General features: G+C 27.8%; 4 protein-coding genes across 4 annotated transcripts in view; 1 reads left to right on the top strand and 3 right to left on the bottom strand.

The window, feature by feature from the left end:
* The window catches only part of LOC145833871 (zinc metalloproteinase nas-15-like), a 3,755-nt gene extending 1,390 nt beyond the window's left edge, over positions 1-2,365 (bottom strand). The window contains exons 1-7 of the mRNA XM_082941106.1: positions 2,282-2,365; positions 2,106-2,216; positions 1,674-1,853; positions 1,253-1,438; positions 776-942; positions 204-339; positions 1-36 (exon numbers count right to left, since the gene is read on the bottom strand). The exon at positions 1-36 is cut by the window's left edge and continues 122 nt beyond it. Of these exons, the coding sequence (XP_082797232.1) occupies positions 1-36; positions 204-339; positions 776-942; positions 1,253-1,438; positions 1,674-1,853; positions 2,106-2,216; positions 2,282-2,318 (853 nt within the window). The 5' untranslated portion in view covers positions 2,319-2,365. The remainder of the gene's footprint in view (positions 37-203; positions 340-775; positions 943-1,252; positions 1,439-1,673; positions 1,854-2,105; positions 2,217-2,281) is intronic.
* Positions 2,366-25,447: 23,082 nt separating this feature from the next.
* On the top strand, positions 25,448-30,079 carry LOC145833171 (IQ motif and ankyrin repeat domain-containing protein 1-like). The gene is made up of 5 exons (XM_082940369.1): positions 25,448-25,527; positions 26,540-26,666; positions 26,969-27,055; positions 28,750-28,878; positions 29,920-30,079. Exons 1-5 carry the CDS (start codon positions 25,521-25,523, stop codon positions 30,077-30,079), a joined length of 510 nt encoding a protein of 169 aa, XP_082796495.1. The 5' UTR covers positions 25,448-25,520.
* A 4,128-nt stretch (positions 30,080-34,207) lies between these two features.
* LOC145833170 (equilibrative nucleobase transporter 1-like) lies at positions 34,208-35,644 on the bottom strand. The gene has a single exon (XM_082940368.1). The coding sequence runs from the start codon at positions 35,642-35,644 to the stop codon at positions 34,208-34,210; it is 1,437 nt and encodes a 478-aa protein (XP_082796494.1).
* Positions 35,645-41,891: 6,247 nt separating this feature from the next.
* On the bottom strand, positions 41,892-64,796 carry LOC145833169 (uncharacterized). The gene is given in 11 exon segments (XM_082940367.1): positions 41,892-43,022; positions 43,070-44,059; positions 44,121-46,675; positions 46,678-49,819; positions 49,902-50,338; positions 52,056-52,223; positions 52,483-52,528; positions 57,519-57,750; positions 59,607-59,722; positions 60,863-61,021; positions 63,273-64,796. Coding segments are annotated over 11 exon segments (10,500 nt in total).
* Positions 64,797-72,089: the final 7,293 nt, after the last annotated feature.

Here is a 72,089-nt window from a genome sequence, read left to right as displayed (position 1 = left end):
GCGAGTAGCTGAACTTGTTGAAGTTGTACCGGACCCCTGCGAATTAAAACATACTGGTTTTTCAAAACGTTAATCATATACGCTTTCAAAAATTAGTTTGATTTCTACAGACGTCAAATCTCAAAGCTTTAACTTGCCATTAGTCCGGCTACATTAAAAAAAGATTAAAAGAAAAAAATCAGTGAGATATAAGTCAATCTAACCTGCAGGGATGTTCTGCAAGTTGATTCTGACGTGACTGTCCCTGTCCGGTCTGCTCTGTTCGTGCCAGAACCCAAGCGAGTGCAGGACTTCGTGGATGACAGTCCCCTTCTGCCAGCACCCTGCCGCCAGCGACACCTAAAGGTTGTATGTAATTGATATAAGGTTATTTTGTATGAGATAACTCATTTTTAAATTAAGCGATAAGTTGAAATAAAACCCCCTTTTTTATTTTTAGATTTTGTTTGAATCTTCTAGTTTTTAAATCAGATTTTTTTTCAAATATTAATTTTTCTTGTTAGATTAAACTATCAATCTTTAGCCACAATTGAAAAAAAAAGTTTAGTAACTTAATGCTTTTGTTAGTCATAAAAAAAGAATTTAACCTGGAATATTTTTATAGCAAAGAAGTCGTTAACTGACCAGCTCAGTTCTTTTAAAATACTTTACAAAGCGCTTGATTACAAGGACATGAAAAAGTGAAAAACGCAAAAACGTTGAAACCGTTAACAGAAAACAAAACAATAAATTCAATATAAAACAGATTTTGTAAAAACAGTTTAAATAAACTCACGTATTGTTTCGTTTGAACCCTGCCCACGGGGCTCGAGCAGCCCCCTCCCCTGTAAAAGTTGATGTAGTTGGCCCTGTGTCTCGACGCGTCCCTCGGCACCAACCGAATGCAGGTCATACTGGCAAAGTCGGCGGCCGCCGCTCTAATAGCCGCAACTCCCGCGGCACCTGTGTGACGTCATAAAATGAAGTATGTGACGTCACGATGTAAAATTTGTTTTTGCGCGTGAAGCAAATTTTCAATTTATCATTGTCTTTGTGTTTTTTATTTTAGCTTTATTATGTACGTTGAAATAACTCCTAAAATAAGTTTTAGAATTTCGCTTTGATTAACCTTTGTTTGTTTAAACTGAACTAATTTTTAGTTATTGTTTATGAAATTTTTGTAGTACATTTTAATTGTTCGTGTTTGAAACCATATTTTTTTAAAACAAATGTCGTAGCGTAACGAACAAAATTTTATGCGATTTCAACTGACCTATACCGCTTGATATGACGTACGGGACGTGGTAAGTCTTTCCCACTTTGACGTTGTTCCACAGCTGGATGTTCTTTGCAGCTCCCCTCATGACCTTGCTGTCTTCCACCCTCATCGGATCGTCGTAATTGTTCTTGATGAACTCGTCCAACCTGTTCACCACCACTATGTCTCCCTCGAACAGCGCTGAAGTAAAACATTTTACTTTAACTTCTTTATTTGTTTTGAACTTGTAAAGTTTGAAAAAAAATTAAGTTCTTTAACTTGAGATTTTCACTTTATAATAAGTATAAAAAACGTTGTTTAGAAAACCACCACTTTTTACTCTTTTTCAAGTTAAATTACAAGGCAGTTTTCTTGTATAAAGCTTACACGTGTTTTAAGAAAAAAACTTTTATTTCATTTTATTTGTCGAACCCACCACCGGAGCCGTTGACGTTGCACTGGCACAGTTCGCATCCGTCCGAGTCCTTCAAGTACCCGAGCAGGCAGTTGAGCGGGTGCGGACCGCACGTTTCCGGGTCGAAATCGGGACAACTTTTGCTTCTGGATGCGGATCGAGACCCTTCGCTGAGTTGTTGCCTGAACTCGTCTTCCACGTCTGGAGAAAAACAAAAGTTTATTTGTTTTGTTAGATAAAAACACTTCTTTTTTTTTGTTAAAACCAAGTTTTTTTTTCAAGTTTACACCACTGATTAGTGCACTTCATATGTATTGTACTTAATATCTACGCAGTGAACAAATTAATCAGTTTTCAATTCAAATGATATAAATGCTTAATTCTGTAGCACGTTTGTGCCTTATGTTGGTAAAACTATACATTTTTTTGCTTTTATAATTTATTAACACTTACCGTTTTTTGAACAATCGTTTATCCAAGCTAGTGGATAGTCCTCAGGTTTTGCTAGAACCTCATTGCAGTCTTTTGAAAGTTGTTGACTAAAAGCTCCAGTCGAAAGGGCAACTGCGATTAAAACGATAAATTTATAGAAACATATTTCAAATACAAATTAATAATAAAAAGCTTACCTAAAAGCACGCAGTATTTGATTGCTTGTATTTCCATTGCTATTTTGCTTAAATATTTATCTGTGATTTTTACTTTTCTAATCTGTTATTCAATGCTAAACTTTATATAATTTTAGTATTTAAAAAATTTTTTTTTTTTTTAGCTTTTGTTTATTTTTACATAACAAACAGTAGATTGCAAGATTTGAAAATCGTCACTTAAGTTGTTAAAAAATATTTAAGTGTTTAAGTTTAATTTAACTTTCAAAGAAAAAAGCAGTTTTTTTATTAAAACGCTACATACAGTTTTCATTTATTTTTCGAATGAAATGGTGTGTATATATAGTTTTTATATAAAAGTTAAAAAATGTTTCGGGTGCAAAAAGTTTGGAAGAAAATTGTCACCACACGTAAATAGACAGTTCGGATACGTCACTAACACGAATTCGCTTGCAGCTAAATTGCTACTTTTAAATTCCAAATTTTTCACTCTAAGCCAACCGCGAAGCGTTCACATTCATCTATTAAAGTATTTTTCACGTAATACAAAGCCGCTAAAGTTCAAAACAAGCCAAAGGCACGATTTGAGGTGAAGTTAATTTGTATTTCATGAAAGCAGCGGTTTAGATTTACATACGTGATATAATTAGACTGCGAATTGCGTGTGAATATTTTAAGTGAAGAGAAACTGAAACGGTCAGGTGTAAAGTGATTCATGACTTTTGCAGAACGCACTAAGTTTTTGTCATTTTTCTGCAATCGAACAAAAGTATGATTCATATTTTGCACTTTGCTTGTGTTATTAGAATTCCTAATTTGCGCTTGTAATGTTTCCACTCGTGTTTTAAAATTGGTTTTGTAATATTAGACGGCTTAAAAATCTAGTGAGATATAAAAGTTAAAATTTTTTGAACTAGTTAACAATAACGCACAAATAAAGTTACTCGCAAAGTTATACACTGAAAACATTCTTTTTTTTAACATTTACCAAACTTTTAAAACTAGAAATAAATTGATCGATTATTACCACATTGCTTGTACAGAAGTTAATAGCAATAATACAACCAAACTAGATTAACTTAGCTCTACATTTTATATATGCATACTGATTTTTTATTATTTAGTTCAGTTTTTCAGTAATTATTTCAAGTTATTTTTCAGTAATTTCAGTTATTCAGTAATTAGTGTAGAATAACAAGTTTAAAAATAAAAAAATCAATTAAATCTAGTTGTTGTGTATGACATTATATTAACAAAACATACTTTAGTACTTACACTATTTTTTTTTTTGAAAAAAACAAAAGCATGCTTAGTAACCTTTGATTAACTATGTTAAGTTGTAGGGTATTTTAAAAAATAACGGTTTAGTCACATTGCAATCTAAACTAGCAGGTCGCATTGTTTATTCCGAAACTAAATCAACGTAAACTTGTAGTTATATTAGTTATTTTTTTTTTTTTTTGTATCGGTGTATTTTTTACAACTTATTACTTTAACGACTTAATATTTTACAAATCATGGTTAGTTATAATAACACACTTTTTTTTCTTTTCAATTTTTTTACATATTATACCTATTGCTTTAAAACCCACTGGAAAAATAACCTGTTCAAACGAAGGTTTCGTAGTAAAACGTATTTAAACAATATATCAATTTTGTAAGTAATTAAGAATCTTGATTAACTCAGTACAACCATTATATAAAAATTAAGACATAATAAAAACTATTAAGCTCAGAAACAAGTTTGCACTTTTTTTTAATAACCAACATTTTATGTTTTTTAGGTGTAGGTGTATAAGAGCGTTTTAGTAGTAAAATTTTAAATAAATTTTATTTAAAAACAAAATTTAAATAATTACTTATTTAAAAGTTGTTAGTAAAAGTAATGTATTTATAACTTTCTTAGATTATGAAAAAAGGTTTTGTTTAGATGGAAATGATCAGACAGAAGTTAAATAAACACAAATAAGTTCATTAATTTCAGTTTAGTATGTTTTATTTGATTGTATGTAGTACCGCATTTCTATTTAATTTCTTTAGCGCCTTTGAAGAACAGTATCAGTTAAACTACTCTAAAATGGTTGAAAAAAGCTAAGCTGAATGCTTTTTGAAGCTGTTTTAAAAATTAAAGGATTTGTTTGAAAACGTTACTGTAATACATAACATAATTGCCTAAATATTATTGAATCTAATATGGACAGTAGCTTTACTTGCGCAAAGCTCTGTTAATATTTTCATACTAACTTTACTTTGTGTATTACGTGAAGTAAAATTAAAAAACAGCCCAAACAAAATGAATTCTACATGTGACTTGAAAAACTTCATGAAAACGGAAGTACGTAATTTGTACTTGAAAAAGGAAGCGAACTTTATAAGGCATTCAACAAGTGTCAATAGTTTTATACTTTATTTAAATCGTGCGAAAAGAAAAAATGTATAAATGGTTTACAAATTTTTTAATATGAAATAAAAAAACGTATAAAGAACTTTGTTGCATAATAAGCAACATTTTATGCTTAAAAATATTTAACAAGTTGTAAACCGTTAACAGATTTTAAAAGTTTATAATAATAAGAATTAAGTTAAAAACAAATAAACAGTATTTACAATGTGTAATATACATTTTTCGTTAACAATAAGCACTAGTTATAATATAAAAAATAGATAAGAAAGTTTTTTTTAAACGTTAAAACAAATTTATACGTAAGTTATTTTAACAAAAGGGTTGATCATGCCAATTCGATCATCAGACCACAAGTTTCGGTAGACTGAGACCGGTTTCGTCCTTATTAGGACTCATCAGTCAGTCACAACCGAAAAACTTGTAGTCGTTTTTCGGTTGTGACTGACTGATGAGTCCTAATAAGGACGAAACCGGTCTCAGTCTACCGAAACTTGTGGTCTGATGATCGAATTGGCATGATCAACCCTTTTGTTAAATTTGAGCTTGTCTCACGGCAAACGAAAGTCCGGACTTGTTCTGCAGACTTTCGCCGATTTTGTTGATTAAGTTATTTTAATAACAACCTTTCTTCCGTAAAAACTGAAAGTTTAATAATATTATACTTGTTATCTGTAAGATATGTTCAATGGTATGTTAAAACTACATACCAAAATTCTATAGATAAAGTTTAATTAATTTTCAACTATGCAACAAATTGTAAATTTTTATTATCTTTTTTATATACTTTTCGTAAAGTTGTTTATTAAGTATTATTTTTATAAACATATCGACATCTTTTTTTGTGGTTAATTAATTTTGCTTTGTTCAAAAATAAAACTATCTTTCTTGTTTTGTATTTAACTTGATTAAAAACAAGCTGAAAAATAAAACTAACTTTGTGAATACAAATAGCAGCTTTAAACTGGTTATTGTAAAATTAAAATTCTGATAATTAAAACCGCAGTAGTTCAAATTCTTATAATCTAAACTATGACAACTAAACTTTCGACTAGTTAAACTTATACATACAAAATTTAAAAAGTCAAACTAAATTACTTGAAAGTTTTGACTTACAAATTTCATTATCGACTATTAAACTTCCTTAATCCAAAGTTTGAAAACTCAATAAAGTTATTTCAATATCAAAAAGCTATGTCTCTTCAATTATTGAGGTTTTAAACTTTAAAATTTTAATTTTAATCTAAAGTATTTTTGACAGTTGCAATTATAATTTTCACAACGGTTATGAAATAATAAGTTGCGAGAAGCTAGGATAGTTTTCATTTTATAACAATTTTTATCGGAACTTAAACGTTTTTTAGTTGTAATGTTTACAAAATAATTGTAGTACTTAATTAATACTGCGATCAGTGAAACTTTTCTATTTTTTAATGACATTTCTTCTTTTTTGTTTAATGAGTCAAATATATTATTTAAAGTTTTTTTTTGAACTTAATTAAACTCAATTATTATATATTTTGGTTCTAAGAAAATAAATAAAGAGATCTCAACTACTAGTGGAGAAAACTCATTATGACATCTTAAGTAATTTTGTAGCTTTAATTTATTAAAATTTTAGTTTTATGTACAGTTCCATCGTTTAAAATTTAGATAACGAACAGTTTTCTACTTAGTTTAAAAAAACATTTGGTTAAAAATTCTACGTTCTCAGCTTAGAAGCATTTACACTCTATAAATATTTCAGACTTCACTGATTTAAATTCTGAAACTTCGATGATTTTATTTAGGTTCAAATTTATCATAACTATATTTACATTACGACCGGTTAGACAACTTTAAGATATTATTATTAATTTTTATTTTTATCGGTGTCATTTATTTAAGTAACATTATCAAATTTAACTTTGTGACAGTAAATATCTTATGATCAAACAAAACAAAAATTACATTTTAATGACTTTAGTTTAAGCAGTTTTAGTCAACAGAACTTTTACTAGTAAAATATAGTGCTATCTTGACTTTTCTATTTTCCAATTTAAATTAGTTTAAAGTTTATTTAACTAATAAAAAGTCAAATTATTACGTTTTATCAATAAGGTATAATGACATATAGTAACTTTATAAATATGCTGGTTACTTCTCATAGTAACATTTCAATGCTTATTCCCGAAGTTTGTCATGATGAAATTAATTTTTTTCTTATTTTTTAATGTTCAATAATTTTTTATGTAAACTTATACACAAGTAAAAAATATAAATTTATGACATAAAGATTTTAAGGTTTTTAATTATTTATTGTCAAGTATTTATAAAACAAACTTTAATAAATAATACACCAGTACAAAACACTAAGCTTAAAAGTTACGTTATAACTAAGAAAAATTAACAACTAACAAAAATCTGTTTTTAACAAGTATCATAAAATAAGACAAGTACAAACACAAGGTCAATTTTTTATACTAATGTACTATAAACTGTGTTTTCCAAAGTCTGTGAAAGTTTCTGATGAAAAGTCGATATACTTTTATTTAGTAAACTCATTTTTCTTGTGTTTGTGTATTTATTAGTACTAAGAATTAAAATATCTCCTCCACAGTTAAAAAATATATTTTATATTAATTGATGAACTAGAAAAAGTTAATTACTCACTGTGTAAATAAACTTTTTTTTAGTTTATAACTAAACTAACTAAGTCTAAACTTTTCTTAAAAAGTTACACTTTTTACAATTACACAATTATCTCAAAAGTTAGATTTTTTTTTAAATGCTATAAGAAAAAACGTCATTAAGCCATCTAGCCAACACAATATAAACTAACCTGTCCATAATATTTTAAAAGTAATCAACTTTTAAAGTTATCATAAACTACTGGAAGTAAATCAACTTTTCGTTTAAGTTTTATTTTTTTATTAATAGCTAAGCTACCAGTTACTTATTATCGTAACTTTAGAGATATATGTCATAAAAGTGTGTACGTTTTTTAAAGAAGGTGCAAACTTTAAAGACAAAAAAGACTGTTTCAATAAAAATATACATCAATTAAAATTATTTTGATCACTCTTTTTTAAACTTTCTTAATCTAATGTTCAAAAAGTTTAAAAAAATTGTTGAACTTATAAAGTTTTGATTAATTTTTTTTTATAAACAAAAATGCAGTGATTTTATAGATTTTTTTAAAAAACTGTAAAAATTTTTTTGCAAGAAAATCTTCCAATTAACTTAAATTCTTTAGCTGAAAAAAAAAAATATTTATTTTTAGTGTAACAATTTTAGTGGAAAGTTAAAATGGTTAAAAGTTTTAAAAGTATACAAGTTGTTTAAAGTCCTAAACAGGACAGTAAACTGTATCCGTGTTGTATAAATGGACAAACGAAAGACTTTTTCGTACACTATGTCCTTAAACCAAACTTTTTGAGCGTTTCTCTTTTTGTCATTCTATAAACATAGAATGATAATAATTTCTGGTTTTTAAAGTTCTTTCAATAACTACTGTAATCTTCAGTAAATTAAAATATTATTTCTCTAAAGATAAATGTAGTACTCGATGCATTTAAAAGTTTTAGTATGATTTAATAACTTGTAGATTTTAAGTCAATTTTTCATTTTACTTAAAAAAATCACATAGAATTCTGTTTAGATTCTTTGTCAGTTTTTATGGAGTGTCACCTGTGCAAAAATAATGCCATGAATTTTTGTTTTATTACTATTTTAATAACCAAAAGTTACCTTTTATAATTTTAAACAACGTTATTAAATACATAAGCCTCTAACATATTATAAGTAGTAAACATCTTTATAGATGTAAATAGTCTGTACTTATGTTTTCATTTGTGCTGAATACGGTTTATTAACCTAACAAACATGAAAAAGCAAAGAAGCAAGTTATAAATAATCATCGAAAACCCAGCGTTTCAAATAAACTTCCTGGACCTAAACTTAAATCTAAAAAAACACAGCTTCTTCCCATACAGAAAACCAAACAACAGAATCAATTATGTAAATGCAAATTCTAACCATCCACCAGCAATTATCAAACAAATCCCAAAGATGATAGAAAATAGATTAGCCAAAAATTCAAGCAGTAAAAAACTATTTGACAGTATAAAAAAAGAATATAATGAAGCGTTAAAACTAAATGGATACAGTCATGACATAAATTATACAAAAATAACCAATGAAACAACTGTGAAAAAGAGAAAAAGAAAAAGAAAATGTATATGGTTCAACCCACCGTTTTGCTGTTCAGTGAAAACAAATGTGGGAAACAAATTCTTAAAAATAATAAAGAAGCATTTTAGCAAAGAAAGCAAACTAAATAAGTATGTCAACAGCAACTGCATAAAGCTAAGTTACAGCTGTATGCCAAATATCGAAATGACAATCAAAAGCCACAACAAAAAACTGTTGAATAAAGAAAAAACCACAGATGAGACGTGCAATTGCAGGGACAAAAATAAATGCCCCCTGAAAGGTGGCAATTGTAGAACTGAAAACGTCATATATGAAGCTTCAGTAAGCGCAAAAAACGAAACCAAAACATATATTGGAATAACTGCAAACCAATTAAAGAAAAGAATTTCAACGCACAATACAACAATCAATTGCAAACCTGATAACAGAAACTACAATAAATACGTTAATTCAACAGAACTATCAAAATTAATTCACAAATTGAAAAACGAAGGAGAGGATTACAAATTGAATTGGAAGATCCTAGAAAAAGTAAACAAACACCAACCAGGAAAAACAACATGCAAGCTTTGCTTGAAAGAAGCCCTCAAGATATTACAAGCAAGTAACAACTGTATCAACAAAAAATCCGAACTCATGGGCAGTTGCAGACATAGGAACAAATTTCTGTTGATGAATTGGAAGCAAGCTATTAGCTAGCATAACAAATGTTCAAATTAGGGTTTTGAATTTTGAGTTTTATTTGTTTTTTATTATTTTGTTTTGTTAAATGTTAAATATTCCGTTTCAACTTAAATTAAATTAAATTCATGCATTGTGTTTAACCATTACTAGTTAATATGTTGCTTTTTAATGTTTTGTGTTATTTCGAAGTATATTAAGAATTAAAGCCAATCCTCTTGCCAAAACCTTTAACTATAATCAAACATTTTGATATTATTATTATAATTACAATACAATACATTTTTCTAATTGCTAACTTAATCTAATCAAAATAATTTACAAAAAGTATTTCTACTTTCTCTCTCTCTTTTTTCTCTCTCTTTTTACTGTCATTTACTTTCTTTTTACGCATGAATAGTTATTTTGTATTTATTATTAGTTGCCTAAAACGTGCTTATTCTTATTTTGTTGAAGCCTGAAGAGATTGACTATCTGTCTTTCGAAACAGCTGTTGTTAAACAAAATAAACTATAGCACTCTATTTGAAAGTACTTATAATTAATAAAAACTCAAAGCGGATTTAAAAAGGAAGAAAATTCCTATAGAAACTAAAAGGAACTTCATTCTTAAACCTGGAATAAAATATAACGTAATGTTTTTTAAAATAAATCAGTAATTTTCAGCTGTTTTGGCAAGCTCATCTGGTTTTTTGGTAGCTAAAGGTAGGTTTAATAAACATAAACAAAACAGTACTAAAACGGTATTACTTTAAATTAAAAAAATTAATCATGTCAAAAATGACATTTGTTAATTTCTTTTATAAAATTAGGCATTTTTTAAGTTATAAAAAAATTAAAGATTTTAACTAAATTTTATTAAAAAAGTTACTTGTTTAAAAACTTTAAAGACATTAAAAAAAAATTAGAGCTTAATTTAAAACAAACATTTTAGAAACTGTAGTTGTTTTACAGATATTGATGAGCGTATGAAAGTATTCAAAAACTACAAAAGTTTGTAAAGATGTAAAGTTGTTTTTGACAGTTGGTTTAAATACAGTTAACATTTTTTTTGCACTGTATCGCAGAATTTATATTTATCTTTAATCAAAACATTCGAAGTCTTATATTATTTAGAAAAAGTTGTTATTAAATAAGATTTAATTAAGATTTTACTACTTAAACTTTTTGTTTTAGCTCTAAACGTAACGTTTATAAAAGCTAAAAGCTTTACCTTAAAAAAAATAGTTTTTAAAGCTTTTAAAAAATACAACTGATTTTAAAAATTTAATTTTCTTGTGATGATGACTAGATTTAGTTTTGATGTATTGTTAACGTATATGAACTTTTGTTTTAGTTTAAACTTTTTAATTTATTTTAAAAATATTTTGTATAAGAAATTTAGTTTTGCGAAACAGGATTAGAATTAATTCTATTAAGTTGTACAAAAATAAATCGTAGTTATGATTTAAAATAACTTTTTCAACATTAATTTTTTACTGGTTATAAAGAGTTGAATTTATAAAATATACAACTTAAAAAAACTTTGTTATACAAAGGAATAGCTTCTTGCAAACCTTATTAGTATTTTACTACGCATTTTAATTTTTATAAGCATTTTTAACTATTTAAATATGATTCTTTAAAATTTCATCTGAATTGGATACTCTCTTCAAACAAAATATAGGTTTTCTTTATATAAAACAAAAATTTATAATTTTTATTTAAACTAAAACAATAAGTATTAGTTATACAAAGCTTCTTAAGCTCAATTTAATTAGTTATGCTTTTATTTTTGAGAAGAAAATGTAATTTTGTTTTGAGATTCCAAAGTCATGGCCATTTTAGCTTAACATCTTTTTAAAAGGTAAACCATTTATAGTTATTGGTTATCAAAGGTCTAGTCCTTAATTCTAACGTACGACTTATGCTTTAGATGCGCAGTCTAAAAATTAAAAAAAAATTAAAAAGTTTACTGTGCTCTAACAGTTAATGTACAGTTATAAGACAATTAACTAACTGTGCACATTGTGCATTAAAATTTTAATTATAAAAAAAACAGCACATTCGTCTATCAGTGTAATGTTTTGCGTACTACATGTAATTATTGTATTATCAAAATTTATTACATACATTTATTTATATTTTATTAAAAAACCGTTTATTCAAAAAATAATTTTTATAAATAGCTTTAAAAGTAATTAAAGATATTAACAAATTAAGAGATTCTAACTTATTTTATATTTTTCTAATAAACTGATTTAAAGAGGTATTATGTTTTATTAGCTTAACATATGTCTTAGACCAGGGGTCGGCAGGTCAAAAAGGAACATTTTTTTATCTGCTTAAAAAACATATTTAAAGACAATTTTTTTGAACAAATAAAATTTAGGCGATAAATTATCCTTTAAATAAAACATTAAATTTTTATAATAATGTTTTCGAGAGTATTAGTATATTAAACTAGTTGAATAAAAATTTTAATGTGACCCGCGGGCCGCAGTTTGCCGACCCCTGTCTTAGACCAAAAAAATATTTTTAAATTACGTGTACCTTAAAATTTTAAATAATTAAAACTACTAGTGGTTGTATATTATGACGAGATTAATTTATTAAACGTTTGAACTTGATTAATATAAACACAGCAGTTTTTTAATAAAACTTATTTACGCACGCACAGTTTTTGTAATAACTTAAGTTAAAATATTATCTTGACTTTTCTAACATAGGGTTTTACAAGAAAGCATTAAAGCATTTGTTTTTATGTATTAAAGAATATTTTGTGGCAACAACTTTATAAGCTTAAACTTACTAAGAACAGTAAGCAAAAAAAGAAACTTTTATACACAACAACAAATAAAAACATGTCGAGTTCATAAAAACGCTTTTGTTAAGATTTATAACTTAACATTTAGATTTAGATTAATTAATCTAAGTCAATTGACATAAAAAAAATATGTACAAAATAACTAGCATATTTCGTGAATATTTTTTTTATGTCAATTACAATTTAAGTTTTTTATTCAGTTTATTAATTATTTATTTTTTATAACTTTGTTAAAGATGTTATTTTGATAAAAAAACATAAAGTTCAAGTTTTTAAAACATTACAAACTTTATCTGCTAAAGATTAAAATAGTGAATATAAAATTATAAGAACAAATATAGTACAGTACTACTGTAACAGTAGTTGATTTTTAACCTTGCAACTTATCATATGTTGTTAATCTACTAGACTAGAGCTTAGAATAGTATGTAATTATATACTTGAATAATGTACTTATAACTAGTGGATAAGTTTTTAAACTATAGCAGCTTAACCTATATACCTCTTAGTAACTATTGCAAACAATACTGCTAACAAAATACAAATAAGGGTAAGTTAAGTGAAAAAACTACTTTTCCTTTAAACTAAAATAAATATTAAGATAACCTAAAAAACCTACATGAAATATCTGAAATCTGAGATGAAACCAACACATAATGAGTTTCGTGCACAACGACAGTAGTTAAAGTAAATATTTTTTTAAACAAAATACAATCTCACTGTGGCTGGTTTACCGGAAATCAAGTAGAATAAAAATGCTGAATGCTGAATAAACGTCTGATTGTTTTAATTTTAAGTGTCAAGCTCGAATAATATTTTGTGTCTTGCTGTTAGCCAATCTGACAACTAATTAAATGTAAAAGGCTTTTAAACGCATTAAAATTATTTTAGTAAAAGATAAGAGAAAGATTTTTATTTCTAAAAAGTTTTGTTCTTAGTTTATATATATATGTATTATCTTTAAACAACTACTGTTTAAGTTACATTATTCTTTTCAAACTAATATACAACTTTTATAATTTTTAGAATGACAAACAAATGACACTCAAAATGTTTTATCCTAGGACCTGGTGCACGAAAAAACTGTCAGTTATCGAGTCGCACACAAAGGATACCTTTTAAGGTCTTGTCCAGGACGAGATATATTAAATAAAAGTGTTGAAATTTAAATGTTGAAAAATCAATAATATATAGAAAAATTAATTCTATCATTGTTTTGATATTTAAATTTCTTGCGAAACAGTAACGTGAAAAGGTTTAATTACATTTAATCTATAAAACAAAAAATGTTTAAGGTTCAGTTAATAATTAAATGTTATTAAAACTATTATGTTTTACAAGTTAACACAACTTTTTACAAGCATATATTCTAATTCTGTTTGGTGATTTAGACTGATATCCTGTAAATAAAATACTTTTAGTAGTTATTCAAAGTTGTGTTTAGTGTTTCAAAATTTGGATATATATAACAACGAAAAAGGTTTTCTTTAACGTTGTTAAGATAAAAAGATTAAAACAAAATTTAGATGATAGTTGGAGTAAATAATAGTTTGTTATATTTATTTAATAGAAAAATTTTGTATTTTTTACGGAAAGTATACTTAAAGGTCAGTTTGGATTGCATATTTGCTGAACCAGTAAATTAAAAAAAAATTGATTTTTTTTTATTTACATCCTCAGTCAACTTTACCCAAAATATCAAAAATTAATTTAAAAACAAAGTTTCTACAATTGAAATTGTAAATAACATTAAAAAAATCTAGTTTTTTTGCTGATTCACCAAACATGCAAATCAGACTGACCTTTAAGTATGCTATCCATTTTTAACTTTATAGTGTGGTTTATTGCACAAAAACGAAAAATTGCTCAAAATTACCTAACTTAATCAAAATTATAATGAGCAACAAATGAAAAAATTAACTTTATAGTCAAAATTTAAATTCTAAAACAAAACACTCTATAAAAAATGAGACTATTAAACTTTACAACATTAAACATTTTTCTAAAAAAACAAATCAAAAAACAAATTATACACACATATATCTAACATTATATACACATAAAATATATATTAATCTCTACGTCAAAAAGTAACTTTAAAAATTACCAATAATTTTAGCAAATAATTTAACCTGTTACATGATTAGAAAAAAAATTGAAGTTTTTCTTTAAAAGTATGTTTAAGAAATTGTACTCTAATATCAACTTATTAAAAAATAAGCAAAAGTAAATTAAAGCTATAACATTGAAAATAAAAAATAAATATTTATAATAAAGCTGCAATATTCAAAAGAAATAGTAAATAAAGCTGTATCCATAAAAAAAAAATTTTTGCTTAAACTAGATAAAAAGTTTAAAATAAGTATACCCTTTTAATTAAAACTATCAGTTTTTACAATCTTGAATAAATGTCTAAATACAGAAGTTTAACTATACCAAAACTATAATGTAAACAACCACAAAAAAAAAGACTTAAAATAGTAAATATTTTTTTCTTTGAAATTTATAATAATAATAAAATAGATAAGAAAAAAAACACTAATAATCATAAAATAAGTCAACCTAACACTAGTTTTAAATTTTATCAGTGATTTCAGCTGATGATTTAAATATTTAACTTTCTTTGTTTCCTGGCAATAATATATTTAGAGACTAATAATTTTATTTATACACATAAAATGTAGACTATGAAATGTTTACTAATGCACTAACAAACTACAAACAGAAAAAAAAACATACATATATTACAACTTATAACTAAGCATTATTTATACTCAATGTAATGTTACAGTTTTAGCAAATTTATTTAAATTTAAATAATTAAACTATAAGAACTAACATTAGTACTTTTAATTGTTGCCAATTACTATTTTTGTATATTATTCTTTTGGTTACTTTATGATTACTTTGTTATTATAGAAATAAAAAAAAACTTATCTCATGTTAGATTTGTATTCTACTGATAAGAGTTGCTAAAGTATATCTAGTTTAATGAATTTGTGTCTTATTTCTTTTTACAATATATATACATACTTCTCTCTCTTAAAGAATGTTCTCTCAAAGTGTTAAGGAAAAATTATCTGAACTGATGAAGAAAGAGTCTAAGCTGACAAAGAAGCGAAAAAGAAGAAAAATATCAAATGATCTCGAAGAAGGGGAAAAAGCTGCCAAGCAGTATAAGAAGCATGACACAACCTCAAGCTTCTTGGAGGAGGAAGTCAACAATATGTTGCCGAAAAAAAGCTCTGGAAAGAAGAAGTCAGTAGCTGAAGACGAAAAAATTATTACAAAAACTATTATCGAAAGTACAAACTTACCTTGTCCGGAAATGGATAAGCTAAGCAGTACAAATCTAAACAAAAACTTCAATTCTTATGGTAGCGTTTATCAAAGTTATGTTTCACCTCTGAATGGTTACCGCAAGAAATCTTGTATAGGACAAAGCTCTTTTTCAGAATGTGTTTGCAAAGAGGGTACGCACAACTGCACAAGTTGTGTTCTGACAAGCGACGAAAAAGATAAACCAAACGAACCAACACATTTGGAGCATAAATATTACGCTGGTTTGGAATATTTAGACTACGATACTGATGCACTAGTCATTGACTTAAGTTGTGAAGAATAAAGAAGTAATAACGGACTAGAAAAAAATATTAATTTACATATTCTCGTGTTGCTTTTATTATTTTCAAGTTTATAAGCTTAAATACCGAAATTTAGTATTTAAGAGTAACTAAGCTTTGCAAATTTTAATTAACATTCTTAAAGTTTGTAATAATTAGTTTTAATTTTGCTGCCTTTTTTATATGAATAAACTCATTGAGCTGTTAAGTAGTTGTCTTTATTATTATAATTGTTTAAAGAAAAATTTTACGTTATCCGCACTAGTAATATATAGATTAAATTATTGTTTTTGTTTTCAGTCTTTTATTGAAAAGTTATATAAATTAAGTAAACTTTACTTAATAAAGGAAATCCACTATTGTAGCTTAAAAACACTCAGACTTAACTTGTTACTTTCTTATTTAGTTCTCCACTTTTAAAACTTTTTACTACTTATTTGTATTTTTTAAATTATAATGCTAAGTACACAATATTAATTAAAGTAAAATTAGTTTAAATAACGCATTAAAACTCGTTAGCGTTAATGTTCAATGTTAAAATATACTACTGTTTTTTTATTTAATATCACTTTACTCAATAATAATAGATTAAAGTAAAAACAACTTTACTTAGTTAAACTTTAATAACAAAATAACTAAAGTTGTTCTTAATGACAAGATAAATAATTTTAAGTTCAAACAATGACGTTTGTATGCGTAATATTGTTGTTTTTATTTTATAAAAAAAGCTAGTAGGATAATTTTAGTTTGTTTAGTTTATTAATGCAACACCGCTAACAGTTCAACGAATAAGTACAATAAAGCTAGTTTAACGGTTTAAAGGATATAACAAGCTCACAATCTATTAGCAATTATCAAAATACTAAAATATTTTTTTTACGAAACTAAATGTTCCAAAATTTAAGAATTTCACAAAACTTTGAAGTTAAATGTTTGTTTAGTAAATACTTCTTCAAGTTTGTAGAAGTTATAACATACATATAACGGTTAAAATTTAATGTTACCTTACTTTTAGTAATATGTAAGAAAATATGTTTTAATGCTAGTAACAACTACATAAAGTTTTGGCTTACTTAGACCATCAGACCGCAAGCTTTTTGTAGACGGAGACCCGGGTTTCGTTTTTATTGAAACTTGCAGTCAGCCGAAAAAACTTTTTTTAAACGTTTTGTGTTGTTTTACTATTGCTGGTATGTTAAATGTCGTCAATTCTTGTTTAATTTCCGTTAAGCGATTCATAAATTTTTCATTGGCACAGCTGGTACACTTTTGAATATGATCAACGGCAGTATCGGCGAAAGTCTATCAGAGCAAAAGGCCGGTCTTAAAAGCGCCGTGAGACAAGCTAAGGTTAGCAGAAAGTTTCATACTACCTCGATCTTCAGACCACAGTTTTGGCTCTTGTTCAATTACAACAGAACCTAGTTTCAAAACGTATAACAAAATAAAAGTATTTTGTTAATACTACTACATTTCATCCGTTGTAGCGAATGTTGGAGTGATAAAGTTTGTCGTGTCTTGGTTTGTTGAAGCGATCAGGCAATAAAATGGGTGCGGCAAGCTGCTTATGTCAGAAAAATAATTCGATTGACCTAAAAGATTTATTTTGCCGACGTAACGCATGTCTTCGTGGTTGAACACAACGGAGTAGTTTCTAAAGTACGTGTCGAACAGCACGTGATTTTCCCCGAGAAAAGACGGGTGCTTGGTCACGGTGGCAACCGCCAACTGGTCCCGAAACGTGAACTCCCGCAAGCTTTCGACGTCGGTGTTCGCTGCGGGCGCGACGTACTGCGAGACTTTGAAGCTATGTGAGCTCGTGACGAACAACTTGTTTCCGCTTGGGTTGTACTTGACCTTCACGATGAAAGACCTGTCGCCGCTCAGTGAGCTTGTGTCGATAGTTTTAAAAGGATGGTTTGCTCTAGAAAAACTCATCATTCTTCGATCGTAAAAATTTATCTTATTTCCGTCGTTGACGACGATTGTGACTTCGTCAACAGGATTGATGTCAAAACTTCCTGATTGAAATAAACTTGTGTTACTTTCAGTGTTTTTTAGTTGCAAGCATCTGTATGAAGGGGATCTTATGTCTGCTTCTGCTATTTGCTTCGTTCTATGATCAATATTGAACCAAACGCAGTTGGGGAGAGCTTTGGAAGTTGCAACTTGTTTGACGAAGCCTTTGAAATTGTGAGACCTTACAACACTTTTTGTCCGAACGTCCCATATTCTCACGTAGTTTCCTGATTCCAGTCCGTTTGGTTGGTTCCAAAAGAACGACCTGTTGCTTCTCGAGCAAACGGCAATGAGGTTGTCGTGTTGATGCAAAAACAACGCGTCAGTCAAGTAGTGCTCATCGGGGACCGGTACGGCGCTAGCTTCGGTGTTTAGGAACGGTTTGAATATCCGCACTCCTCCTTCGTACTTCCCGCAGGCAAACAAGAACCCGTTGCTGTTCCACGATGTGCACTGGACATGCTGGTCCCAAGGTTCCGACCCGTGCGAAACTTTGTGTTCGATTCGCATTCTTTTCATCATGGAGTCGTTGAAATAATTGACGTTGACAAAGTTCTCCGGGTTGAACTCGATATTCAGTTGTCTACCTTTTAAGCTTTTTGTTATGTTTTCAAGCATTTATTTTATCTCACTAGAGAGTCTAAAATACTAAATCAAGTCGCATTATCTTACACGAAATCTTCAAAATTTTTATCTTCGCAAAAAGTTTATTTTTTCAATTATTTTCAACTTATTGTTTTTATATATCTTGTTCTAATCTATACACTAGTTTTACATTTATACTGCAAAAGAACTAAAATTAATCATTTTTGTCCGAAAAATAAATTAATTTTGTTTTATTATAAGTAAAGCAGTATAAATTTATGTTAATAATGTCACAATTATTTATATTTTTTTGCATCAGTTGACTTATTTATATTTTGAGCTTAACATAAAAATGCACTACAGTACTAGTTTTAAAACTGCATAACTTACTAGTGATTATACTGTTACACATCTTTAAAATAAATAAAAGCTTTAAAATAAGCTTAAATGATAATTAACTGTATGTAAAACATACTTTTATTTCCAAGTTTTTTAGAACAGATACTTGATGAATTCAACAAAATTTATATTACAAAAACTTTGTAACTTTTTATAACGTTGTAAAGTTTCTAAGATTGTCCCTAGTTTTTTGAAGTTACAAAAACATGTAAGCTAAATTGAAATAGAAAAAGTAATATAATTGTAACAAGAAATGTTTTCAGTTAAACTTTGTTTAAGTCATCGAATAAGCTTTACTTAATGACAAATAAAATATTTAACTTTGAATAATGACGTTTTAATGAGTAATGTTTTTTTTGTTTAAACTAAAAATAATCGCAACAAATTAGCTTTTAGATTGTTTTTGTTTTAATTAAACAACTAGAATTTTTAAGCAAGCTTAAGTTTTCTTTTATTCTGAACTGTAATTTTAGAACTTAATCAAAACATTAAACCAAGGTTTCCCAAAGTGGGCAATATAACCCCTGGTGGCGTTTTTAGTAAGTTGGGGGCAATAAATAGTAAATGGGCGAAAGGAGGGGGGATTTTAAAATTTTGAAACCTAAACTAGACATTCTTGAGATGCAGATGAAGAACAAAAAGAAAAAAAGGTTTGAGGTGTTTTTATTTGGAATTTTGAAACTTACACTAGGTGTTCTGGAGTTGCAGATAAAGAGCAAAAAAGGTCTGATTGTTATAAAAGATAGCTTTTTGAGTAGTTTTGTTGGAGGAGGCAATAAGTTTTTTGGTTTCTTTAAAGGGGCAATTTGAAAATAAAGTTTGGGATTTGGAATTTTTTTATTACTGTTTGGAACATTATTAATTTAGAACATTTAGATTACGATCCTGATGTACTTGTTACTGACGTTGCGAAGAATAAACAAATAAAGGACGAGAAAAAAAATATATTTGTGTGCATATTGTGAAAGCGGCTTGTCTTACTTTTATTAGTTTCGAATTTGTAAGCTTGAATGCCGAAACTTAGTATTTTAAAGTAACTAAGCTTTTCAAAATTAAAAAAGATTTTTACAATTAATTATAAGCTAGTACTTTGTTCAAACTTATTTGTCTTATTTTTTCATTAAAATAATTCACCATACAGTTTTATTAGTTTTTTTTTGTTCTAACAACAAAATGAAATACATTTTTATGTATCACGCTGCTACCGGTAGTACTAGTAGTTTTTTACCCTTTGAATATTTACATATATATATACAATAATTATGCTCATAACAGTTGTACTTATTTCACAATTTTAACTTATGCAAATAAACCTGTGCAATGCTTTAACACAAAAACTAGCTACTAAAACAAATTTACATGTTTTTAATTGTTTTGTTTTTTATAAGTTTTTTGATAAAAAAATGTATACATTGTTTGACAGTAAACAACCTTTAAAGCATGTGTGATATTCGAGCTAGTTATTTTGTAAAGGCAGAAAAGCACTGGTTTCTGAAGGCAAGATTTAATTTCTATTTTACTTTTGTTATTAACATCGAAGGACTAATTTTAATTCAATTAAAAGGATTCTTTTCGGTGACAATGATTTAAAATTAGTACTTAAAGCTAAACAGCTATTTTATAACTCACCGTTTAGATTAGTTTAGGTGTTTTATCTTTACGACTTTGTTAGTGTTTAAAAAAGTAGCATTCTAAAGATTTCTAAAGTTTATAATTACTTTGTAAATAAGGTCACTTACCTAATTCGTTGTAGTGGTTATTTTTTCTTATTGGTTGTTTGATTTAATTTATACAAAACATGTTTTATGGTCTGATTTTGACAATTTTAGTTTTATTCCTACGTTTAGAAAATAACCTTTTTTTTTTAAAGAACAAATATATTCGCATTAACATCTTTGTTTTTTATTTCTTTAGTCATACTTTTTTTATTTTACCACCGAAAAACTATGTCTTGTTTAATCTACTAGTTTGCCTAATACAAACACTGTAGATTTCCTGATATGCTTATTACTGTTACAGCGGACTTAAATCGCACTGAACTAAACACTGTGTGTTAGTGAAGACTATACCAATTAATTCTTCAAAACACAATTTAAACATCTTTTATCACAAAAACTATAAGACTTAAGCTAGTAACTTCCTAAAATCTTATTGTTTATTATTTTTTCTATTTTTTGTTTGTTGAATAACGAAAAGGAGCCTTTCGAAACATACTCCACGGTACAGCTCCTTGTCCAGGACAAACTTATTTAATTCAATGTCTATCTGAAATACAGTTATTTTTAACTAAAGATAGATGAAAATTTAAATCATATTTTAACTAGTTTAAGGTTCAAACAGCTTGTAGATGTTTTGTAGATGCAAAGTATAAAGTCAACTAAGTTAAGAAAACAATATTAATAACGAGTGTATAGGGTGTTTTTGACATTTTATTTAAACATGATCTAACACAGGATTTTCACAAGTGGGCCATGTGGCCCTCTCGGGGGTCATTTCAGAAGTTTAGGGGGTCATAAGCTGCAAAGGAGCTAAAGGGAAGTTATGAGTAGTAAAGGGACTATGAGGCCATAATTTGAAAGTTATTTTAGATATTCTGGGATTGATGACAAAGAGCAAAAAAAAAGGTCTTAAGCGTAATTAGTTTATTGAAAAATCTCTTCGGAGCAGGCCATAGCTTTTTTTTTATTTCTGTTAGGGGGCTTTGTGAAAACGTTTAGGAAACCCTGCTCTATATTATAAGACCATGGAGTGTAATAAACCATAAACTTTTTATCAAGATTTCAAAAGTAAAATAATATTATTAAAAAACAGCTTAACGAGTGCAGTTTTATTATTTGCAAATATGGTTCAGATTTATGAACTTTTAGTTCTAAGGTGGAATAAAATTTAGAACAAACTGTAGTTTAAGCCATTTATGTATAATTATAAACTTAGTACTTTTGTACATGACAACTAAACATATCGTTTACAAGTTGTCCTAGTATGTTTTATTAATAAGTGATTTTTTAGGACTTTCTTGATCAATTATGATTACTAACTAGTTGAAAATGAATAAAAAGTTTAGTTTGTATAATGAAAAGCTTCTGAATTTCAAAACACAACCCTACGTTTTTCTTCAGTTTAACCATTCCACCATTGTTTGCTTTTCATACTAGCTTAAATGAAAAAAAAATCATTGTAAAATACATAATCAAATATAGTTATTAATATCCAACAAGTTTCTTTAACTAAAACATTAAAGTATAAAAAAAATATAAAATTATTAACAAATCGTTGTATTAATAAACCTTTGGACAAACAAAACTTACTTATTATCTTTTTAGTTAAGACAATAATCTCTAAAATGAACAAAAATTTTCCAAATGAAGCTAGCTAAGAACTGCTGGTGTTAAAATTAAAAACACCCGTTAAAAAATGTCAGTTACTCGAAACAAAAGTTCAAGTTACGAGTTTGCAAAGTTAAATATCGAAAAAGCATTAGGAACGTTGCGTTGGGAGGAATGCTTGAACTGAAGCTAAACTGTAAAACTATGCTAATTTACTTTTTTGATTTTAGAGTTTAAGCCTTGAAACACGCTGCTTTAAATGGGCCTATTCTTCAGCTGCAAAACTACGTCTAAGTAACTTTATTATAAAGCTGAGGAATTGAGCTTTAAAATGATATTAGATTTTTTATATTAGCTTAAAAAATAAGAAAGTTATGTTATCATGAAGTTGTACAAAAAGTACAGCCATATATGTACATGAACGTCGTTAATTTCCCTGCTAAATTACTTTTTTTTTTTTTTTTGTATTTGTTGTTCAAAATGTTAGTAAAATTGGAGCTGCAAGCTCAATCTCTGTGTCAGCTGCATCTTAAATGTTTACAAATTTTCAAATTTACAAAAAATGTTGAATAGCTAAACGTTAAAGCTGCATGAACTTTCAGCACCAAGTGAATTAAATCATGATCGTTGTAAAATTTACTACAACGCGAGAAAAAATAAGACAAGTTGAACTCGAGGAGGGAATACTCAAGCAGAGGCAACTCGAGCAGGAACAACTCGAGGAGGGGCAACTCGAGAAGGAACAAACTCGAGCAGGAGCAACTCGAGCAAGGAAAACTCGAGTAGGGGCAACCTCGTTTTTTTAAGTTATTTGCGTTTTTTTTTTACTAGTTAGACAAGTCGTAAAATTAAGTTAGTAAATTTATATTTGTGCACACACAAAAACTTACATGGACATAAATAAAAATTAAAGCAGATTTAGTTGTTAAGAATGGGTGATGATATACAAAGGTATGAGGTATACTTTTTTTATATTTAATTTTTATGTTTTATATATTATTTGATTAAAAAAAAGGTTCTACTTTTCTTTCTGAAAAATTTGCTATTTCCTCATATTACCTTGATGATTTTAAAGAATTTAAATCTAAATGTTTCAAGCTAGGGTATTTTTTTACTTGACAATGTCAATCTGCAGCACCCTCTAAAAGAAAAACCACGCGACGCCACTGAAAAGCATCAAATAAAACTGGCAGAAAAAAATTTGAATACTTTTAATGCTTACATTCAATAACTTTAGTACATTATCAACTAACGTTTCTAAACATACAAATTTTCTAACATACGATAGTTCTGAACCTAATCAATTTTTTACGCTTAAATTATTCATTGTGCTTTACTATTAGAGTTAGTTATTAAAAACAAAAACAAATATACTTACAAATAGTTTAATTTGTTTACAGAACTCAAGTTTTGATACAATTCATATTAAAATAAAGAAAATAGAGCAATAAGTTGGCCTCCTATAAAACTCTTTAAAGTATAAAATTTATATTCTATAAATGTTTAGAGTCTATAAAGTTCCCTATATAATTGAATGTAATTGAAGTTCTCAATTGATTGTAAAAATTTATAGATTTCTAAAAACCTTTACTCTATAAAATTTTATTTCGATGTGTATAGCGTATAACTCATGACTAAGTTTATTTATCCAATAAGTAATTTAAGTCAAATTCTTTAACTTTTTATCTATCCTCAATAATATAACAATTTGCTTACTTTGATAACCTAAGAAGTTTAAAATTCTTAAATTTTCTTTATGGCTGTAGATGTTGCAATTCTTTATACTATTAGATTATACTTTTAATAATGACTTATAAAAAAACGTGAAAAAAAAGTTTGCGTAATAAGTTTGCATTTTAGTTAGATAGATAGTTATATTATCAATAGATAAAAAATTAAACAACAAGATCATTAAGAAATGAAAAGCTACGTTTCTGTTTTGTGTTAGGTTTTTTATCTAAAACTTATGTTGTTAGTTTATTGAATGACAAAAAAGCGCTCAAAACATTTGGTCCTAGGACCTGGTGCACAAGAACCTTTCGGTTATCGAATCGTACACAACAGATACATTTTAACGTCTTGTCCAGGACATACTTTTTATAAACTATTCAAACTACAAAAAATTACTTTCCATTATTTTTTAAAACTCAAGTTAGCTGACATGAAAATATTTTTCTATTTCAGTTTAAAAAAACTGACAAAATAAACAATAAAACTTGAAAATATTTTGAATATTTTTAGCAAATGCTTGATAATAAAGACAAAAAATATCCTACGTAACATCATTGAAAGTTTTCATTTTTGAAGCATAAAAATAGTTTTTATTATATCAAAACCAAATTAAATTATGTTGATTAATTTAGTGTTTTATTATTGTTTTAATTTTGTTTTTAGTAATCTTGTTTCAGTCATAGGATTTTAACTTAAGATTCTTTTTATATTTAGAATTTACAGACTGTTACTCAATCTCACAACATCTTAAATAAAAGGAAACGGATTATTCTCATTAAATTTTTTGTTTTATATTTTTTGTTTTCTGTATAGTCTAAGTAATTGAAAAAAAAGATAAATAAGTCAAAGATGTTTCATTCGTTGATGTATTCAAAAAGTTTCAAATAATGTTGTTAATTGATAAATAAAGTTGTACAAATGTATTTCTTAACTTTAGCTTACCGAGAGGGTTTTTAAAGAAATAAAATAATATTTTTTGATAAAGCTATTATAAAAAACCGAGGGCTTGTGGTCTGATGATCAAATTAGTATGATCAACCATTTTGTTAAACTTGAGTTTTGTTTAACGGCATACGAAAGATACTTTTGTTGATTAAAACTATTAAAGAGTATTGTTTAAATTTTGTAAGTATACCCATTTAAGTTATTTGCAATTAAATACATCGTTTACTTTTCGATTTACACAAATGAAATAACAAATATAAAACTAAAAACTTACTTAGAGTTAGAATCCTTCCCACGAAAAGCTTATTAGCAATGTTCGTCATAATAGGCTGAGTAAATAGCAACCTTTACAGACAAATTTGAATGAATTTCAGCGTCCATTGTATTTGTTCAAGTTGGCGTTTATTTAAGTGTGTAAATAAAACTTGCTTTTCTTGAGCTTTAAACTTGTTTGCATAAGCTTGAGTGATAAGCAAATTTTTGCTTTACTTTTGTTTCAGTTTTGTTTTACTTTTATTTTTGGTATTACGAAGCTAGTAAAAACTTCAAATATGTCAGGTTAGTTTTTTATAACTTTGTATTTTATTTAGCTTTTTAATTTAATCTAAAATATTATAAAACGTAAATTTATTTCTTACCGTAATAATATTTGTTGATTCTTTGGTTTTAAAACCACCAGTACATAAAAAATACTTAGTATAAAAAATTCTTTATAAGTAAACTTGATAATTCTACTACATCTGAAAAAGGTTTAATTTGTTTTAAATGTTTAAAGAATTCGTTATAAGTTTAAAGCGAGCAAGTTAAAAAATTTACTTCATAACTTTTATATACTTTATACACTTTTTGCTTTTTACTCTTAAGTTAGTAATAAAAAAATTTAATTGAAAATAAGAAACAATTGCTTTGTTTGTAAATACTTTATTTGATAACGGCGTTTAGCTGTCTATAAAATATAAAGCTTTGACATCTTTATATATAAAAAGTTCAAATTATGAAAGTTTTTAAATTTAGAAGAGCTTATCATAGTTAAGTGCGTATGAAAACAGTCGCTTGATTTTTCTTTTAAAGATAACTAGTAGTTCTTTATAAACAAAATTGTTTTCTCATAGGTGCGATGCACCTTTGATAAACCCTGCTTTTAAATCGAAGTTAAGTATTTAAAATAATATGTTTTTAATAAAAGCAAAAAAAAACCTTCTTGGCACAGTTTTCTGAACTTAAATTAAAATACTTCGTTAAAAATAGGTAAGTTTAAGCTTTTGATCAAATTTATTTTTTGGATTTGATTTTTTGTTGACTTTCTAGATTGTTAAAGTGTAAAATCAAACTGTTTTTCAGAAGAGTTGAAAAAATTAATTTTATCCTAACACTAGTTAAAGTTGAGTATTTCAAACAGTTTTTGTTTCATAACAAACTATTGGTAAAAAAATAAGCTTCTTAAATTTATATTCTATTTTTAAGCAAAAAATTTTGTTAAGAAAAAGCTTAAATCCGACTTGTTTTGAAAATATCAAGAAGTTTATTTTTTTTAAATTGTCCCAGTTTCAAAACTCAAGTTGTTTTTCAGAAGAGCTGAAAGTCCCCTTCAAAGAAACAGCCGACGTTTTGTTGAACGACGAGGAGGGAAAAATAAAAAATTCAGGGAAATACCCTCTGCTGATAGACACCAGCGGAGCGGCTCTCACCTTTCTCAGGTTCTCTTGTTAGAATTAGGGCGGGAATAATTTTATTATGCATTTGTTGGTTTGTTTTATCAGGCGGTGTGGAAGATTTAAATGCGCTTAAACTTTTGTTTATGAGTATTGTTTTTATTTGAATGACAAAAACAATAATTTTACACCTAGTACAAAAGGTTGAATAAAACTTTAAACATAAATTTTTCGTGGTTGCTGTTTGCAATCTATTAACTTTCTACTCTCACAACACACCTATGAAATATACAAGTGAGTGGAAAAAATCACACCACTAATGAAACTTTCAATATTTGTTTTCACAGGTACAGGAACGTTAACTACCTGAACGCTCTCAACCAGAACGAAATGCAGCCAGAAAGAATCAGGCTGGCGCTCATCGGCGCCATCAGGTGGTTAAGTTTTTTTTTCTGATTTTGTTTTTAGTTGTGTTTTTTATTTTTTATTGAAGACAGTTACTTATAGTTATTAATTTTTTTTAGATAGTTTTTTAAGATTTATTTTTAATTTTGAAAAAAGTTACTGAGGTTTTCTGTCTGTGTTAAACTACTTACTCGTAGTTATGAAGTTTTACTAAGTCAAATATTTTTTAAAACACTTATAGAGTTTTTATTTACACCTCGAAAGGACTGATATGTGAACGTTTTATTTGTCTAATCTTTGCTGAATTTTATTTTAAATACATTAGTTTTAGTTTAACGTTTCAGAAAGTATGTTTTTGTTTTTAAAGAAATAAGACGGTTTTATGCAACAATAATACATTAAAGCAATCCTTATGTAACTACAAATCTAAGTTATTTGCTCTAAAAGATGGTTTATTGGCTACATTTTATGATTTTGTACCTTATTACTAGCTATTACCTGAATAAATGCTTTTAGTAATTTGGTGATGTTTTTTTTCTAATTTAAGTATGTGTGGTTTTTACATTGTCTTGTCACTTAATGATGACTAAAATTATTTTATTGTTATTTTTGTTTGTATACTACTATTTAATTTTTTTACTATAAACTGCAACAATACGTTTTTAAGACAAATCATAAAAACCATTTAAATCTCGAAAGTTCTAAATGTTGTACTAAACACGTAATATAACAGCTTTTCAGAGTGTTTACATGTGCACAGTTGTGTGCGTAAATGTTAACACAGTATAAAATGTGATTTAAAATAGCTGTATGTTTTATAGTTCATATTTTTGAACACTAATTGTTGTGCATTTTAATAACATAAGTCTTTTCTGTGCTAAAAATTATACCAAGAGTAGGTTTTGTTTTGTAGCATTGCAATAAATAAATTAAGATGTACAAAATGTATATGATCTGTTGGTATTATATTTTCTTAACAATGAAACCATTATTTCAAGAACTAATTAGTGATTTTAGTTGAAAGTTATACAACGAATTTTTTCGTGTATGTTTTGTATTGTTTTCACGATAGTAGGTGGCTATTTGATTAAAAAATAGTTTTTCTAAAAAAAGCTCAATTGTTTTTGGTTATAACTCTATCTTTTTTAACTTTGTTGAAAAAATTTAAGCTTAAAGTAATGTTCTAAAGCTGAATTCTAGCGTTAAAAACAAATGCTTTTTTACCTGTTACAACTATCTTTTGTTTTGTTAAGGTATGTTTTCGCTTTCCTGATGTAGTTTCAACGTTGATTGTTTTTTAAATAAAAAGTGCTTTTTTTGATAGCTCAATTGTATCAAAAAGTTTCAAAGCTAAGTGATTGACAAATATAAAATACAAAACATAAATCAGAAAATTCAATGTTAAGAAAAATGAATCGATAATCTGGGGATAGGAAATTTTAACGTAAATTTTATGTTTTTCTTTTTGTTAAGTTAAAGTTTTCTTAAACTTGTTACTCTAGTCGTTTCTAAACTGACTACGAAATTATTTTTACATTTTGACCAATTTACGATGTTTTTCAAAAAACACTAATCTGGTTCGACAAAAAAAAGCTACAATCTATAAACTCGTAAAAGTTTACTTGAACTAATCATAAATGCATGCATAAAAACCTACTGTACGAATTATGCTTGCTTTAAGAAATAAACTCAAGCAATTGCAAGTGTATATCATTTCAAGCAGACACGGCAAGCCGCTTGTGATTGACATGATGGATGCAGACTTGCTGAACGCAGTGACTGAAGCAGTCAACAAAATTCGACCGAACCTCATGCAAGACCTGCTGAGCAAGAAACTGCTCCTAGATGAAAAGTAAGTTGCTTTGTTCAAATTTGATATGGGGGATTTGCACAAACGTGCTTAGTATATTGTTCAAGTCTAAACAAGTTGTAACCAAAGTGTTATAGAGTTATTCTTATCAGAGCTATCAGAGCTATACGCAAAATGTTTAGTTTAAGCCCATTTCAAAAAATTTGTTTATTTTAATTAAAATGGGTTGGTTTTTTATATTTTTAAAAGTATAATACTTTTATTTACAAATAATACTTGGGCAACCAGAGCATTACTGTCGAAATAAAAAGATAACTATTTCTCATTATTAATGAAATCTAATCTCAAAACATAAAAGTGTTATAAAACTTTTTCTTTCTCTCATAAATGCAAATAACTTATAGACAGATTAAACAATTTGTTTGATAAAAAAAAAATTAAAACGAAAATAATAAAATGTGTCACTTTGAAAATATCATTTGAACATATGTTTTCAAACATGCTCTTAAACCCTCGTAGTTTTTTTTTAACTGTGCACAATAACTCATTAAAACTATTAATTTTTTAACAAAAAAACATTCCAGGAAAAATTTGTTTAAACTCTATTTTTATGCTAACTTTAATCACTTTTTTATAAAGGTTAGCTTACATGGATTAACAATTTTGTTTTTTAACAAATAAGTTAGCTGTAATTTAGAGTATACAGAGTTTTTAATCAACAGTCTACTCTTAAGGTTTTTTTCGTGTTCAAACTCTCGGTAAGAATATTAGTTTTAATCATTATTATGATTTTATATAAGTAAAAAGGTAAATAGACAATCGAAAATAAACTTAATAGGTCCGAAGTTTTTTTACTTAATAGCATATTTTCAAAATTCCAAACCATGATTTCAAATATTATGTTTATAACTATCACTATCAATAAATAAACGGACACGGGATCATATAATTTATCTTTTTAAATGTAGTTTTTTTTATATAAAAAGAATAGTAATCACTAAAACTTATAGCCTCACCGAAAGCATCCTACCCTTTTACTTTTAAACTCAAAAAATTCGCCACTTAGCGGACAATATGTTACAGCTACATGAGCTTGGTGAAGAGTAGCGATGAACAGATGTACCAGAGCAACAACTTCATGCACCAATTTGCAGCCAACTTCACCTTTATACTCGTCACCAAGATGGCCTCCCCCCCTCCACACGTCACTAAAGACATGCTTCCGGTTCGCGTCGTCATGTGAACAGTTGTCGTGGAAACCACGATGATGTTTTGTAGTTATAGTTTTTTTATCGAAGTTTTAATGAAATTCGTGTAAAATAAAGTGTTTAACGTGTTTTTGCTTGTTAATGGCGTATATACGAACTTGCTATTTAAAACTGCATACAATTGATAAGCTTTATGGGCAGTATGATAGTTTTGGTGTTACTTAAGTTTAAATTTTGACTGCGTTCATCTTGTTTAGAATATAAATAAATTAGTATCAAAAGCATTTGTTTTTACTGAAGCACAGTTTTATTTTTATTTTACTGTAGGGCTGTTTTAAATTTTACTACTGATTTTTTTAAAGAGCCTCACAACAAACAGTAAGGCTAAATAAGTAAGACTGTAAAACTCACATTATTTTCAAGGAAATTACGTTAGAATTGATAGTTCCTACATTAATAAATTGACAAAAGCATATTAAAATGTTTTTTTTTTTTTTTAAATGTTACTTATGTTTAGGAATTTACTTCTTTGGACTTTGAAAGAAAACTTAGTAAGTTTTTAAGTGAAGTCTAATCTTTTAGTAATTTAGTCCTAATGCCATATTATAAAAAAAAGCTGTTTTGTAAATAAAGCTGATGTAATCTTAAAACTTACAAATTCTTAGTTCAAGTAAGTTAATTACTTATTCAGAAAATCTTTTAAACTAATAGCTTTATATTGCATTAGTGTAGAAATATAGTACATAAAAGCTTTTGTACGTTTTATTAAAAAAAGTATATTTGAAAACTAAGCTTCGCTCAAAGAGCTTGTCAGTGCTTAAAATAAGCAAAAACATTTTAAATAGAAAAAATGTTTGTTTTTCTTTTTTTTTAAGTACCAGGGGCGTAGCGTGGGGAGGGACACTGGCGCATGCGTGCCACCCAAAAAAATAAAAATGTAGAAAAAAGAATGTAATATCTTTATCCTTTATAGTTTATTTTTTCTGCTTAATTTGCCTTTTTTCAACTATGTTTATCTAGTATTCAAAAAGTTAAACGAAATTTTGAATACCAATTAGTTTTAAGTTAGGAAAGTACATGTTATTACTCAATACACTGATTCAGTGCGTAATTGCAAATGCGGACCGATGTTGATGAAAAACTCCATAAGGAAAAACTTTATAAGTTCATTAACTTCATAAGAATTTTGACTCAAAAAGCACGCAATTAATATAGCGCACCGCTGTAGTATAACCTTATAGCAGATTATTTTTCTACAAAAAGTTTACAAAACACGTCACGCTTAAAGAAAAATTAAACAATTTTACAATTTTTTTTTTATGCTACATTGTTAAGATTACTGCTAGTTTTCTGAACTTTGTTTTTGTAAACATACAAGATAAGCGTGTCGGCCTATGAGAAATAAACTTTGTTTGTGATTTTTATTTAAAAAAAATACAATCAAATGAATTAAATTTAAAAAGTATACTTTTAACTATTTTACAAAGTTGTAATAAACTGTAATAACAGTTATAAAGTTGGTCTATTTTAACTTCTGTGTAACTTTATTAAAATCATGTGTAATGAGGTGTTGTTATCACTGTTGTATTGTATATTAAAGAGATTGATATTTATTTCTTAAATAAAACAGATACTTTCGTTTTATTAAATATATTAATTTTTAAAGATATAAAGTTTACTATGAGTAATAAAAACAATTTTTATTTAGTAAGTTTACATTTTTGCAAGTATAAGTAATTTTAATGAAATTTATACTTTTATTTAAATGTTTAATTTTGTAATATATAAATATTTTCTAAAACAGTTAACGATCTTATTTTAGTCAATAAATTTATTTTAGTTATATTACTTAAAAAAAGTTTCTTTATAGCTAACTACAAAAGTTTTAATTTAGAGGATTTTTTGAGAAAAAAATTTGCGCACCCCATGACCAAAATACCACGCTACGCCACTGGTATATACATATCTAAAGCATTTACAAAAACCAAACCTATTGTACATAAAAGCTTTTAACTTAATTATAGTTTTTTAAAGTGAACAAGCTTAAGGACGTTTTAGCTATGCATTAATGTTTGAAAGCAATTTTTGTTTTGTATATGTCTTATGTTTAGGTGTATTATAAACATAAAAGTAAGTTAAAATAAGTAACTTATAGGTTTCTAACAGGGTTTTTATAGGTGATAATTTCAAAAATGACAAAACAGTAAAAGAAATGTAATCATGTATGTTTTTTTAATTCAGTGACCAATCATAAGCAGACTATACTTTTTTCAAGAGCCCGCTATTTAACATTAGTTGGTTATCAAAGTTAGTTTTCTTTTTGTTACACCATGTGCCAAAATATCCTGGTTGTACAGAACTTTTTTTAAATAAATAATTATGACAATACAATTACAACTGTTAGTAGTAAGTACTAAAATGTAAAATAGTTTATGATTGCTTTAATATAAACAAAAGTTGGTAACAAAACACATATTGCACAAAAGCTACAAGCCTCATAAAATTTGTTTTATTTACTTTTTTACGCGTAAAATAAACACTTGTCAGAATAACAACAAATTGTCAACACTTAAAACTTAGTTTCCGCGACTTTTAAAAATAAAATAGTTAAGACTGGTATGAAACTTAGTTTTTTCTTATTATGTAATGAATTTTTTGTCTTAGAAAAAAATTTAAATAAAAGTTCAAAAAAACTTGTTGTTAGTCAAAATACTTACATTTCTTTGGTAAAAGTACTGAACGTTAAATCAGACTTTTTTTACAATATACAATATGATTTAAAAAGTATATATCGAACTATTTATAGTTTAGCTTTGAATAAGAACTTAATTATTAAAGATTTCTATAAGACTTTAGTAAAATTTTACGAGAATGTAAAACGGCTTTTCAGTATTTTTATATTTAATAACTTGAGTAAAATTTTACTTTAAAATATTAATTCTTTTCAACTTCAGTCATTTTTTTTTAGAAATATATAATATTTAATAATAATCAATAGAATTTTCTAGTTTATTAATTTCGTTTATCATTAGTTTAAAAATACTTTACTTTTTTTTTATAATTTATTTTGCAATAACATAACCTTTGATTTTTTTTTCCAAAAATGTTCACGTAAAATGTATACAAAATTTTTAATGTTGAGTATCTAAAACAATTTATCAATGTTAGCTTTGTTTTTACTGTAAAACAACTTTTGTTTAAATATAGAAGATATTAGTATGCCTCACAACTACTGAAGTTTTAGTTTTCAGTGTTATACTTATAACAAAGTTTGAGAAATACAGTTTAAATATTAGTTTGTATTTTTTAAAAGAAAGATGCTATTAGGTTTTTTATTTATAGATGGCTTGTTTACACTAAATTTAAAAAACGTACAACTTATTGTCAAAAAATCGTGCACAAAACCTTCATTATCCAACATTTTTCTTACTTTTATTTATTTTGGATACCTATTTAAGATTTAATTTATAACAAAAAAATCTACTGGGAAAAAGATTGTTTTTCAAACAAAATCTTGCACTTGATAGTAAGAAAAAACTATTGTATAATGAAAACACAACAAAAAATCTAAAATATGCAACATATTAAGTAATAAAAACAAAACTTAAATATACTTCTACACGTGTAAAATAACTATTGAAATAAACAGAACATAAAAAAGAATTCTTTTTAAAATTTAAAACTATAAAAATGTTTCTAAAACATTAGTGCACAATATATCTAGTACTTTATACGACATCAAAAATTACATTAAAACGTTTAAGTTTTAAAAATTGTATAAGAGTTTTATTAAAATTTTATTTTAAAGAGTATTTGACAAACCAATTTTAAATAATTGTTTTAAAGTCAATCAAAACAAATACTATTGTTTATAAAATAAATACTATTGTTTATCAAACAAAAAGTAGAAGCTTGTAACTATTCGAGCAATAATTGGAATTAATTTAAGCTTTTATACTATAAAGTTTGTATATAGTTTTTATACTATAAAAATTACACTTTTACCTTTTCTACAACACAGCAACATATCTCAAGCAAATTAATTTTTTATTAGCCTACAAAACATTGCATTGCACAAACTTAAAGTTTTAAAAATGATTATTTAAACTGGCAACAAAGTGTTTATTTAAAAGTTAAAAAGTTTAATTAAAATCCAGCAAGTATCATCTCAGCAAACTTTCTTCGTTCGTCTTATCGTAAAACCCGTTTTGCTTTTTCAAATAAAAGAAGGCCACGTAGACCGGCTGTGCCAGCGTCAACAAGGACACCAGGGAAACAATCGAGTTGAAAATGACAAAGTCGCCGTTCAAAGTTTCCGTCAAAAACGTCATCAGCGGCTGCTGAAGGAGGAGCATCAATGCCTGGCAGACCGCCATCACGCTGTATAGCTTGCCGAACATTTTGGCGGGAAAAACGACGCTGATGAGCGCGTTGCTGCTGCTGACGAAGAAGGCCTTGCTAAGAACCTGCGCCGACATTGAAACCAGCTGGAGGCGAGGCGAGGGGAGCACCATGCACGTTTCCATGACGACGGCGCAGAACCCACCGACGAACAGGCCGACGGTGCACGACCGTATCGCGGCGGTCCGTTCCTCTTCATTTGAGGTTCGCTTGAAGTACTGCGTTATGGCGCCGCTAAGCGGAGAGAAAACGAACCCCACGAACTGGATTATTCCAAACACATTGACATAAAAGTCGACTTCTTCGTTCCGCTCGAGTAGGCTCGTCATGAAGTCGTTTAACACCGATATGTACATCATGCTTGTGAAGTTCAACACCGCGTTTGATAAAACAGTGAAGATGAAAACTTTTTTAGTGATGAACTGTTTGAAAGTGTCCTTTTCAACAAGTTTTGTTTTCTCCCCTTTCTGCTTTGTTTTTTCAACCATTTGATAGTCCGATCTGCTCGAGTTACCAAGCTGCTTGTACCCGTACTTGTAGTCTTCCGGAGCGTTCTCAGGAGCGCGAAACCTGGGAGTGAGCAGGAACGTCCTGAGGTTCAGCAGGAAGTAGCAGCAGGCGAACGCCGTGAACAGGACCTCGAAGCTGACGTTCAATTCAAAGTAGAGGTAGTTGAGGATGAGGAAAGAGGCCGACCCGGACCCGAGGGCGCCCGACACGAACGCCACGTACATGTTCCTGTCCTCGTTGAAAATGTTGGCAACTTGCAGGTTGGTCATGTGCAGCCCCAGCCCGCTCACGTGCAAAACCGAAACTGTGACCGTCAGCAGGTGCGAGTCCCCTGCTGACAAGCGGGCGGTGGCCAGCAGACTGCACACCGCCATGTTGACCAGCACCGTCCGCACCGACCAGATGCCGAAGCGGTCCAGCGCCGCGCCGACCAGCACCGAGGAAAAGAGGCCCAGCGACGTGCTGGCGACGAAGACGGAAGAGAGCGACTGCTTCTGCGACTCGCAGGGAACTGTGACGTTCGGTGACGTCATTGTGAAGTTTAGTGACGTTTTTGAATGATGGCAGCTTTCGGAAAAGAAGTTTTCTCTCACCAGCACCGGGTACAGGTTGGCCCACCCGAACACGATACCGGCGAAGAATAAGTTTTCAACCACCGCCGTTACCCATGTGAGGCTTTTTTGAAGCATTTTGAATTAAACTGTAATTGAAAACCTGGGAAATTGAGTAAGGTTAATAGAGCTGTGTTAAAAGCACGAAAAGTAAAAAAGTTGTAAAACGTTTTTGTTTTCAAAGTATAACTTTATAAGCGTTGTTATAACAACTAAACATTTTTTTTTCTTTTTATTTTTTAAACTTTTATAATTCTACAAAAACCAACTATTTCAAAGAAATGGCAATAGGAAATAAGTTTTGTTTTCAAAGTTTATTAAAGTTTTATAAGTTGTAACTAACTTAGACTTTTGTTTCAATAGTTTAAAAACGAAGTTAAAAAAACTTAGGAAAAACAAATAACATTACTACTTATAGTAAGCACACTTGCAATAGCGTCATAAAGTAAAAAGCTTTGTCTTTTGTTAACCAACTAAACAAACAGCTTGAGTTCATTCTATCTTAAACTGAAGTTTAAACTCAGTATCACAACTAACAAAATATAAATGTTGTGTAGTAATTAGTTTTTACATACAGCAAGAAACTTTGAGTGTTTTTACGATTAGTAAGAATAAATAAAAAAAAAACAAGATTATGAATTTAGCAGTTAAACACTTAGATTAATGAAACGCCAACTGTGTTATATAAATTTAAATTAGAAGATAAAATTACATAACTATTTCTCTTAAATTAAACATGTTTTCTTAAATAAAATAAACCTAAATTTCAATGTTAAGTAACTAAAAAACTAATTTATGACTAAACTTTAGTTAAAAAAAAATAATGTAGATTTAAGATAAACTTATTTGATCTTACCTTTCATTTATAGATTCAAGTAAAGTTAAAATTTAATATAATAATTTTAATTCTAAACGTTGAAAGTTAAAAGCAAACAAAAATAAACTATACGAACACAAGTTAAAATCAAACTGTGCAAAGTATTTATAGCCACCAAGTGTTTATAAACTTCTTTAAGTTTACTTTAGTAACTCTTTGCTTTTATAAGCGTTCTTTAGTTAACTATAGTAAAATAAAAGCAAGATTATTGAAAATTCAACATAAATTAATATTTTCATACCGTTTGCTATATTTAAAAAATGGCTTAGTTTAATCATAAACAGTAACTGCAAATAAAAAAGATTTTGATTATACAAATAAAAATATATCTATGATAAATAAACTATTTATCAAACTTATCACAAAGTCTTACGAACGTTACTATTGGCATGACTACAAAGTCATTTTATATTGGTGAAACTAAACTTACTGTACTTGTTAAAATCTTAAACGTTTTCAAAAGATAACCATAATTTATTAACATGTGCTTAGTGTAGGTTAAAGTAAACATTTTTTACCTTTGATTACAAATTTTGTTTACTTTAGATACATGCTTAGAACATTTGATATTTTAAAATCATATCGTTTTTACCAAGGGTGTTAGATTTAAACATAGATAGTTATTAAAAGAGATCTTTAAATTTAAGTACAAACAGCTTTGAATCAATAGTTTAACCCTATGTTGTTAATGAATTTAAATTAAAGCTTAAGTATAAAAACAATTAATTGTGATCGTAAAAAAAAACATTTTATAAATAACTTTAGTAGTTTAATATCATTTAGTAGCTAAATAATTATATCAAGAAGACGCTAATTAACACACTGTTTTACAAGAAAATAAATAAATATCAAAAAACACATTATTATTTCTCTAAAGATAAAAATGAGTTTTCTTAAATAAAGTTAAACGAAGCTTCAAATTTTAGGTAAAAAATATTCACTTATGACAAAATTTTAATTGAAAAACAACAATGGAAGTTTAAAACGAACCGATCTAAAATAAATGCTAACCAATCATTTATACTTAAGACTTCGGTAAAACTAAAGTTAATAAAAATATTCTAAAACACAAATAACTAAAGTTGAAAGCAAACAAAAGGCCTACAAAAAACACAAGTTATAATCTTATGATGTAGAGTATTTATATCCATCAGTGTTTACAAACTTGCTAAGTAACACTTCACTGACACTTTGTTACTGTATGCACGCTTTGGTCGACTATAATGAAAATACTTCCTGGTAACAACAAAAGCAAGCTTATTAAAAATTCCAACAATAACATGTTTCATAATTTTTTTCTGTACCATTTGTTCTAATTTTCTAATGAATTAATTAAATTGTAAAAAGTATAGCTGCTAATAAACAAGTTTGTTGATGTTACAAACAAAACCTTCTTTTCACAAAATCAATCTTAATAAAATTGATCATCAAAATTTATGAACTTCGCTGCTGACATGACTTGTGAAACATGAAGCTTTTGTTTTGGTACACTTACTTTAATTATTTATACACTCTAAAGTATTGTGTAAACCAGCTTTACTACACTGGTTGAAATATTCAAAGTTTTGACCACAATTATTGCACATATCCTTAATGTAAGTTAAAGTAAACATTTTATTTGCTTTTATTTACAAACATTATTGTTTACAATACGTGCTTTAAACATTAAGCAATATAAAATCACGTCGCTTTTACTAAAGCTCGAAGATTTTACAAGTAACATTCAAAAAAATGTATTTTAATAAAGTTAAAGTAATTTTTTTTTAGTTCACAATTTAACTCTGTATACTAAACATACTATTTTCGACAATAAAGTAAAACCAAAAGTTAAATATATATTAAAAGTATATAAAATTAGTTTTTGTCTAAAACTATAATAAAATACAACAACTTTAACTGGTTTGTAGCTGTTTATACATTATTCTCTGTTTTAAAAAAATCGACCCTTATCTTAACTATTTTGAAATTTAAAATTAATACATTGGTGACTTAGTTTGAAATTGTTTTGTACTCGTTGTACTAGTTTTTGTAGTTAGTCGTAAAATACGTTGAAACGATTTGATAATAAATTAAAAATATTTCACTGAAAACAAATTATGAAGTACTTTGTAAAGTTACAACTTATAGTACGATTGAAAACATGATCTAATTGAATTAAAATTTATATATTTTGCCTAGTTTTATTAATGCTTCTAATTTGAAATTATCTAAACTTAATTACACTACTCTTTGAACTGTTTCAAAATCACAAAAAATATGAACGTTTGCTTTTTGTTATTTGCTAATGGTTATAAAGTAAACAATATTATTTACATTTTTTCATAAACTCAGTTCACTACAAAGCAGAATTTTGTAGTTTTTTTTTAAACAGAAATATCACTTTTCTAACTCGAAAAATGAATTTTAAACAAAAAACTTCTATTTTGATTTTTTAGAGTATTTCTAACAAGTAGAATTTTTTAACTTTTTTTGGACTTCCTTACAGCGTGAGTGTATATAATTACATCGTTAGACAAAACCACACGATAATAATTAAGCTGTATTAATTAAACACTTAACACTATACTCGCTTAGTAAGCTACTTTTACTGTAACTTTAAAATTAATACACTTGTAGTAAAAATACAGCTGAAGTTTCTTGTAGAAGCTGTAAAAGTTAAAAAAGTTTCTTTATTTAATTTCGACTTTGTCTCATTTAAACTAAAACTTGTAAAATTGTTAACAAATAAGTATTAGTAATATTAAAATCAGAGTAACATACTGTTTATATTAAAAGATAATATTCACAAATGCTAAATAAGACTAAAACAACTTTGATAATTTTTGAAAACTATAGTAATTTTGCTATTTAAGCATAAACTAGTTTGGTTTTTTTTTTTTTGATTGTTTTTTTTTTGAAACTTCCTTAATACTTAAATGTATACAATTATATTACTGGAAAAACAAAAACGACAACAGCTAAGATTTATTAATTAGATAGAATACACTAAACTCGTTTTGTAAGCTATTTTAATTAACTGTAATATTTAAAAACTTGTATGGTAAACATAATTGAAACTGTTTGTAGAACCTACAGAACAAAAAATATTAATTTTTATTATCTTGGCTAAACAACGACTAAATCAAACTTTTCAAGTTGATCAAGAAAGTAATTCTCGTAAACAACATCACATAATGTCATACTGTTTGTATTCACAAAAGCTTTTACAAATGCTGAATAAAAATGAAACAAAGCATCAAGCAACTGCAACAAAGTAGTTGTTTGCAGTAAGAATGCAATTTACTGATAATGTCATTTATAACTTGTCACACTTGATGTTCACTAACTTTTTTAACTTATAGTTAGCTCAAACACATGTTTAAACTCCAAACTGAGGGTTTCTTAATAGCTGTTTTTAATACAAGTTTTAAACTATGCCCGAAAACAAAATTAAACTTAACAGAACTTATTAGAACATTTTAGCTAAGTTTTTTTTTTTACTTTGAAAGAATTACAAAAAAATAAAATCCGATAAAAAACCGTAATAGTTGAATAAGATAATTCGCTTAAGTAATTTATAATCTGACATTTTATAAAAGATGCGATATTAGTACAAGAAACTTTTAACTTTATTTTCAAAAAAACGAGAAAAAAAACACAGTCTTACTTTTGTGATATCTAAAACGTTAAGCACTCACTAAAATAAAAACATACTATTAGTGGGTGTAAAAATTAGGTATTGTTAAGTAAACTTACAGTTTAAGCTAAGCATATTCATTCAACTTACGCTACGTAATTTTTGTTTGAAGTATAGTTAGTCAATTAATAAACTTAATGTTATTAAAAAAAAAATTTATTTTCAAAATAAATATTTTAAAGTTTAGATATAAATCTAATAAGGAAAAACAGGGACGAACTGCAAATAAAACATTAGCATAAATGATTTCATTGATAAATCATTCATTATTGTTCGTATCTTTAAAAACAATACTTCGTAATAAACGTTTTCATTTTGGTATTTTAGTTAGGTTCAGGGGTCGGCAGCCTTTTTGAAGTGTCGGGCCAAAATTAAAGAAAAAAATCTTTCACGAGCTTCATTTGCTTTAAAACTGTTGTAGTAAGAAATATAAAAATGTGTTGAAATAAGCAATAAAAAAGCACTGGCAAAGATAAATCAGTAAATTTATAGCCTATTAAATTACTTTTTGTGAAAGCAAACGCTTTAATTCACACATTAAACTTCATAAAAAAAAATTTCAGATAAAAGGTTATAACTTATTTTTTTAATTTATGCATAATCGTAAAAAATAATAAGAAATAAGCTTAATTGTATGATAATGCTAACATTATAAGTAAAATAAGTATATGTACTATGTAATTCATTTTTGATAATAAGTTTATTATACCATAGTATTAACAATAAACATGCAATAATAATAATATGTAAAAAAATATTAATAATTATTGGTGGAAAATATGAAAATTATCATATAATTATTTTTTCATCTTTGAAAAAAATTAAAAAATACAAGTACTACATTTATCTGCATAAAAACACACATAATGTAAAATATGTAACGACTTGATAAAACACAACTTTTTTTGTTTTAAAACTTGCAATTAAAGTTTTAAATATCGTTTAATTTCAGTTTTAAAGTTATAGATAAGTAGTTTGTTTTATTAAACTAATATGGGAGGAGAATTAGTCTTATAAAACAAAGTTTAATCTTAAAAACCTAAATCTAAACTTTAAGAAGTTGTTTAAACTATTGATAAGATTTTTTTTTAATTTAATTTTTTGATAGCAAATAAAATACAACGTTGTCAAGTTTTTTATTACTAAATTGTATCTTTCAAGTTAAAAAGTAGCAGTTTGTGAGAACAGTTAGCTTTAGCTCAAAAAGAATATTTAGTTAATAATAAAATAATAACAAAGCCAGTGAATTATAAAATCTCATTTACATTTTCATTAACTTATATTCTTAAAAATACAGTGTTTTTTAGCAAACTTAAACGTCTATTTTTAAAGGAAAATTAGAGAAACTTATAGTTTAATAACAATTTAGTAAAGGAAAACAAAGAAGAACAAGTTAATCTTATAAAACTTTCTTTGACTAGTTTTTTTCTGATAAGCTTACAAAACACAATTAAAAACCAAAAATAATTTAGTTTTAAAACTTGACACAAGGACAAGACAGTATAGAATCAATGAAGTCTAAAAAAAAGCTTAGAAAAACTAGATTGGGAGGAAAATAATCTTTATAAGCATTTTTTCACTAAGTAAAAATAAAGTTTAGTTTGACTAAAAATTGTTTTGTAACCTCGAAAAACAAACATTTTAAACATTTACAAAATTATTTATTACGTACACTATTCCGAAAACTTTACTTATATAACGTAATATAAAAACTTGTAAAATAAAAAAAAGTAAACCTATTTATGGCTTGAACTAAAACACCTTGTGAATATTTACATAATAGCACAAGGCGGACCTTTAGAAGGTTGAGGTGGTTCTGAAGGGTTTACTCCGTCATCTTCGCCGACATCTTCATCGTCTTCGAATTCAGCGAACATGCTCCTCAATCTATCTTTGATCTCATCGACTTGCTTCTCAATTTGCTCCTGGGCTTCCTCAATTGTTTGAGGCTGGGTTGTTTCAGTAACCTCATTCTCTTCAACTACAACCGTAGTTGTCACAGTTGTTGCTGTTGTTTCTGTAGTTTCAGTAGTTGCTGTTGTTTCTGTAGTTTCAGTAGTTTCTGTAGTTTTGCTTTCTTCAGCAGTCTTTGTTTCAGTTGTTTCTGTAGATTTTGTATTTGCAGTAGTTTCTTTTGTTTCAGTAGTTTCTGTAGCTTCAGTAGTTGCTGTAGTTTTGCTTTCTTCAGCAGTCTTTGTTTCAGTTGTTTCAGTAGTTTCTGTATTTGCAGTTGTTTCTGTAGTTTCAGTAGCTTCTGTAGTTTTGCTTTCTTCAGCAGTCTTTGTTTCAGTTGTTTCTGTAGTTTCTGTATTTGCAGTTGTTTCTGTAGTTTTGATTTCTTCAGCTGTCTTTGTTTCAGTTATTTCTGTAGATTCAGCAGTCTTTGTCTCAGTTGTTTCTGTAGTTTCTGTATTTGCAGTTGTTTCTGTAGTTTCAGTAGATTGTGTAGTTTTGATTTCTTCAGCATTCTTTGTTTCAGTTGTTTCTGTAGTTTCTGTATTTGCAGTTGTTTCTGTAGTTTCAGTAGTTTCTGTAGTTTTGCTTTCTTCAGCAGTCTTTGTTTCAGTTGTTTCTGTAGTTTCAGTATTTGCAGTTGTTTCTGTAGTTTGAGTAGATTCTGTAGTTTTGCTTTCTTGAGCAGTCTTTGTTTCAGTTGTTTCTGTAGTTTCTGTATTTGCAGTTGTTTCTGTAGTTTTGATTTCTTCAGCAGTCTTTGTTTCAGTTGTTTCTGTAGTTTCTGTATTTGCAGTTGTTTCTGTAGTTTCAGTAGTTTCTGTAGTTTTGCTTTCTTCAGCAGTCTTTGTTTCGGTTGTTTCTGTAGTTTCGGTATTTACAGTTGTTTCTGTAGTTTCAGTAGTTTCTGTAGTTTCAGTAGTTTCTGTAGTTTTGATTTCTTCAGCATTCTTTGTTTCAGTTGTTTCTGTAGTTTCAGTAGTTTCTGTAGTTTTGCTTTCTTCAGCAGTCTTTGTTTCAATTGTTTCTGTAGTTTCTGTATTTGCAGTTGTTTCTGTAGTTTTGATTTCTTCAGCACTCTTTGTTTCAGTTGTTTCTGTAGTTTCAGCAGTCTTTGTCTCAGTTGTTTCTGTAGTTTCAGTAGTTTCTGTAGTCTCAGTAGTTTCTGTAGTTTTGATTTCTTCAGCATTCTTTGTTTCAGTTGTTTCTGTAGTTTCAGTAGTTTCTGTAGTTTTGCTTTCTTCAGCAGTCTTTGTTTCAGTTGTTTCTGTAGTTTCTGTATTTGCAGTTGTTTCTGTATTTGCAGTTGTTTCTGTAGTTTTGCTTTCTTGGGCAGTCTTTGTTTCAGTTGTTTCTGTAGTTTCAGTATTTGCTGTTGTTTCTGTAGTTTCAGTAGTTTCTGTAGTTTTGTTTTCTTCAGCAGTCTTTGTTTCAGTTGTTTCTGTAGTTTCTGTATTTGCAGTTGTTTCTGTATTTGCAGTTGATTCTGTAGTTTTGATTTCTTCAGCAGTCTTTGTTTCAGTTGTTTCAGTAGTTTCTCTATTTGCAGTTGTTTCTGTAGTTTCTGTAGTTTCTTTAGTTTTGCTTTCTTCAGCTGTCTTTTTTTCAGTTGTTTCAGTAGTTTCTGTATTTTCTGTAGTTTCTGTAGTTTTGCTTTTTTCAGTATTCTTTGTTTCAGTTGTTTCTGTAGTTTCTGTATTTTCTGTAGTTTCTGTAGTTTTGCTTTTTTCAGTATTCTTTGTTTCAGTTGTTTCAGTAGTTTCTGTATTTTCTGTAGTTTCTGTAGTTTTGCTTTTTTCAGTTTTCTTTGTTTTAGTAGTTTCTGAAGTTTCAGTAGTGTCTGTTGTTTTGCTTTTTTCAGCAGTCTTTGTTTCGGTTGTTTCTGTAGTTTCTGTATCTGCAGTTGTTTCTGTAGTTTCTTTAGTTTTGCTTTCTTGAGCAGTCTTTGTTTCAGTTGTTTCTGTAGTTTCTGTATTTTCAGTTGTTTCTGTAGTTTTGTTTTCTTGAGCAGTCTTTATTTCGATTGTTTCTGTAGTTTCTGTATTTGCAGTTGTTTCTGTAGTTTCAGTAGATTCTGTAGTTTTGCTTTCTTCAGCAGTCTTTGTTTCAGTTGTTTCTGTAGTTTCTGTATTTGCAGTTGTTTCTGTAGTTTCAGTAGATTCTGTAGTTTTGCTTTCTGCAGTATTATTTGTTACAGTTGTTTCTGTAGTTTCTGTATTTGCAGTAGTTGCTGTATTTGCAGTAGTTTCTGTATTTGCAGTTGTTTCTGTATTTGCAGTTGTTTCTGTAGTTTTGCTTTCTTCAGTAGTCTTTGTTTCAGTTGTTTCAGTAGTTTCTGTATTTGCAGTTGTTTCTGTGTTTGCAGTTGTTGCAGTAGTTTTGCTTTCTTCAGCAGTCTTTGTTTCAGTTGTTTCCTTACTTTCTGTATTTGCAGTAGTTTCTGTATTCTTTGCTTCGGTTGTTTCTGTAGTTTCTGTTGTTTTTCTTTCTGCAGTATTCTTTGCTTTAGTTGTTTCTGTATTTGCAGTTGTTTCTGTTGTTTTGCTTTCATCAGCAGTCTTTTTTTCAGTTGTTTCCTTACTTTCTGTTTTTGCAGTAGTTTTTGTATTCTTTGCTTCGGTTGTTTCTGTAGTTTCTGTAGTTTTGCTTTCTGCAGTATTCTGTGCTTTAGTTGTTTCAGTTGTTTCAGTATTTGCAGTTGTTTCTGTAGTTTTGCTTTCTGCAGTATTCTTTGTTTCAGTTGTTTCCTTACTATCTGTGTTTGCAGTAGTTTCTGTAGTTTCTGTATTCTTTGCTTCGGTTGTTTCTGTAGTTTCTGTTGTTTTGCTTTCTGCAGTATTCTTTGTTTTAGTTGTTTCTGTAGTTTCTGTATTTGCAGTAGTTGCTGTATTTTCTGTAGTTTCTGTAGTTTTGCTTTCTTCAGCAGTCTTTGTTTCAGTTGTTTCAGTAGTTTTTGTATTTGCAGTTGTTTCTGTGTTTGCAGTTGTTGCAGTAGTTTTGCTTTCTTCAGCAGTCTTTGTTTTAGTTGTTTCCTTACTTTCTGTATTTGCAGTAGTTTCTGTATTCTTTGCTTCGGTTGTTTCTGTAGTTTCTGTTGTTTTGCTTTCTGCCGTATTCTTTGCTTTAGTTGTTTCAATTGTTTCTGTATTTGCAGTTGTTTCTGTAGTTTTGCTTTCTGCAGTATTCTTTGTTTCAGTCGTTTTAGTTGTTTCTGTATTTGCAGTTGTTTCTTTAGTTTTGCTTTCTTGAGCAGTTTTTGTTTCAGTTGTTTCTGTAGTTTTATTATTTGCCGTTGTTTCTGTATTTTCAGCAGTTTCTGCAGTATTGCTTTCTTTAGCAGTCTTTGTTTCAGTTGTTTCAGTAGTTTCTGTATTCGCAGTAGTTGCTATATTTTCTGTAGTTTCTGTACTTTTGCTTTCTTCAGCAGTCTTTGTTTCAGTTGTTTCTGTAGTTTCTTTATTTGCAGTTGTTTCTGTAGTTTCAGCAGTTTCTGCAGTTTTGCTTTCTTCAGCAGTCTTTGTTTCAGTTGTTTCTGTAGTTTCTGTATTCGCAGTAGTTGCTGTATTTTCTGTAGTTTCTGTAGTTTTGCTTTCTTCAGCAGTCTTTGTTTCAGTTGTTTCCTTACTTTCTGTATTGGCAGTAGTTTCTGTATTCTTTGCTTCGGTTGTTTCTGTAGTTTCTGTTGTTTTGCTTTCTGCAGTATTCTTTGCTTTAGTTGTTTCAGTTGCTTCTGTATTTGCAGTTGTTTCTGTAGTTTTGCTTTCTTCAGCAGTCTTTGTTTCAATTGTTTCAGTTGTTTCTGTATTTGCAGTTGTTTCTTTAGTTTTGCTTTCTGCAGTATTCTTTGTTTCAGTCGTTTCAGTTGTTTCTGTATTTGCAGTTGTTTCTTTAGTTTTGCTTTCTTGAGCAGTCTTTGTTTCAGTTGTTTCTGTAGTTTTATTATTTGCAGTTGTTTCTGTAGTTTCAGCAGTTTCTGCAGTTTTGCTTTCTTCAGCAGTCTTTGTTTTAGTTGTTTCTGTAGTTTCCGTATTCGCAGTAGTTGCTGTATTTTCTGTAGTTTCTGTAGTTTTGCTTTCTTCAGCGGTCTTTGTTTCAGTTGTTTCCTTACTTTCTGTATTTGCAGTAGTTTCTGTATTCTTTGCTTCGGTTGTTTCTGTAGTTTCTGTTGTTTTGCTTTCTGCAGTATTCTTTGCTTTAGTTGTTTCAGTTGTTACTGTATTTGCAGTTGTTTCTGTAGTTTTGCTTTCTGCAGTATTCTTTGTTTCAGTTGTTTCAGTTGTTTCTATATTTGCAGTTGTTTCTTTAGCTTTGCTTTCTTCAGCAGTCTTTGTTTCAGTTGTTTCTGTAGTTTTAGTATTTGCAGTTGTTTCTGTAGTTTCAGCAGTTTCTGCAGTTTTGCTTTCTTTAGCAGTCTTTGTTTCAGTTGTTTCTGAAGTTTCTGTATTCGCAGTAGTTACTGTATTTTCTGTAGTTTCTGTAGTTTTGCTTTCTTCAGCAGTCTTTGTTTCAGTTGTTTCAGTAGTTTCTTTATTTGCAGTTATTTCTGTGTTTGAAGTTGTTGCAGTAGTTTTGCTTTCTTCAGCAGTCTTTGTTTCAGTTGTTTTCTTACTTTCTGTATTTGCAGTAGTTTCTGTATTCTTTGCTTCGGTTGTTTCTGTAGTTTCTGTTGTTTTGCTTTCTGCAGTATTCTTTGCTTTAGCTGTTTCAGTTGTTTCTGTATTTGCAGTTGTTTCTTTAGTTTTGCTTTCTTCAGCAGTCTTTGTTTCAGTTGTTTCTGTAGTTTTAGTATTTGCAGTTGTTTCTGTAGTTTCAGCAGTTTCTGCAGTTTTGCTTTCTTTAGCAGTCTTTGTTTCAGTTGTTTCTGTAGTTTCTGTATTCGCAGTAGTTGCTGTATTTTCTGTAGTTTCTGTAGTTTTGCTTTCTTCAGCAGTCTTTGTTTCAGTTGTTTTAGTAGTTTCTGTATTTGCAGTTGTTTCTGTGTTTGAAGTTGTTGCAGTAGTTTTGCTTTCTTCAGCAGTCTTTGTTTCAGTTGTTTCCTTACTTTCTGTATTTGCAGTAGTTTCTGTATTCTTTGCTTCGGTTGTTTCTGTAGTTTCTGTTGTTTTTCTTTCTGCAGTATTCTTTGCTTTAGTTGTTTCAGTTGTTTCTGTATTTGCAGTTGTTTCTGTAGTCTTGCTTTCTGCACTATTCTTTGTTTCAGTCGTTTCAGTTGTTTCTTTATTTGCAGTTGTTTCTTTAGTTTTGCTTTCTTGAGCAGTCTTTGTTTCAGTTGTTTCTGTAGTTTTAGTATTTGCAGTTGTTTCTGTAGTTTCAGCAGTTTCTGCAGTTTTGCTTTCTTTAGCAGTCTTTGTTTCAGTTGTTTCTGTAGTTTCTGTATTCGCAGTAGTTGCTGTATTTTCTGTAGTTTCTGTAGTTTTGCTTTCTTCAGCAGTCTTTGTTTCAGTTGTTTCTGTAGTTTTAGTATTTGCAATTGTTTCTGTAGTTTCAGCAGTTTCTGCAGTTTTGCTTTCTTCAGCAGTCTTTGTTTCAGTTGTTTCTGTAGTTTCTGTATTTGCAGTTGTTTCTGTAGTTTCTGTAGTTTCTGTAGTTTTGCTTTCTTTAGCAGTCTTTGTTTCAGTTGTTTCTGTAGTTTCTGTATTCGCAGTAGTTGCTGTATTTTCTGTAGTTTCTGTAGTTTTGCTTTCTTCAGCAGTCTTTGTTTCAGTTGTTTCCTTACTTTCTGTATTTGCAGTAGTTTCTGTATTCTTTGCTTCGGTTGTTTCTGTAGTTTCTGTTGTTTTGCTTTCTGCAGTATTCTTTGCTTTAGTTGTTTCAGTTGTTTCTGTATTTGCAGTTGTTTCTGTAGTTTTGCTTTCTGCAGTATTCTTTGTTTCAGTTGTTTCTGTATTTGCAGTTGTTTCTTTAGTTTTGCTTTCTCGAGCAGTCTTTGTTTCAGTTGTTTCTGTAGTTTCAGTATTTGCAGTTGTTTCTGTAGTTTCAGCAGTTTCTGCAGTTTTGCTTTCTTTAGCAGTCTTTGTTTCAGTTGTTTCTGTAGTTTTTGTATTCGCAGTAGTTGCTGTATTTTCTGTAGTTTCTGTAGTTTTGCTTTCTTCAGCAGTCTTTGTTTCAGTTGTTTCAGTAGTTTCTTTATTTGCAGTTGTTTCTGTGTTTGAAGTTGTTTCAGTAGTTTTGCTTTCTTCAGCGGTCTTTGTTTCAGTTGTTTCCTTACTTTCTGTATTTGCAGTAGTTTCTGTATTCTTTGCTTCGGTTGTTTCTGTAGTTTCTGTTGTTTTGCTTTCTGCAGTATTCTTTGCTTTAGTTGTTTCAGTTGTTTTTGTATTTGCAGTTGTTTCTGTAGTTTCGCTTTCTGCAGTATTCTTTGTTTCAGTTGTTTCTGTATTTGCAGTTGTTTCTTTAGTTTTGCTTTCTTGAGCAGTCTTTGTTTCAGTTGTTTCTGTAGTTTTAGTATTTGCAGTTGTTTCTGTAGTTTCAGCAGTTTCTGCAGTTTTGCTTTCTTTAGCAGTCTTTGTTTCAGTTGTTTCTGTAGTTTCTGTATTCGCAGTAGTTGCTGTATTTTCTGTAGTTTCTGTAGTTTTGCTTTCTTCAGCGGTCTTTGTTTCAGTTGTTTCAGTAGTTTCTTTATTTGCAGTTGTTTCTGTGTTTGAAGTTGTTGCAGTAGTTTTGCTTTCTTCAGCAGTCTTTGTTTCAGTTGTTTCCTTACTTTCTGTATTTGCAGTAGTTTCTGTATTCTTTGCTTCGGTTGTTTCTGTAGTTTCTGTTGTTTTGCTTTCTGCAGTATTCTTTGCTTTAGTTGTTTCAGTTGTTTTTGTATTTGCAGTTGTTTCTGTAGTTTCGCTTTCTGCAGTATTCTTTGTTTCAGTTGTTTCTGTATTTGCAGTTGTTTCTTTAGTTTTGCTTTCTTGAGCAGTCTTTGTTTCAGTTGTTTCTGTAGTTTTAGTATTTGCAGTTGTTTCTGTAGTTTCAGCAGTTTCTGCAGTTTTGCTTTCTTTAGCAGTCTTTGTTTCAGTTGTTTCTGTAGTTTCTGTATTCGCAGTAGTTGCTGTATTTTCTGTAGTTTCTGTAGTTTTGCTTTCTTCAGCGGTCTTTGTTTCAGTTGTTTCAGTAGTTTCTTTATTTGCAGTTGTTTCTGTGTTTGAAGTTGTTGCAGTAGTTTTGCTTTCTTCAGCAGTCTTTGTTTCAGTTGTTTCCTTACTTTCTGTATTTGCAGTAGTTTCTGTATTCTTTGCTTCGGTTGTTTCTGTAGTTTCTGTTGTTTTGCTTTCTGCAGTATTCTTTGCTTTAGTTGTTTCAGTTGTTTCTGTATTTGCAGTTGTTTCTGTAGTTTTGCTTTCTGCAGTATTCTTTGTTTCAGTTGTTTCTGTATTTGCAGTTGTTTCTTTAGTTTTGCTTTCTTGAGCAGTCTTTGTTTCAGTTGTTTCTGTAGTTTCAGTATTTGCAGTTGTTTCTGTATTTGCAGTTGTTTCTGTAGATTTAGCAGTTTCTGCAGTTTTGCTTTCTTTAGCAGTCTTTGTTTCAGTTATTTCTGTAGTTTTTGTATTTGCAGTAGTTTCTGTATTCTTTGCTTCGGTTGTTTCTGTAGTTTCTGTTGTTTCTGTATTTGCATTTGTTTCTGTACTTTTGCTTTCTTGAGCAGTCTTTGTTTCAGTTGTTTCTGTAGTTTCAGTATTTGCAGTTGTTTCTGTAGTTTCTGTATTCTTTGCTTCGGCTGTTTCTGTAGTTTCTGTAGTTTTGCTTTCTTGAGCAGTCTCTGTTTTAGTTGTTTCTGTAGTTTTTGTATTTGCAGTAGTTTCTGTATTTGCTGTAGTCTTCTTTTCTTCAGTTTTATCAACTTCTTTAGTGTCAGATGAATTTTCACCTACTGCATTAATTGTTGTACTTTGAGACGTTTGTTTACTACCTTTATTTTCTTGATTCGTTTTACCACCGCCAGATTGTGTTTGACCTGATTTGTTTTCACTCGTCTCCACTGACTTCAAACTTTGTACTGTTGTTTTCGAGCTTGAAGATTGAGACCCTGTACCTTGGAACGTTTTAACACCGCCCGAACTTTTTTCCACTGAGCTCTGGCTGATTTGGCTTTCCTGCGAAGTTTGAGTAGTTGTTTGTCCGCTGGTCTGCGTCTTACCCGGCCCGGAGACCTGTTGCGTTGTTGTTGTTGTGGTTGTCGTTGTCGTTCTAGATGCCTGGGGGTTCGCACCTTCGCTCGTTCCCGATGTCTTCACAGTGGTCTTCTTGGAAAACGTGCTTTTGCTAGTGGTTTTTTCATCTGCGTTAATTAGTGATGTGTTTGTGTTGTTCAGTTTTAAATTAAGTTTGCAAGTGTACGACTTTAAATAAAAAACAGTAAAAGTATTTACAAATTTTTTTCTTCTAAAAACTTATTTGCCGAAGTAATTTTTAAAACAGTCCTATCAACTTGAAATAGTTTCAAATAAGAATCAATTTATTCCCCCTTTTTAAGTTTAATTTAAATTTTGCCTGTTTACTTGAATCTAATTCAAAACAAATTTTTCTTAGTTTCTTTAATGTATGTTTACATTTAAAAAAACTTATTTTATTGATTTGGACATCAAAATTTTAATTACAGACTTATATAACTTCTAATAGTCTTGTAAAATTACTTTTTTAGGCAAAGTTACACTTAAAAAATAACTTTCACTTAATTATTTACTTCTTTGAGCTTGTATAATAAATTAAAGTACAAAAAAGCTACCAAACAAAACCAGTATAGTTCGATAACTTTGTAGTAATCTTATTTGTGTAGCGTATGTTAATAGCAATCAAACAAAAAATCAAACGAAGAACCTATTTGCTTTACTTGTTGTAAACTTGAAAACTTTGAAAAAACGGTGTGTTTGAAACTTCATAACTAAATTTTAACATTACAAAATCAACATTTCATGTGTAATACATGTTGTTGCATAATGACGTAAGTATGTATAACAGTATTTTATTATCGGAAAAAAATTTGGTGTAATACAGTAACATAAAGTTTTAAAATTAAAAAAAAAATTCCAACTGCTTTTAGAAAACTGAATAGCATATTTTTTTTTTAAATTATTAGCTAAAACTACTCAGAGTTTAGGAATTTACATTTATTAACGTCTTAAAAACAAATTAATTTGTTTTTGGCATTAAAAAGTTACGATTTCTATATAAAAACAATTAAGTTCTAACACCTTTATATCATTCTTTCTTTACGAGATATACTATTGTACCCTAGGACATTTTTTTTTTAAGTTTGCATTAGATATGTTTTAAATATCCTTACGTTTTAAACTTTATTTTTATAACTATATGTTAGAAACCATAGTAACCTTTTTAGTTGTTAGAAATTTTAACTTTTGCTTCCATTCTTTTGCAAATAAACTCGTTTATTAAAGCTACAGACTGATTAAGTTCAAAACGTTTCACACCAAACTACTTTAAAACTTTTGTTGGTTACTGAAAATGACAAAGTGTGTTACGCGTTTATAAAATTACTCACATATCATCAGCTTGAAAATTAAACCGCGTACAACTTGTTCACACTTCAACAAAAATATGATTAAGCAAAAATTTAATTAAAATCTTAACTTTTAATGAGATTGCAATAAACACAAAATCAATTTTTTCATCCCAACAACTAATAGCTTGTTCTAGCTTTATTTAAAATTACTAAAACTAACTTTAAAGTTTTGTTCCGCCACGCCCGCATACAAAGTAGCATATATTTCATTAAAGTTATAAAGCACTAATTTATTTTCATCGAAATTTTAAAGGAATTGTGCAAGCACAAATAAAAATGACCAAAACATTGTTACGAATAAATTATTAAAAAAACGAACTTTAAACAATGTTTATTCAAGCTGTGTTTTTAACAAGCTACAAATTTATCAGCTACGTTGTTACTGTTTTTAAAACTACTTTTTATCACTGATCTACCCACACAAACACTAATCAACCACTGTGCCTACAGCTACATCTACACAAGCAATCCGAACCTTCCTTGGCGTACTGGGGAAACTCCTCCTTCCACTCCTGGTACTCCTCTTCGATGTCCTCCATGATCTCGTCGATGTCCTCCATGAACTCGTTCAGCTGATCCATGTAGGAGGAGCTGCTCGCCCTCCTCGACCCAACCTGCTGGTCCCTCCAATCGCCGCTTCCTTCTGATGTTTGTTGAAATAAAGTTTTCTACAGGAAACTACTAGGAGTTTTTCAGCTTAAACACCAATACTGCTTTATGTTTTTTAGTGGTTTTTTAAGGAGTATACAAGCAGAACTTTTTTGAGTTTTGATCTCAAGTCATTTTGTAAAAGGTTTTTGACAAAGAATTAGTAAGTTGTAAGGTCGCGAGTTAGCGTCACCTTCAATTGGATTTACAATAAAGCAAAATCATTTGGCTAAATTTTTTTTAATCATATTTACCTCCGTTGGCTTCATTGTTTCCGGATCGATGTCTTGCTGGTGAGTTCTGTTAAAAACAAAAGTTGTGTTTAATCATGTTTAGCTCACAAGTGTATGAGCGCCTAATGACTGTTCTGTAATAGTTAAGTATGTAAACTTTATTTCAAAAAGAAAGATTGCAAGAGAACTAAAGCTTTAAAGTGTGTGTCACAATACATATTATTGGTATTTAAAACGTGCTACTGGTGTGGTTGTATTCAAACAAGTTTATTAAATTTTACAGTGCTTAGTTAAAGCTCGTTCACAAATTAGCTTTTCTGATGTTTTTAAATGCTTATAAACTGAACTACATTTATAAATGTGTCGTCTAGGATTTAATTATTATGTTCGGACTAAAAGTATATTTTTCACTAAAATGACTTCTTGAAATTGACTGTAAGTCTATTGCATTAAAAAACAATTCTACTGCCTTAATCTGTTTTGTTCAAACTTTTTTTCTGTGCTGTTTAAACAATTGTACATCAAATTAGAAAAAAAAATCATAATGTTATAGCTATTGGTATTGTACAATATATAATATATATTAGAAATTAATTGTTTTAACGGAAAGTTTCTAGCAAATGAGGTCATTAGTTTTATTAATTTCATATAAAAACTAACTTTGTAGCTAAGATATTTTATTAATTAGTAAGTAGTAAGAAAATACTGCGTAATAACAAAATATTCTTATAATTAAGCTCAATGCGCAATTTAGTGTTGTTCTATGAACGCATATTAGTTAAATACATAATTATTAGATCAAATAGTTTAGATATATCTTAGTCTCAAAGTTTAAGCTTCGTAATCATAAGTTAAGCTTTATAATACAAATATGCTAATTTATGAGAATAACTAAATGCCTTTATTTATTTCAAAAACTAACTTTTTCATTTCATGTTTGTAAAAAATTGCAAAACTTTAGACTATGATTTTACTATATAGTTAGAGCAGAGCTTCCCAGTTTCATGTTCATACTCGCCCATTAGCAGCAATATAATAAATAACCACCCGTCTTTATGATACACCATATTAGTTAATTGCCCGTTCACTTTTTTACCCCCCTAAATACTTATTTTCCCCTTCGTCTAAATTACTTTAAGGGGCGGTATCGCCCACTTTAAGAAATCATAAGTTAGATTATACAGTATTAGTTAAAGTTTTCTGTTACTTGCATTTGTAATAAAATTTTAGCTTTATATTGTCGAAAAGCTTGTATAAATAGGTGTTTATACAAATTTGACTCCAGAAATTTTAAGGAATGTATGGCACTTCTTTTATGTAAAACTTTCAGTTGGTTAAACTTTTGGCGTTTCAATATCAAATATAAAATAAGTTCTAAGCAGTTACTATCTTTTGTTTCAAAAACATACTTAGTTAAAAACAATTAAATAATTCAAACTAACTCCTTGGCAAGGCATTGTTGTGGTATTAAGAACTTTTTGTAGCGAACTTCTTTAGACAGAAACTTGTTACTGTAGTCGTTGCAAGTCACAATTAAATGCGAACAAATTAAATATCAAACCAAAAGCAATATGATTAAAGCGCTTTCGTTGTTTGTTCTATTATGACTTGCGTGCTAGTAATACCAACGGCTTTTACGTAACAATTTGTTAATTTTCATTGGTATTACTCGTTTGCTTATTTTAGCAAAAACGCAAAATATTTCTGTTTCGTCACGAATATCTTTGATGTTTGAGTTTAATTAAATTACGAAACAACTTGTGAAAATACTCAAGTAAAAAATTAGTTATAACCATCTTTAATTTTCTTTTTAAACTTACTATGCTCTTTCAAGACGAATTGAGCATAAACAATCAAATAAAACTCTAAATTTAATAAAGTTTTACTTCCACATTTTCTAAACCTAAATATTATTGTTTGTTGGTTTTTAAAAGAAAAACTAAACGAGCTAAAATCATAAAACGATGAGTTGTTGCATCAAAAGTAAAAAAAACAGTATTTTAAGTGTTGTATATGTCTAAATATATTGTTGTATGATAGTTATTTTTTTTTTAAAGCTTAATACTAGTAAATCGGTAAAAATATTGGTTTGCACATACCATTTAGTAGCTAAAAGTATGTGATATTAGACACTGAAAACAAAGTTCGTTGTTAGAAATTAAATTTATCTAATATTTTTTTTTACTATATTTTAAGTACCATTTTACAATAAATGTTTTAAATTTTAATATTAGTTGAAATTAAATGTTTCATTCACTACCAGGTTTTGGAGGTAAAAAAACTGACTTTTTTAAATATAAATAAAAGTAAACATGTATGCTTTTGTTTGGGCAATTGATTTTAATAATTTTTTTGAATTTTTTCAGTTATTTAACTTTTATAGATTACAACTAACTGTTAAATTCTAAAGTCTGATTTATTAGTATTTCCAAAATAAAAAAGAGTTTGAAAAATTAGTCTGCTGGACTATATAAAAGTTTTGTTTTTTACTGACTACATAACTTTTTAAGCTGGATGCTTTTCCCACGTTTTTATTGCATGTAATACTGCCGGAAGCAGTTTATTATGCTAAACTAGGTACAATTTAATTTGTTTATAAATATCATAGTACGTCGATCCAATGTCCTTTAGTTTTTTTTAACTATTTGCAGTAAACTTTTTGACTGGAAACTTGCTTTACCTTAGCTTTTATATACAACCTTAGGTTTTAAATATTTTTATTACAACTACGGTTAAAAACTAAAACTATTTAGGTATTGAAAGTAAAACTTTGGAATTGTTAGCAATATTTTCAATGGTTATTTATCTGGCCAGTCTATTGTTAATGTGCTTGGGGCTTTAGGTTTTTATGTTGTTAGTTAATACATTTAAATATTTGATGTTGATCGTTCAACATCAAAGCGTAAATAAGTATAAGTTTGTGGTTAGAAAATTTGATTTTCATGTTAATATACAACATTTATTAAAATTTATGTTTTCATCTTTATTTTAAATAAAATTAATTTTTTGTTTTATATATATCTATGGTTTTTTTGTTATGTGTCTTTCAGTTTAAGTGGCCTAGGTTTTGATGCCTAGGTTTATCGTATAGACAATAAACTTTTAATAATCATAATTACTATTATGTTTTTAAATATAGAAATGCTAATATTAGATTTATAAAGCTTTATTATCTTTTATTTTGCAATGTTTTTAATATTACGAATTTCACTTTAAACTCACTGATAAAAATTAACAGTTATAAAAATGTTTCTGTAAAGTTTGTTATTATCTAATTTGAAATGTAATGTAAAAGTTTCCACACCATGATCTTCAGTTATGTAGACAAGTACTAAAGTAATCTTATTCATAACGTAACTTTATTTGAAAAATGATACTTTAAATTCAAAGAGTTTTTTTTCTAATTGCACAAAACGTAAAGGAAAGAGTCAACTCATCACTTTTTAAAATAATTAAAAGTTTAGTTTAGTTTAATATTGAAAAACTACATTCGTTGTTTAATTGTTTTTAATCTTTTTAAATTTGAAGAGGTAATTCAGCTTTATTGCTTGTCAATTTGCCAACTAAATGCAAACTAATGTGTATTATGAAAAGACAACTTTCACCCGAATTAATAACCAAATTACTCAAACTTAAATAAAAATTATTGCAGTAAACTCGTGCCAAAAATTATCCGTCAAATTAAAGTACAACTACCGGTTGTAACTTGAAACAGAAAGTTTGAAAACTTTAAAACTTTAAACAGTTTGTTTTTTAACTAAGAATTTTAATATAAATAAGCTGCTACAAACTTTTAAAATATGTTTAATTAATAAAATTAAGTTGAACTCAATTATTTAACATCAAAAATAGAATTATGTAATAAAATATATACACTACAATTATTTTGTAATGCTTTATACAACTTTTGAAAATAGAGCAGAGCTATTTGAACTGTTTCTAGTCGATAATTTTTCACTGATTTATACAAATCAAAACCACTTTGCATTTATAAAAATACAACAGAATAGAAATTCAAATTGAGCATTTTTATAAACAATTTTTTGCTTATCAACATAAATTGTTGAATTTACTTATTTAGTAAGATTATTTTATTATTGAAAGCTAATAAAAAATAAAAATAAAACACTATGTTTTTAACGGCTTGACTTAAGACTTTAAAAATTTGTTTATGATAAAAAAAAGTTATAACTATCAAAATCTAAAATTTTAAAAATTTTGGAAATTAATCTTTTAAATACTTAAAATAATAGGTATTTTGCGGCTAATAATTTTATTTATAAAAAGGAAGTCAATTAAAACTTAGACTAAAAACAATTAAAAGTTTGTATTTTTTCAAAACACTTGTTAAATTTTGATTTAAAATTGCATTTTCTTTTAAAATTTAATTGATATTCAAGTTTCAATACTAGTTTACAGTCGTTTAGTTGGCCTTGGTTTTTATATAAAATTTATTCATATATGACATAAAATGTTTCTTACTTATTTTAAAGTATTTTCGTTTTTTAATCTTTGCAGACTCATCCCAACGAATTTTTGTAAAAATCAAAATGTTTAATGATTATAATTGTCATAAATTATTATTAGTTTTTGTAATACTATATAGATTATTAGCAAAGTTATCAACTAAGTTAATATTTTTAAATTAAACAAACTATTATGAAATCAGTTTTACTCGCAAATATCAATTTGAAACATAAGTATATATTAAACAACAGTTTTTAATAGTTTTAATCTGAATAAAATTCGTCTAAAAAGGTATAAAATGTTCAAAACTGTTTTTTTTGTCTTATATTGAGAAAACAATATTTATTTACTATCTAAGAAAAAAGTGATCAGAAAACGAAAACAAAAATATCAAAACAAAAACAAAAAATATATTTTTATTTGTATTACAAAAGTATTTATTTTATCACAACTTAAACAACAAACTGTAATAAATGGCAAAAACTACCATGACAATAATATAAAAGTTTGTTCCGAGTCCTTGAGCTGAGTTAACGTCAAACTCAAACTCGCTGTTACAAAATCCCCTGCAGAGCAAGACACTGTCAAACTGCGTTAAGAGAGATGCGGTACGTTCCATGCGTCATGAAAAATTCTCTACTGATGCACCACGACACAATACTCCTTTTCTCCACACTCAAACGGCGCATCGGGGACGCTTCTGAACGATGCCGACACGCAGTAACCCGAGTCGTTTCCTGTAACTTCGTTGTTTCCGAGTTGCACTCGTCGGGGCCCGTTGGCGCGTCAGTACAGTTGAAGCACTTCAGGCATTCTGAACTACTGGTCAAACAGATTAGCAGTACGGAAAAAGTGACACTGATTTGCATTTTTTACTTGCGCTAAGCAGTGTTTGAAGCTTTTAAGCTTGTTATTTGCTTTCAATCTCTTTTTTCGCTCATTGCGACATTTATTTGCATACAACCACGCAAGTACTTACCAATTCACACCTATGTGCATACGAGTTAGCAATACGGCCTGCCAATTAAACTGTTTGCTCCTTCAATCAGTCATTTATTTTTAGGTCATTTCGTAACTAGTTGCTATAAAGTGGGTTAGAAATGAGGTATACAATTGTGAAAAGTGTTATTTAATTTTGTACAACAAAGTGGTTTGTTAAACAAAATCTTTAAAAAATATAAACGACAACTACCTTTTTTGTCTATTTTCAGTTTTCTGTTTAACAGAAAATAAGTTTGCCTTCAAATATAAATACTAATTTTTAAAACTTATTCATCTACCTTGTGCAGTAAATTTTTTTGTGTAAAACTACCTTTAGTTTTTGTAAAAAACTTTTGATAATGAAACAATCTGGTAGTTTTTTAAAATAACTGAATGTTACATAGTACATTGTTTGAAAACTAAAATTTTGAACTAAATAATTGATTATTTTTAACTTGGAAGTAAAATTGTTATTTTAAGTTTAATAAAACTTTTTCAAAGTAATCATCGCCAAAATATTTTACCTTATTTTGAAACTTAATTAAATTAGTAAAATGAGTTATGTTTAGCAGCTGAACAATGAATAGAGCAAATATTTTCTATAACGCGTAATTAAGTTTTGTAAACTTCAAATTTTATAATGTTAAACGTAAAACTTCTCAAACCATAAAATATATGTCTTTGTTAGTTTACTCGTTACTAAAACAGTTTAAAACATTTTATTTCTTATGCTGGTTTTTTTTAGATAAGGTTGGTGGTTATTTAATTGTTTACATTCTTTGTTTTCAAACAAAAAGATGTGTAAAACTTGTTTTATACTTTTAGATTTGATCCAGTAGTTTACTAAAGTATTATAAATTCAAACTAAACATTTACAAAGATTTAACAAACTATTTTTTTTTTGAATAATAAGTTTTTGAATAATTAAATACAGAAAACTGTGTCGTTTAGTTCAGCAGTTAGTTTTAGTTTTTTTTTAACTTAGACTTTTCAGATAACTTTATAAAGCTGATTAAAATATTTCAAATGTTTTTGTTACTAAAAATCGTTCAGAATTGATATAAAGATAAACTTTTTTTCTCTGATATCTATTTTCAGACCGTCTGAACTAGATCGCTTAGACTCTTATAACATATAAACTTTTATATTGTATGTGTCAAAGAGTTTGTTGTTTTGATTTTCTAAGAACTTAACTTAGTAATTTTTATGTACTATACAAAAATTCATATTTTCCAAAAATAGTTTAAATTTACTAACACTGTCTCAGAAATATATAATTTGAGACTAATATTCAATTATTTCAGTAACTTTTCTATTAGCGTAAAATATCAAGGATTTCTTACAAAAAGGTTTGAATAGTTTTGTTTACCTATCACTTATAAAACTTTCAAGCTTTTAGTTAAAAAAGAATTCAATTGAGTTTTTATTGAAAAAAATTACATGTTTTACACTAATTAAGTGTATTGAGGAAAGCAAACTTATAAACTATAATAGTTTAAAAAAAAATTTAAATAACAGTTTATTTGGACCTAAATTGTAAAGAAAGCACATTTATGATTACAGTTGTAATCTAAGAAAATATATTTCTATTTACTTCTCATTTTTGTTACCAACTCAGCAACCATTTATTTCAACGTACCTCCCACTTCAGTTTTTTAATCAAGTTTAAGGTATCCAAAAACTTTTTATGTCTTTACCTTTTTCTGTTGCCTTTATACGTTTTTCTACATTCTCTTTGGTACTCTTTTCTGTCTTCTGCAGCTTTTACGTTTTCCATTCTCGACATTTTCAAATTGCCATAATATTTAAATCCCTTTTTAATTTTTACGAGCATCATCGTATTGTTTCATTTTTAGATCAAGTTTGTTTTCATTTTGCTCAATATCTATTTCATTTTAGATCAGGGGTCGGTAGGCAATTGGTGCTCCGAGGCCAAAGTTCAAGTTTTAAAATCTTCGCGGGCCACAGTTTTAGTTTTAGTCGGACTTAAATAATTGTAAGGTTTTAATTTTTGTCACACACAATAGAAAATTTATTTAATTTAATTGATGATCTTACTTTTATTCATTTTGTTAGTTTAAATTACTTTTAGCTATACACAGAAGGCTTTTTATAAACTTACATATTTATTGAAATAAAACTTACTAAATATACTTAAGTCTTAATAAACTATTTACCATTTTCAAAACTTAATACACTTAATACTAGGTGGCAATCCTAAAACAAAATATTAATGCTTTACTAGTTAAAGAAAGACAAAAACATAGTTTATTTTAAACTCTAATAACTAATCAGTTGAAAACTGATTTTGTTAATTTCATTTAAGTAAAAATAATAAAACAGCCTGAATCTTTCAAAAAAAACTTCAAACTACTGTGAGCTAGCGTGATTTTTACAAAATTTAGCTCAAGTTTGAGAATGTCTAAAAGTATAGCAACACTAAAATCTATAATCTTTTTATATACTAAATCTATTAAACAGTTAAACTAAACAAAATTCATTTTAAATAATAATATAGAACAGGAACGTAGCTAGCTCGAAAAAGTTACGAATCTGCAAAATACAAAAATGCAAAACATAAGGGATGACGCATGAAGACGTAATACATGACAATTTATCCTCTATTGTTATTCTGTTTTATAGTAAAGTATGCAGTTATGTCAAACTTCATAAATAAATAAAATTTTGGTGTATGGGAAGTAACTGTATACAACACAGTTTATGTTGCTACACACTCACCGTGGGAGTTTTATTAGAAGCTGCAGGACAAAAATATATTTCTGAACTTAAATCTTGAATTAATTTAAGACTTTCTTAAATTACATTTTACATTATTTTGTCAATGTAAAAAAACTTTTGTTTAAAAAAAAATCAAAGTAAGTATTAAACAAAACTTAATGTAAAAAGTTATGTTTTTATAATAGTTATATTTGTTTTTCTTTTTAATTCAAACTATTCTGGTCCTGTATAAATTTCCCCTGCCTGAGTTTCTCATGCTCGATTTGCTCTTGCTAAAGTTGTCCATGCTATAGTTGTTCCTGCTCGAGTTGTCCCTGATCGAGTTGTCCTTACTCAAGTTGCTCCTGTTCGAGTTGTCTTTGCTCGATCCTTGCTATAGTTGTTCCTACTCGAGTTACTACTTATCGAGCTGCCCCTCCTTGAACTGCTCCTGCTCAAATTGCTCCTGCTCATGCCCCTGCTCAAGCTAAACTTGTTACTACATGTTTTATTGTTCTCGCATTTTAGTGACGTTTAATAACCTAAGAATAGGTTTTTAATTCACATTCTTTCACTTTAGAAAAATTTTTAGCTTCCAAAAATATTTTTTTACATTGCATTGTTTTTTGCCACAGAGAATCCGAGCTGAGTTCGTTGTATATAGTTTAAATATAATTAATTTCTTAATTTTTTTAGTCCCTACAATTGCAAAGAGTGTTTATGTTTTAGATTTATCTATCAGGAGGGTAAAACTAAGTATCAAATAATACTAAAAACTAAGAAAGCAGGTTGTTTTTAAACAAAAGAATTGAAACAAAACCGCTTTTTTTTCTTTTGCAAAATTGTTAAAAAAGATTTGCAGAAACGTACCAAACTACGTACCTGATACAGAACAAACAAAAAGTTATTAGTTATTCATTTTACATAAGTACTAAAACATGGTACTATAATTAATAACTTAGCTTTAAATTCACTTCATAATGTTGTTCAGTATTCTGGAAATGTAGAAAAATCGAATTGTTAATTTTGTAAAGTTTATGACAAAAAACTGTCTTTAAAGTGGAAATGGGTCACTTTTGCACAGAGTCTTTTTTGCACGTCCTTTGACTGTTCTTATTAAGAACTTTTATAATTCAAAACTTCTTTTATGTAAATTTCTAATAAATGAATAAATAGTTTGCTAATTTTTTTCAAATCGGTATTTTTTGATTAAATCAAAGTGAATAATAACGTTAATGCATTTATGACAGCTACTCCTTAAAAATTGATTATATTGATACCCGTTTAAAGTTTCTAGTGGGTTTTCGTTTTCTAATTTTTACAAAATACGAATTCAATTTGCCACCCGTTTAAAATTTCACTAAAATTTTTCATAAACTAATTATTTTTTAAGTGATGTTTTGCGTTCAGGAAGTTTTAGAAAAAACTATTAAATAAAATAAATTAAATAACTGTATAATTTTTGTAATTTTGTTAATACAACTTATAGTATTAGTATTTCCAACTTGATTATTTTTTAAGTACTACTTCTATTTTAGATGAATTAAATAAAGTTTGTTTTAATTTTTAATTCTAAGAACTGAATATTCAAATAGTTTTGTATAGTTTATTGAACGACAAAAAATTGCAAAAAAAGTTTGGTCCTCGGACCTAGTGCACAAAGAACCTTCCGGTTATCAAGTCGCACGCCACGGACACCTTTTAACGCTTTGTCCAGGATTATATAATCATTGTCATTTTTTAAATGTAGAAATCAAGGTTGATAATTATGTTGTTAGTGCAAAATAAAAATCAAACAAAATAGAAAAACTTCTACTTTTGAGGTAAAAAATATTATTGAGAGAAACTAACTTTTCTTAGCTTAATACAGATAGTTTTTAGTTGAAAAAGTATTTGTATTACAAAAAAGTACTATTTGCTAGAACTTTTAAAACTATTATTTTACTAACTTTATCAAGTGAATATAAACCATATTCTCTTTTTAATTCTAAAAAAGTAAATTTTCTTACTTTAACAAAGTTTTTACATGTATGCCACATTATATAAGCTCGAAGACGTTCCAATCAATGTACTGTTACTTAAACAAGATAAACGTTAACTAAAATAAGTGTGGTATAATCGGCTTAAAAAGTGAGTTATTCACTGTTTTTTTTTTAGTTTATAGTTTACTAACTTTAAAGGTAAATCTCAATTTAATTTTTAAATCTAAAAATATAACTAAAACACTTCAATAAGGATCGTTTTTACATTTGAGTCTAATAATAATATATTGACTTGAATCCGTTCCATTAATGTTGTTTCAAAACAAACGAGCAGCCTCGTCAGTTTAAAATAAAAACACTGAGGAAAAATTGGTTTTATGACTTAAAGCAGACTTCTAACATAAATACGAAATAAATTCAAGAACTTGTTAAATTAATATATTTTCAAAACTTTCTTATCATAACAGGCCGCAATAACGCTAAGATTACAAATCTGGTTCAAAATAAAACAATAAAATTGTTATTTCTTAGAAAAACAAGTAGAATTTAATAATTTTTTGTTGTAAAAAGTTTTTTTTTGAAAAAAAAAAGTGTTGTACTTATTAACTGCTTTTATTACATTTTAAAATTATTTTTTACATAACAGGCCGCCATAACGCCAACATCCCTACGATCTTTAACTTCTATCTCATTAGTCTTTATCTTCTTGTTATCATCTAAAAGAAAATCGTTTTCGCACTGGTATGACTTCGTCTCAACCCACACTTTTTCAAACCTTCTTTTCCTTTCTGTATACCCGCCCCCTTGCACACCAATCGAATACAAAACTCCTTCTTTAGTCGCGATTGGAACATTGCAGTCGAAAGTGTAAGGCATCTGTTTTGTGCTAAAGTAGAAAGGATGTTTAAAATAAGGGTTGCAGTCGAAAACAAGGATCGTATTGTGCAGTTCGTTCAACATAATGTACACTTTTTCTTCTTGTTTGTGCGTGAACATCTTTCTGAAGCGCCTCTGTTTGACGTTTAGTGACATCGTGCTGTTTTTCGGCTTTGAAATCAAGTTTGTAAGTTTGTCAGCTTTCACTAAAAGCATGGATTTTTTACATATCGTCATCAAATACACTTTATCAAGGTACAAATCATCACACGTGAGTTTTCCAGCGTAATAAAAAATATACACTTGGTCATTAGCAGTGTGAGAGAACAGTAAATTTGGTTTTAAAACTTCACTTGCGGGATTTTTAACTTTTTCGAAAAAAGGCGGAAATCTTTTTGTTAGTTGTAAACTCATGTCATCATTTCTGTACTTCACACCATAAACTGTTAAAGATATTAAGCTTTTATTCAAACCGTCTTCAACGACGCTGGCTGTGAAAAAGTTATTTTTGTCCGAACAAATAACAGTTTGACCGTCTTTTATTGAAGTGACATCTCTCATTTCGTTTCTTATAATGTCATATTCATGCAGTGAACTGACTGATTGTGGGTTTTTTGATGTTACGCAAAACAAAAGTTTGTTGTTAAATTTTTCCAGTTGAACGCTTTCCACACGTGACTCGTACTCTACTACTGCATTTGGTACCTCGTAAACTTTTTTCAAATCTTCAGACAACATATTGATGTAGCATTTGTTCTTTATTGTCTTCAGAACATAAAATCCTGGTATTGATGGCCTGGTACTTTTTTTGAAGTTATTAACTATGTCTCCAAGTGCACTGTCATCGAGCTGAGACTTTTCTAAAAAATCTTCATAAGCTTCTAAGTACTTTGGTTTCAGGTTTTCTACAAAGTAGTCGAAGCAAAGCTGCAGTAACTCTTCCACTTGCAAGTACAATGAAAGCTTGTAAACTTCAAACAAGTTCAGGAAGTCGATGCAAGTTGAACCTGTGTTGAGAAACTCCATGACTTGCTCGAATGTGCTGACACTCGTGTTGAAGTTCACCTCGACAAAATCAGATTTGTGGTTGATAAAACGAGTGCTCAGCATTGCTCGGAAATATGAAGACTTTTCAGTGATTTTTTCTTTGTTGACGGTTAAAATGAAGTCCCCGTTTAAAAGAACTTTCACAGAACTTTGATCTATAATTTGTAGTTCTTCTTGGTTAGCTTGTGTCTCTTTACTAAAGTTTTTGTAGTGGCTAAAATCATCTTTAAGTCTTTGTATTTTTCGCGGAATTGTAGAATCCATTGCTTTGTTGAATGTTTTAATAAATACTGCAAAAGTAAACTTTTATATTATACACACAAAGTTAGTTGTAAAACTAAGGAATCTGCAAATAAAGTACGCTGAACTAGTTTATTATAACTGATCAATAAAAAACATCTCACCTCAATCAAAAAACGTTGACTACAGTTTTATAGAATTAAATACTAATTAACTACAATTTACACTGTAATTTAAGTATTTTTTTTTATATATTAAGTTTTAATTAATAGATTTATAATAAGCTATTGAAAATTTTACTGATTACTTTCATATTTTTTGTTTTATTGGGCTTCCATTTAAACTTTAGATTAATCAATTAGTTTTAAGAAAAAAAAAAGTTGTAGAATTTTAATAAGTAAAAAAAAGTATATACTATAAATAAAAAGTAAATAGTCTTATAAAAATTATTTTATTTTACAAAAAAGTTGTATATGAAAGTAAGGTTAAGTATTTTTTAACAACTAAATACCAATAGTTTTGTTTAAGTAAAGTAGAAGTCAAAAAACTATTGTTTAAATCTTAATTGAAGTTCATATATAAAGCCACGTACTACAATGCTAAATAATTAGAAATAAAAATTTTCAATAACTAGCTTCTTTATCTATTAACAAGAAAAACTAATCTTAGTTGATGTTGTTTTACAAGTTGATCTATAATGAAAAAACACAAAATAGATGGGATTTCATACAAAAATTTAGTCATCCTGAGTAATTTAGTAAACTTTAAACCAGGACTTTGCAGTTCTTTTTTCATAAGGCCCCCTTTGAAGAAATAAAAAAATTGATAGCCTCCCATAATAAGGTTTCTTTAAAAACTACCCGAGAACCTTTTTTGCTTTTAAACACCCACTCAAGAACATCTAGTGTACTTATGAAATTTTAAAATTTGACCTTATTCTCCCTTAACGGTTTTTCTAAACTATCCTACTTTAGGAAGCTGTGTTTTTTTTTTTTTTTTTGCTTTTTATGATAAACTCCTAAATATTTAGCAAAACTTTCAAAATATGACTTTATACCCCCCTTTGGCCCCTTTTCAGCTTGTGGTCTTTAAATTTATGAAATAACCTACTTTGGGAAACCCTGCTTTAAATAATTTTAATTAGTTCAGGGTTGTCACTCTTTGAGTCAAAAAATCTTCCCTGAGTAAAATTAAACTTCCCTGAGTTTTTTTCAAAACCATAAAAATATTACTATTTATTTAGAAATTACAATTTTAATTCTAAGAATATTGAAGATCTAGCCGCAAGGCTAAAAAATTTCTAAATAAACACAAAAATTAAATAAAACTAACTTTTTTGAACAAAATATTGAAACTGGATTAATTAAATTTTGTTCTAGATCTTGAAAAAGTTTTCCATGAGATTGTTTTAAAAATCTAAAAATTTCCCTGAATTTTTAAGAAAAAACCAAAACTGCCCTGAGTTTCCCTGATAAAAAAAAAAGAACCAAAATGATTTTCCTGAGTTTCCCTGAGATTTTCTATAGCTTGAAAATTCCCTGAGTTTACCTGAATTCCCTGAGTTCCCTAAGTATGTGGCAACCCTGTTAGTTAAACTACTTATAATCTTAGAGAATATTTATTTTGAAAAGTATAGATAAAATTGAAAAAACTCAAAAGATACTTTTAACTGCTGATCAGTAATTAACAAATACTTGGCGGTAAATAAACACAACATAGTTTTTTTGACAAAGTATTTTTTACCCTTTCTAAAGTTACAATCATTCTACAAAAAAAAATTAAACTTTATTTTTCTAATGTAAGAAATTTTCTTAAAATTTTAAGCAATTTTGTAATAAGAAGTTATTTAAACAAAGAGTTTGGTCAATTTAAGTTTTACATTTCAGGGGTCCTGACTTGTTACATTATAAATAATACAAAAAACACATATAATATGTTGTAAATATTTATAATTTAGTTAATTAACATACTTTTTTAAACATACGAGAAATTAAAAATAGACAACTACAAATATAGTACTTAATGTGTTGGATAACTGTTTTAATTTTCACTCTCTTACCTCATAAAACTTACTAAAAAACTGAATAGGACTAAAATGTTTCTTAACATTTACTAATTTTAGGTACTAGATTTGTATAGGCTACTTTTTTAGAGCTCCTACTTTAGCCTGTGTTAATCAGCAAATATACAACAGTGTGTAAGGTTTTTAGAGCACTATTAAACCTATTTTGTTAAATTGGCTTTTTCAAAAATATATTAAAAGCCATTTTTGTTTTAGATTGAGAGTACTAGAATGTAATGCTAATGTACTGAACAATATAGAAATCATCAAAACATCGAGTTTTTTATACAATTATTACACTAAAATTTTAATAATTTATACTACAGTTCATACACGCTAGTTCAGCAATGTCAGCAAGTTTTTTTGTAATTATTTTGATTATGTTAAAACAGCCAATAAAAATCTAGAAACTCAGTTCAATCTAGAAAATCATAAAAACAGTAAGGATTAAAAAAAGCTTTAGTCTTACTTAGTATTTTTGAAAGGTAAAAGAGTGAAACGATGAAAAATTATCATACATAATAAGTGCTATATTTGTAAATTTTTAATTCTTACTTGCTAGTTAATGTAAATAATTTTTATTTAGTTAATCTAAACATTTAAAACAAATTTTCATGTAATCTTTAAGCTGTTTAAATTGCAATAAGTAAGGACACCATAACGTAAAAATTAAAGTTGACTAAACTAGTTTTTTAAGTTACTTTATTCTACAAAACTTCTTCAAAATCTTTACAACAAACTTTTTTTTTAAAAACAATGTTAATTTTTTTTTTGAATGGTCAAGTTAATGTAATACTTAGCCAGGTAGTTTTGAAACATTATATATTTTTATTTAATACAAGTTGTTTTTTAGTTGACGTTCAGAAATTAACATTAGTTCTTTTTTTTTTTTGAATTTTAGTTAATAATTTAAAAATAAAATTATATTTTTGGTTAAACTTTAAGTAGTATTAATAATTATAATGGTTCAATTATTTTTTTTTAGGATAACTTAAGCAGGCTTGAGTTTTTGGAAATCTTTTGTTGTTGTAAAACAAAATCAATTAAGACTAGTTTTTATTGTAATCTAATAAAGAAACTAGTTATTAAAAAGTTATTTTTTTGTTACTTACAATTTTAGTACTTGACTTTATAGAATGAATTCAATTTACATTTAAATACTAATTTAAGTTAAACTACTTAACTTAAAGAAAACCATTATTATTTAATTGTTAATAAAAATCCATAACTTTACTTACATTAATTTTTTTCTTTTATTGTAAAAAAAAATTATCATTTTTTTACAAAATTTTTTTCATTGTTTATATATTTTTATCTTAATAAGTGTTGGTTGTATTAAATTGTACATGAATATAAAAATTAATTTGTTGTTTTATAATTCTTAAAACGTACCAAGTAGTTTTAGTTTAAATAAGTTTAATAAAATAAAAAACTTAAAAGTAGTTAGTAAGAAGTAGAACTAAGTACAGCTCTAATACTCAAAACGTTTAAATATTGTAAAAATTGTATGTTACACTGTACTGAAAAGTATAATATACTGTAGTGAAAAGTGCTGGACAAGATGTTAAAAGTCATCTGTGGTGTGCGACTCGATAACCGAAAGGTTCATTGTGCACCAGGTCACCGAACCAAACATTTTGAGCATATTTTTTTGTCGTTCAATAAACTATATATATTTTGTACTCAGTGCTTTAAAACTCTAATCTACAATTTTAAAATGAGATTATTTGATTTTAAATAACCAGTTAGGTAACTAAATCAATATTTTTGTGCATGTTTGTCATTTTTGACAACTAGCTTTAAGTTTAACTACTTTAATTTAGATATTTGTCGTATTTATCTAACACTTCAAGAAAACAATGGACTTTACAACTCCGTGGAAAATAGAAAAACTTGAAGATAATTTAAGACATGACAAAATTTTAGCAAAGCAACACAAGCCAACAAAAAAGGACCACTAAATGTTAATAAAGTGAAATTTCATTTCTACGGAGACCTCATTTCAACCGCCAACAAACACAAATATGTATATAATATACAACAATACCTTCTTCAATTTAACTTAGAACATTTGTTAAAGTTGTAGTTTTTTTTTGTGTTAAACTTTAAGATTTAATTATAACTTTGGCACTACCTCACCTAACAGAGGTCTAACAATTCATAAATAATAGCATTTCAAAAACTTAATCAAAGTTATTGGTGCAAAATTTAGCTACACTTAATGTATTTTCTAGTGTTTGTCAAAATCACTCAGTACAATACCTTTTGTCTATTTTACCGTGAAATTACAAAAAAAAAATTGCTTACCTCCAAAACTCGTTGATTGAAACCCTTTTTAGTATCAGTAAAGAATTTTTCTAAACATTTTTCAAGCTGCAGTCGGTCAGTACTAATCAGTAGATAATTGAGACTTTTTTTTGATAAAACGTTCTTTAAAAGTTCTTTAATTTAGTTTACTATGATGTATTTAAAGGATGTTCAAAGTACTTTATTTTTTTAATAACATTTTTATATAATAAGAATCGCTTTTAAAATTTGCATTCTAAGATTATTTTAAAGAAAAACATAAAGTACAGTACAAAAGTTTACATAACAACAACATGTGCTAAAAAAGTTAAAATCCATAAACTAATAAAAAAGAAAGAAATTTAATACTGATCAATACCAGGTCCTGGACAAGACGTTAAAAGGTATCCAAGTGGTGTGCGACTCGATAACCAAAAGGTTTTTTTCTGCACTAGGTCCTAGGACCAAATATTTTAAGCCATTTTTTGTCGTTTAATAAAAAAAAAACCAGCAATCGGTTGCTTCATGCTTGCAAGAATAAACCGTTTGTAGATTAATGGCTGCAAGTTTTTCGGTTGTGACTGACTGATGAGTCCTAATCAGGACGAAACCGGTCTCAGTTTACAAAGAATTGTGGTCTGATGATCGAATTGATATGATCAAACCTTATAAATTGATTAAAATTGTGTTTTTATTTAAAATAAAGAAAACATTTTTTTGTTTGCTGTACAAAGTATTTGTTAGTCAAAAACTTGTGCCCGACTTTTCGGGCCCTGATAATTAATTTAAATACTATCATTTATTTAAAAAAAAAAAAAGTGTTAAATTTTAAACCTGATATGTCAAAGTGTTTCATAGAAAACAATATTTTCAAAGCATAACTGCTATTTTAAAACAAGAACGAGGAAGTACAGTAGTTTAAATTACAATACAACCCTATATCTACGAAGTGACCTTACATTTCGGTTGATCTGACAAAAAGTATATTCTCTGTAAAGACACAGTGGCCACGAAGAAAAATTCTTAAAAATAATTTAATTCTACCTCAAAGAGCAAGTTTTGCTCTCACTGCTTATATATTTAAGGTTTTTAACAAAGTTGTAGCGTTTGTATTATTTAAAACATTTGTCTCACCTTTTACTTGTTGAAATTAAAATTTTAATATAGAAACTTTTCGGGCGAATAATTTTTTTAAGTTTGTTTAAAACATTTTATCCATTTGTATCAGTTCAAAATTTATACAGAAAATTTAATAGACTTTTAATTAATCAACTGTAGTTTATGAACATTTAAAACGTAATATCTAAGAATTAAAAATATATAGCCTTACAGCAGTAGTAAACTGGGTTTTTTAGTCACAGTTATTTTTGGTCAATTGCAAAAAATACGTAAATTTATAGTAATCATAATAACCTACTAAATAAAAGTAGTGTAATTATCGTTACAGTTTCATTTAAATTAAAATAACCAATTTAAATATTTTTCGCTGAAATAGCAAATTAATTTGTACTCTGCTGGCCAAGTCCTAAATCTTATTAATATTTGAAGATTTTTACTTTCAAATAAAAAAAAAGTATTTAGGGGTGTTTAGATTTTTTTTTTACTACTAACCGTCCAGTACAATTCACTAATTTATTAATACTTGATAAGGTCATAATTTCTTTTTTATTGAAATCTGCTAAAAATAATAAGATTTAATACTTACTTTTACTATTAATTAATAACTAAATACAAAAAATTGTTGTTTTCTTAAAAGTTTAGTTCTAGAATAAACGCTATCAAAAATTTAAGTTTTATATGCAGGACCTGATATGTCAAGATGTTTCATACAAAAAAAAAACATAATTTCAAAGATAATTGCTTTCTCGAGTTTTGAGTAGGTTACCATAGAATAGTTTTAGAAGTCATAGCAACAAAACATAATGATTATGCTCCTGTGGCAATAAAATTATGAAGGCTGATGTTTACTGTCAATAGTGAGCTGTTATTTCTTCAATTCCAATTGTTTTTATATTGATTATGACTAAATTAACTTCTATCTACTATGAGCTACAGTATGGTTTATATGATTTTATAGCTTGTAGTTTGAGTAGTTTTTACAATTAAAAAATTTCTAATGAATGATTTCTGAATTTAGTTTCAACACGATTGACATTTACAACTTGAAATTTAAAATCCAAATTAAAATAAACAAATTAACAAACACATGTGTTAAAGTTATGTAACTTTATTAAAAATGTTTGTTCCTAAACTACAAATCATAAGCATTTTACCAAATATGATTTTAACAATTTTTTTACCACTACAAAAAAAAAACAGTACTTGTCTGTTGATAGAGATTAGCATAATGTTTTTCTCAATACAAATGTAACAAAACCGTATAACTATCAACATTGTACAGGGTTTGTGTGCGTCAGGCTAAATCAGTTTTTTATTTAAAAATTTGAGGTTCTCAGTTTTTCTCAGTTCAAATGCTTGAAAATTTTAAATTAAAAAAAATTGAGAAGTTTTTTTAAAATAAAATTGAGATGTGAATTTATTTCTAAATAAAGATTTAGTTATTAAAGACAAAACCAGTCAGTATTTTTGAAAATAAATGCATAAAACCTTTTGTTGAATCTCTGGAAAAATTATATAAATCTTCACTATTTTGTTTTGAATAGATTATATATGTCATAATTATGAAAATTCATTAAATAAATACAGTTTAACATTACAGTTTACTTCAACAACTTAGCTGTTTGTTTGAATTTGTTTACATCAGCTATGTTTTTCAGAGCTTAGTTGGTTGAACTGTTTTAATTTCCAATTTAAAGGCTTTATACCAAATATTTTTTAGATTAAAACTCTTAGCAGTTAATTCATATATTTTACTGTTTGTTTAAAGTTATTAGAGATATTCACAACACTAAAACTTAGCTTTAAGATATATGTACTAAGTTTTGTGGGAGTACAAATTTTAGGTACAA

The sequence above is a fragment of the Thalia democratica genome, chromosome 4 (genome assembly GCF_965202585.1).
Source record: "Thalia democratica chromosome 4, ktThaDemo2.hap1.1, whole genome shotgun sequence".
NCBI classification, from domain to species: domain Eukaryota; kingdom Metazoa; phylum Chordata; class Thaliacea; order Salpida; family Salpidae; genus Thalia; species Thalia democratica.
The sequence above is the reverse complement of the archived record's forward strand: the minus strand, read 5'-3'. Positions and strand labels throughout refer to the sequence as shown.

What these genes read in the sequence shown, in the direction of transcription:
- LOC145833171 (XM_082940369.1), top strand. An exon ending in GCGGCTCTCACCTTTCTCAG is followed by an intron (nt 26,667 to 26,968) that starts GTTCTCTTGTTA and finishes TTGTTTTCACAG; the next exon opens with GTACAGGAACGTTAACTACC. An exon ending in AAACTGCTCCTAGATGAAAA is followed by an intron (nt 28,879 to 29,919) that starts GTAAGTTGCTTT and finishes AATATGTTACAG; the next exon opens with CTACATGAGCTTGGTGAAGA.
- LOC145833170 (XM_082940368.1), bottom strand. Translation starts at nt 35,644, where the DNA reads ATGCTTCAAAAAAGCCTCACATGGGTAACGGCGGTGGTTGAAAACTTA.